The following is a 72,089-nucleotide window of genomic DNA, read 5'->3' as shown; positions in this document are numbered from 1 at the left end:
ATAAAAGTCACTAAGCTTCCAAAACTATGGAATCACTTTTAAAATTGTATCCATGCAAAGGCATGACTTCGGTACTAGGTCAGTGACCATTGACAACAGACGCTTTTCAGGAAATATGCCTTTATTATCAGAGCTGAAAATATCTAAAAAGCATAACATATGGAACCAGTTTGAAAGTAGCAACCTAGCAATCAGATGCTGCAGGAACAATGTTTTTTGTGTTGGTGTTCCTTAGCTACTAATTCAGCTCTGCCCTTCCTAATGGAAGTCTGTGCCTGCTCTCTCCAACCCAGCAACGCAGCTGGGTTGGGAGAGCTTCACTGCAGATAACGGTTTGGCTGGCCTGGGACGGCTGGCCAACCTGTCATACACACTGAAGGCAGTGCCATCACTCCTCCTGTCATCCCTCTGGCCCCGCCCACAAGACTCGGCACTAAAGAAAAAATAAAACGAGTCCCGTACGGTACAGAGACAGAATATTGAGTACAAAATATCGAGTTGCACAAATATTGAGTCATTAATATCGTGGGTCAGAAATATCGACAGCAAGAATATCAGAGTCAATAATATCGATTTAAGGTAAGTAATATCAATTTTAAAAATATTGAAGTGTTTAATATCTTTTGCAAAAATATAGTTGTTAAAAATGTATTTTTTATTGTTATGTATTTTTGTATATATTTTATATGTATGTGATGTATGCTTTTGTATAAGGATTGTTAGTATTTTTAATATATGTGTTAAATTTTTAGTAGTTATCAAATTGTTTTATTTGAATTTTGCGCTTTTAGTTCTGTAGCAGGTTGTGGGTTTATAGGGGAATAGGTTGGGAAGTAATTTAAATGTATTAAATGTATTCCTTTTTTTAATTTTAATTTTGCGCTTTAACAGGCACATGCATCAAGAAAAGCTTCTGCAAGTCCTTAATTGCGATTATTAAGGAATCGCAATTAAGGACTCTGAAAAGCCTATGCATGTAGGAATCTATATTAAAATAGTGATTCCTAAACATTCCTTAATTGCAACTTGCAAATTGCAAGTCACATTTAAGGAATGAATGGGAAATTGCATGTGCAATTTGCGAGTAACAATAGGTAGTCGCAAATTGCACATGCAACTTCAAGGGTGCAAAGGTGTCAAAATGACACCCTGCTGCACCTCTGAAATTGTTATGTGCACCCATGTTGCGCACACACATGCCCCAAGGGCATGTGTGTGTGTGTAGCCTGGTTTTTGCAAAATGCAGACCAGAGTAATTTCTTAGTATTTTGCGGCCCCAAATAGCGAATTAGCTATTTCTAAGGGGTACATGCATTGCATTTAAGAAATCTCGAATTGCAATTCCTTAAATGCAATCGCAATTTAAGATATTGCAATAAATTGTGATTTCTTAAATTGCGAGTGCCCTACATCTTGATGCATCGCAAAAGTCCTTTTTGTGGGCGCAAACAACTGATTTTTGCGAATCGCCCCATTTACGCTTGCAAAAAAGGTTGGTGCATGTGCCTGTTAGTTCTATAGTGGGTTGTGGGTTTATAGGGGAATAGGGTGGGAAGTAATTTAATTATATATATTTTTATTTATTTTATTTATTTATTAATATTTATTTAATTGAGATGTTATAGTGTTAAATGTGTAAAGTAATTTATTACGAATTAATTAATAATTGGCTGTTAATACATTTTAATTAATTGGTAATTAATTATGGTAATTGTGTAATTCATTTTAGGTGTGTGTTGTGGTGTTTATTGGTGTACAGGGTGGGAAGTAATTTATTTTTAATTTATGAATTAATAATTGGCGATTAATGAATTTTAATAAATTATTGGTTATTCATTTTTTTAATTTTTTGTATCAATTTTAGGTGTGTGTTGTGGTGGTTATAGCTGTAAAGGGGGAAGTAATTTATTTTTAATTTATGAATTAATAATTGGTTGTTAATTAATTTTAATTAATTAATTTGTAATTTTTTGGGGTTATTGTGTAATAAATTGTAGGTGTGTGCTGTGGTTTTTGTAGGTGTAAAGGGTGGAAAGTAATTTATTTTTAATTGATGAATTAATAATTTGTTAATTAATTTTAATTAGGTAATTGGAAAATAATTATCGTAGTTGTGGTAATTGTGTAATTAATTTTAGGTGTGTGTTGTGGGGTTTATAGGAGTAAAGGATGGGAAGAAATTTGTGTTTAATTAATATATAGTTGTAAATTAATGCTAATTATTTGACATTTATTTTGGGTAATTGTTTATTTGTTTGTGTGTTGTTTTTACTTTTAAAAGGGATAAATGGTGGTTATTAAATTCTTTTTAATCATTTAATTATTAGTTGTTAATAGTAATAGTTTTTAATTTTAAAATACGTTTTAATTGTGTTTTATTATTTTATAGTTTTATTTAGGTGTGTGTTGTGGAAATTGTAGTTTTAAAGATTGTGTGGTCAATTAATGTTTAATAGTTTTTTTATTATTAATATTGATTATTGGTTATGTTAATTATGTAAAAACATTTAATTAAAAATGTTGAAGTGTTTTGTTATTGGTGTGGTGTTATAGGGTAGGAAATAAAATTAATACACTAATTGTTTTAATAATTTTCTTTGTTTGTAAATATTTCCTAGTTTAAAAGAATTATTTTTTGTAAATGTATTTATCACTTTATTATATATAGTATTTGTAGGTTTTTGTTATATGTAAATAATATTATAATATGTGTGTCACGATCGCGCTGTGCCTACGAACTACAATTCCCGGCAGAATGCGGTGGGGAACTACCGCTCCCATGCTCCTTTGCTGTATCGCGAGACTTGATCGCGGAAGCATAAGGAGGAAGGGGAGCAACGCTCAGCATCGGGAATTCCTCCGGTCCAAGCTGTTCGTGACATAGCGGTTCGTCAATGGTGCGGTAAGGGTGCTTGCACCTGGACAGGTTTTGCATTCGAATTTCTTGAAGCGTTCTTTGATTCATTAGAGGTGGCTTCACGAGTGCTGTTTGGGTTTGGTTGTTTACGGGGTGTTGGCCCCTTCCATGCCCTACGGATTTGTCCCGGTCGGTTTTGTCGGCCGACGGTGGTAGTGGATGCAGAGTAATCCACGGAACCTTCTAAGTACTATTCCTGTTTCTGTTCTTCCGAAAACATTGAGGGGAACAAAGAGTTCTTGGCTCCTGTACATGATTCCTGAACAGGGGGCATTACAATAATGGAGATCGTTTTTGTGTGAGGTTAACACAGGGACGACATCATATTGTTTATTTGCACTGCGATGAATGGGGTCCTGAAAGTATGGCGTTTAATCCCTATGTCTTTTAACTCCTTTATTAACAGGGATTGATCTGGAGTGGTATTCTAACTCTCGATCCCTGTGAAGTGCTCAAGGATTAAGATAGGGGTATGTAATGACCTCAATAGTCAACTGGTGTTTGCTATCATATATGCTTGCATAATAGGAGGTTATAAGTCTCTGTTGCTTTTGTATTCTTGCAGCTACACCTCTATCCCCTCATCCGCCATCAGTTATCTCTCCCCTGAAGGATTCTTTTTCTTTACAGGTATATAGTCAAGGTTAGGTGTACTGGTTATTACTGTATGTAGAAATGTCAGAAAAGAATAGCTACTCATGAGTGTTTGTTCTCTTCTTGTCTTTTCCAGATCTCCCTCCCTGCTGTCCCCTTCCTTTCCTTCCTGTTTCCTAACATCCCCCCCACAACATCCCTCGCTTAATCAGTTTGATGTGCTGTGCCATAACGGCAATTCCAGCCATTGAATCGATTGAGAGGTGGAACATAATCTTCAAACTGATCCCGAGGACTCTAGACAATGTGTTCTTTTTATATGTTTAATATTTTTAATTTTTTATATATTGTTTTTTTCCAGTATCCAACACTTTCCCTACTGTTGCACTCACTGGAGTTGGATTATTAATTTTTACTCCTCTTCTATCCAGCACTATCCCTACTGTTGCACTCACCGAAGTGGGAATAGAAATATTAGCCTCTCTGCTATCCTGCACTTTCCCTAGTGTTGCACTCACTGGAGTTGGAATAGTATTTTTTACCTCTCCGCTATCCAACACGTTCCCTACTGTTGCACTCACTGGAGTGGGAATACATTATTTTACCTCTCCTCTAGCCAAGACTTATCCTACTGTTGCACTCAGTGGAGTGGGAATACTAATTTTTACCCCTCTGCAATCTGACATTTTCCCTACTGTTGCACTCTTTGGAGTGGGAATAGTAATTTTTGCCCCTCCGCTATCCAACACTTTATCTACTGTTGCTCTCTCTGCAGTGGGAATATTACATTTTAGCCCACCGCTATCCAACACTTTCCCTACTGTTGTACTGTTTGGAGTGGGAATAGTAATTTTTACCCCTCCGCTGTCCAACACTTCCCTACTGTTGCACTCATTGGTGTTGGAATAGTAAATTTATTTATTTTGCTTTCCAACACTTTTCCTACTGTTGCACTGATTGTATTGGGCAATTTAAGTTTAAATATAATTTTTCATAATTTAATGTTTTAATTTATTCTAGAATGTTTTTTAAAAATAGTTTAGATTATTTATTTATTGTATGTTTATATAATGTTAAAGTTTTAAAATAAATTCAAGATAGTAGTTTATTAATTATTTTAAAGTAAATATATATGTATATGTATACATTATTGTTTGTGTGTTTATTTTTTTATTAAGTTTATTTTTAATATTTTGTAAAAATGTGTATTACATTTAATTAATGTTGTTAAAAATAATAATAATATTTAATATATTTAGTATATATTACTTAATTTTTCATATCCATTTAAATCAATATTCCTATAACACAGTGTTCTAGAATAGCTGTACTAGCTCACAATACCAAGCCAAATATACAGAGTCTTCTCCACCTCTCCCGCATCTTTTACAGTTATCCTCATCTCTCAAACCATATTAACAGACTAGCAGGTGTATAGTACATTTGTTGTAGAAATTTGAAATGGATAATGCATAGATTGCAATTCGATGTTAGTATCTCAGTCAAATGACAACAGAATTTCCATTTTCCAGTGATAATTGTAGGTCTAATATGGTTTTCTATCTAGCAAGCGCTTGAATTGGTGTCTGCGGTCGGTCCTTTTGAGCTGAGATATATAATATGTTCACCAGGTGCCTATATGTAAGGGTAGTAAGTAGTGTTTGTAGAGCACAAAGCGTGGGGGGGGGGGCTCATCCAGAAATGTAGGATATAACTCCTGTATGGCTGACCTTATAAGGTAATATGTCAATGCAAAGAGCGGTGTGATATTTTGTATGTGGGTTAAGTCTTCTGGGTTCAGATTTTCCCTTCAGGGTATATATATCGCTCATTGTCTCTAGCCCAGCCTGCTTTAGTGTCATGAGCGCCCCAGGCTCCTGCATCACTGAGAGGGCAACATAGTGTCCTATGCGGTGTGGAGGACATATAATGGGAGCTTGTTGGCTCGTGCACCTAAGGCCTGCCATGCAGATGTTTTACAATGTTTCATGTTTATTTCGGTGCGTGGTATGCCGGTATGCCTGTGCGGTAATATATATCGAAGTGGGATGGGATCTGCACCTCCCTCTTCCACCACAAAGTAGGATGTGAATGCATTGGGGTGGTACCAGTAGTGCTTGAATTGCGCCCGGGCGCATACATGAAATAGATACATATCCAGTGCACCAAATCCCACTTGTTTTTATGGCAAAATCATGACGTCCCAGCTGATGTGAGGTTGTTTACCAGCCCATGCTAGCCATGAGTGTACGTCACATACGAATGAAGGTACTAGAGCGCACTATAGGTAAATTAGTGAAAAGATATAAGAATTGCAGCAATATGATTCTTTTCATAATAGCTATTCAGTCAGCTAATGAGTGGCATTCTAATCCATCTTCTCACTTGACCCTCTAGTTTTTCAATTGTCCTACCATAATGTTCCTAGATCACTAAGGGGCTCATTAGGATGGCGGATGGACATGAGTCCGTCCACCAACCTGTGGTAAACCGGGACTGTCCGCTATACATGCGGCGGTCCTGCATACCAAATCAGGATGCGACCGTCACCATAGCGGTTGCGTTTTGTTTTTTAACATTACGGCGGATGCTGCTCACAGAAGCACCCGCCACGAAGCGAAAAACCATGTTGTGCTTTTCACTGCACTACGTGGCAGGCACCACACAGTGCCTGCCAATTAGTGTTGCGAAATGTAGCGGAATACCATGGGTACCCCTCCAAGTGCACCATCACCTCCCCCAACCCATGGGGGCCCGCAACGGGCCCCCATAAGTAATTTCCACATGCCTTTCCACAGCCTGCAACTACCATCATAATAATTTGGTGAACAGTGCCTGCTAGGCACCGCCACCATTTTATGGTCCCTGGACCGTCCGCCAGGCAATCTGAATGATTGCTTATGGTGGACAAGTGGCGGACGGTCTTTTCATCCGCCTCGGTCCGGAGACGATTCTCCCCACCCTCCTAATGTGGCGGGGGAAACTCGCGGTCGGCGGACAGAAGAACCGTCATCGCATGGCTGATGGTGGTAGTCCTTCCACCATCCTAATCGACCCCTAAATTTATATCCTGTGGATCCATATACTTAGGTAATTTATTGGTACCATGCTCCACTCCACTGGATATTCCAGCTTGTACTGTGTTGTGCATTGTGTTGACGTGATTATCATTGACTTAGTCCAATTTCTGCTAAGTTCTGAGTCTTATTAAAAGTGACTGTATTCCCAAAGGGTGGTGTAAGATGTTCCTTACGGTCTCGTACGTACTGAGCCATGTCATCTGCACATAGCGAGATGCCAATTGGTCCCTGTTGAAATTGCAGTGTTACTGCCGCATATCGCTGCCTAATGATACACGCCATTGGTTCTAGGGCCAGGGTGAACTGTATTGGCAAGAGAGGGCAACCCTGCGGGGTGCCTCTATATGTAGGTATAGACGCTGATGTATGTCCATTTATCCACACGCGTGCCATTGGGGCCATGTACAGCAGGTCTATGCATCTCATAAAAGACTCAGGAATCCCCATTTCTTTCAGTATATTGAACATGTAGTTCCATTCTATCGAGGCAAATGCTTTGGTGGCATCTAATAATACTGCTGCAGCTTTAAGGTCGGGATTTAGTTGGTGTACCAATGCGAAGAGCGTGCATACATTATTAGCAGTGCAGTGGAGCGAGTTGGTATGAATCTTGACTGGTCCAAGAGCACCGTGCTTGTTAATTGGAGCTGGTGGAAAGAATTTTGACCAGAATCTTTACGTCTATGTTAATAAGGAACACGGGCGGTAGGACTGGCATTGATTCAGTTGTTTGTCAGGTTTTAATAGGACCATAATGATAGCCTCCCAGAGCTTGAGGGGCTGTTGTGTGTATGCCTCTGTGTACATATCTTGGAGATTGGGCACCAACACCTCCATGAATTCCTTGTAAGATTCGCTCGTAAACCCATCCTGCCCTGGCCCCTTTCCGTTTGGCAAAAATCTAATAGCTTCTCCCACCTCTTCCTCCTTTATCAGTTGTGACAAATACTCACTCTGTCCTCCAGACAGCCATGGTAATGCTATGTCTGATAGGTATGCATCAATCTCTGCTCTCATGGATGTTCCACGAGAGGTGTATAGTTGTTCAATAAACTGTGAGAATGTCAACAGAATCCCATTGGGGGTGTGGTGGTCTACGCTGTCATTATCTGTAATCTTTTTCACAGGAGTTTGCCCTATAGCTGGTGATATTCTAGCAGCCAAAGTATGGCCCAATCACCCTCCCTTCCCATAAGCTCTCGCTACATAGCCATGTCGTTATATTCCGTGACTCGTTCGCCTATGGTGCCAAAGTGGTGCCACATGGCTTATGCTCATATTCATGCTCTAGCTGTTGTATGTTACTTTAAAGGGTCGTTAGCTTGTGTACGGATGTCTTTAAGTATCCCTATGCATGTGCTAATGCATATGTGAACAATAAAGGTTTCCCAGAGGGTGTCAGCTCTGTATACCGATCCCTTGTTTATGCCAAGAAAATCTCAGCTTTTAGAATGGTGCTCTTGTACACTGGGTCTAGCAGTGTCTCCGCATTGAACCTCCACAGGAATTGCCTTGGTATATGCAATGGCAGCACAATATCTGGGGCAACCGCTTTGTGGTCAGATAAGGTCCTAGCTAGTTGTCTCATGTCCTTTGTCCAGGAGCTAGGTACAGACAATATACATGTTCCCTCACGGCTCTTCAGGATTCTTACTCGTCATAAGTCCAACATGCCACATTCCTCCATTTTCTCCGTAATGATTTGGGCCACCTGCGCGCTCTGGCCTCAAGCCTGTGTTGATCTATCTCTGAGCAGGTCAAGGTGTATGTTTAGGTCACCACCCCATAGTAATTTGGCCGTCGGTAGGGAGCGTATCCTATTCCATATGTTAATGTAAAATGTAGGATCATCTATGTTTGGTTCATATTCATTCACCAGTATGATCAAGGATCCTCACAAATTACCTTGCATTATTGCCTATCTGCCTTGATCATCTGTAGACATATGTGGCTGTAAAGGGGACACCTTTTTATTCAAAATGATTACTTTTCTAGAATATGTGAAGTAGGAGGCCAGCCTAAGCGCTGCCCAGCGCGTACCTACACTGGCTTCCTTTCTCTTTGTAAGGTGCATCTCCTGAAGGAGCGGAATCTGGATATAGTGTCAGTCCAGATAAGCCATTACCTTTCATGTTTTTCAGGGGTTATTAAGCCCTCTCACATACCATGTCATAAGAGATATTGTGCCTTGTGATGGGGCTCTATCTAGCCCTTTCTTGTAAAGGGATGAATATTCAAATAGTCAGGATATGTCAAGGTGTGTGTCGGCTAGTTCAGGCAAATCAAACCAAACATGCTTTATTCGATTATATCACATAATAATCATAAAAGCACAATAGAAAAACTCATAAAAGAATCATTGTATACATATTATCGATCACTCTTAAGAGGAGATTGTTTGAGTAAATTGTATCATAGTTTACAGTAAAATTGATTTCCTACATTTAAAAACATTCTTTAAAAATGATAAAACAGATGTAATTATAAATTCATCTTCCATGAAAGCCGGACGACATTGCCTTAGACCATTTTCCTTAAAAGGGGCAGAATCCAACTCTTTCTTTCCAACAGGTAAAATCTACAAAACAATAATACATGGATGGTCGACTGGTTTGATAGGCCATCACATGGGCATTTACACAGATACCTGGACCAATCATTCTGTTCTGGGAACGAAATAGATCTATATATGGTTCCCAGACGGAAGCATGTTAACAAGAATCTACTATAATCTCCTATGGGCATCCCTAAATAGGGCTGGATTTTGAAGGTCCTTAAGGTGGAGTAATAAGCTTAAGGTGGAGTAATAAGCTTGAACTGTAGGCTTTTTTAGTTCTACCCCTCTTCTAAGATCTTCCACAAAAGACAACCATTTATTTTTAAAATCCTTCCTAGATATGGAGCCTATTGTAGTTGGGTCTACAAAATACTCAGGATGACCTATATTGAACATAAACTTTCTGATATATCCAGCCATTTTATATTCTTAACTCCCTCTAACTTGAGACAGTCCGTTAGAATTTGTCTGTTTAAGGTTGTCCGGTCTGTGGTCCAGATCCTATACCACAACAATACTGGTTGGATTTTTATAATATCCGTAAGTTGGTGAAGGCCTAATTTAGTATGGCAAATAAAAGAGGAGGTGCTAACTGGGAGGGTCAATAAATATCTCAGGAACCTATTCTCTATAGTCTGCAGGGCTGTCGTGTCCTTGTAGCCCCAAATACCTACGCCATAAATAGCTGTTGCAACACACTTAGCATTATATATTTGTAGTAGTTCTGTTGGGGCCCTTTTGCCGATTTTCCTACAAAAATGTATTAAGGCGGCTACGTTTTTAAGAAATATTAGCTTCCTCGCTTTAACCGCATGAGACCACGACCCCCTTCTATCAAATAGAATTCCAAGATAAGAGAATGTGTATGAACTTTTAATTTCATTAGAGTTTAGAATAAAAGGCCGGGTTTTACTACTACTAGTTCCGCACTTCATCACGTAGGTCTTAGGAATGTTAACGTTCAGGCCTAAGTTAAACATGTATTTAGCAAAGCTACAAATGACCCTCTGTAAGGCTATCGGGGTGCGGGCCATTAGCACCGCATCGTCTGCATAGATCAGTGCGGGAATTGGGTAGTTACCTATTAGAGGTAGGTTCTGACACTCTTCCACTATCGTCCTTCCCAGGTTGTTTATGGATAAGGTAAATAAGAAGGGGGCGAGGACGCAACCTTGCCTCACTCCTCGCTTTACGTCAAAGTGTTTAGAGCATTTCCCACCTTCCCCAAACCTGACAGTTGCATTGGACCCTTGATACAACTGTGCTATAAAAAGAATTAAAGATGGATCCACCCCCAAAGTTTCTAGAATTTTCCAAAGCTTTACGTGGATATCGCAATCAAATGCAGCGGATAGATCCACGAAGGCCAGGAAAAGTCTACCCCTTTTTGCCCTTATATATTTGCTAATCAGCATATTCAGATTCAGGCCTTGTTCTACCGTCCCTAGTCCCTTGCGGAAGCCGTATTATAGGTCGCTGAGGATCAAATTCTCCCTTTCGCCCAATCTTGTAGCCTTGTTAAGAGGACTCTGCCAATTACTTTAACTGTAGAATCGAGCAATGATATTGGCCTATAATTGGCTGGGTTGGACCTGTCCCCTTTTTTGAAGATAGGGACCAATATCGATTCTAGCCAAGATGGAATAGGGCCAATCTTGCTACTTGCATTGATAACTTGGATTAGGATGGGGCCCCACAGTTTTATGTTGAATTTAAAAAGGTCCACGGGGATGCCATCAGGCCCGAGTGCCTTACCCCCGCTGCTTAGGGAAATGGCCGATATAACTTTGTCTAAATCAAATCTTAGATTAGAGGAAATAGTTAGCGTCTCTGAACATAAGCTTAATACGGACTTTCCTTCATCGGGGGATCGAATACTTTTGAGTAATGCTCCACCCACTCTGATTCACTAATGGCTATCTCTATAGAGGCCATATTTCCACTCACCAGGAATGGTAAATTAACTGCCTACCGAAAGGCGGAACTATCTTTAAGTTCTGCGGCTGCATGCAAGGCGCGCCACGCTTGGTTTTTTAACTCCTGCTTCCTTTCTTTCAGGGTGCGATTATAATCTCTTCGTGCCCCTGTAATCTCTGCTCAATTTTTTATTGTTTTATGTAGGCAATTTTATCAATTGGAGTGGACTTTAGTGCATTTTGAATTGAACCACCCATGCTTGTGACCCAGATGTTTATTGGAGTTTATTATTAAAGCCTTTTTAATATGCCCTTCGATAACTGAAAAACCCTCTAAAACATCTTTGTTATTTGCAGTTTCATCTAAACATACCAGCACAAACTTTGGAATCAGCACCCATCAACAAAATTGTTCTTATAAAGTGCAAGTAATGTCCTTTGTGAAAATTGGAAACATCCGTATCAAATGAACAGGACCGAGCTGGATAGACGTATATTTTAAATCCTTTATTTTTCGTAGACAAATGTTCCAAATCACAATGAATTTTTCTTTTTCTCTTTTCTAGCCAACGCGTTTCGTCTCTTTGATGAGACTTCTTCAGGGCTAAAAAACATATGAAAAATTCTTTTTTAAAAACCATTCATTTGTATTTACATAATATGTACATAACAAAAATGACAAACATCTATATACAAAAAGATTTTTTTACATTTCTTTAAAAAGAACAGAAATATTCCCTAAGTTAGAAATAATTGCATGGTGGGCATCTCTTTTTTTTGTATACATGTTTTTTTGGTTAAAGATAAGGAGAGACTAAGTATGTACACCTTAAGGGCATGGAAACTCTTCTGCACAAGGTTAACATGCCTTTTCATATATTTAACCGAAGAAAGTTAATTAGCTTTTTCTTGATTTACAAAATCTTGTGACCATCATCTAAGCTGACCCGTCGAACACATCGTTAGATATATACAAACATTCTAACCTTTGCGTAATTTCAGAAAGCAAATATGAATCCTCTGAGGAAAAGTATATCTGATTATGGAAACATATCACATTCGACTTTAAAAGAGTCACTTTGTAAGAATCATACCTCAGAACACCTGTTTTTGCACTAAACGGTATGGGCTGGAGAATTCTTGGTATTCAAAAAGTGCTTGTAGAATCTGAAAAGTGCATACTGGTATTTAGAATGATCCACTCATGGCAAGTATAGCAATAAAGAGAAAACCATTAAGCAGTCCATCACCTGTCCATATGACATGAAAAAACGTCTTCATTACAACTAAATTTTATATCACATATTTACTAAATTACAGTTGTTCCAATCCTATCTGATAAAATTTTTTAAAATTATAAAAATCCAAAGGGATAAAGGTCCATAGATCAGCCTATAACTTGAGAACAGATCAGAAAGTTGGATTGTCCCAGAGAAACCAATTCACTTTTATATTATTAAAATACAAAGCCAGCCTGAATATTTTAACAGCACATTTTATAGTGTTTTGAGACAACTAGTAAAGCAAAATAAGCTTAATAACACAGTCATTTGAAAATTGCGTGTTAAAGTCAAAGGGTACCTGTCATATCCTATGAGTATTCAGGAATGACTGTAAAAGGAAGAAGAAAAAAGAACCTATTTTAATCAATATTTTTGTGGAAAGTATCTCTCTCTTGTATAATGTGCGCTAAGAGAGTGTATAAAAATATCAAAGATGCATAAAAAGTTCCAGGAAGAGATGGAACCACAATACTGAACCACCCAACCAAATAGAATGGTGTATATTGCATTCATCCTAGCTGCAACAAAAAAAATTTAATAAAAAATTATATTAAACCAATAGTGGCTGAACGAAAATTATTCTAAAGGAAAGGAAAGCTATATAACCGAACCAGCCAGAAAGTAGGTTAAATTAGAAAAAATAAGCGAGCATCAGATAAATGTTCTAGCAAGTAATCTCATAAGGACCATTATCGATATGAGCAGCTAAGAAACAAAGTCGGACATTTTGAAATGTCTAAACATAACGTGAAACGGATGAACAATAGAAAAAACAGTATACGAAGTACTTATATCTGTAAGAATCACACATGCTCGTGATAGAAAATATAAAATCGAAGTCTAACAGCTAAAATTCCGCCGAGCATCAAGAACTTACCTAGAGACCGGCATGGTGACCTGCTACTCGAACAGCGTGACTTCAAAGTAGTGAACAACAAGATCGGGTGAGAACCGGTATATATATACGGAATTAATTGAATAATCACCAACACATGTGGAGACTCAAGTCGGCAAATTTTACGTAAAGAAAGAGCAATGTCCATGATCGGGAAAATCGTCCCGAAAATGGCGGCCATCTTGTAGTGATTATTTGGTCCGTTTAAAACGTTATATGTTTTTAAGTTTCATAAGCAAGCCAAGTTCCCAGGGGAAAATAAATGTAAGTGAGATGCACTTGCTTTAAAGAGTAATTAAGAACCAATTATAAAAGTGAAAACAACAAGGTCCTAAATTTACAAAGAAAGTGTAGTCGAAAGTCCGGAATAATTATGAAAATATAAGAAAGCGGTAAAAACTATTTAAAACAAAAAAAGAAAAGAAAAAGAAAGTATCTAAGAACGAAGTGGGCTGTTTAAGGAAGCCTTCATCATGAATGAGAGGCACTAACAAAGCCGAGGTCTCTAGTAGGCTTGTTTGTCGGCCATCTTGAAACGTGTGCGAATATAAAGTACAATGCCTAATACATCTTGTATTAACCCCGAAAAGGATAAAACGGGGACCCAGAAGGTTTGTGGGGAGTCATGGGAGAATTGTATCCAAAAGAGAGACACGGAGTGGACTGTTTTACGAAGCCTTCATCATAAATGAGAGGCACTATCGGAGCCAAGGTTTCTAGTAGGCTTATTTGTCGGCCATCTTGGAACGTATACTGATGCATAGTATAATGCCTAATGCATCCTGTATTGGCCCCGAAAAAAATAAAAACGGGGACCCAGAAGGTTAGTGGGGAGTTATTAAAGTATAACAGAATTATATCAGGACGAGATACCGCACAAAAGTGTATGTGAAAACCCGAATAAACCGCATTGAGTAGAAAAGAACAATCCTTCATTATAAAGAGGCTCCCTTTCGCCCAATCTTGTAGCCTTGTTAAGAGGACTCTGCCAATTACTTTAACTGTAGAATCGAGCAATGATATTGGCCTATAATTGGCTGGGTTGGACCTGTCCCCTTTTTTGAAGATAGGGACCAATATCGATTCTAGCCAAGATGGAATAGGGCCAATCTTGCTACTTGCATTGATAACTTGGATTAGGATGGGGCCCCACAGTTTTATGTTGAATTTAAAAAGGTCCACGGGGATGCCATCAGGCCCGGGTGCCTTACCCCCGCTGCTTAGGGAAATGGCCGATATAACTTTGTCTAAATCAAATCTTAGATTAGAGGAAATAGTTAGCGTCTCTGAACATAAGCTTAATACGGACTTTCCTTCATCGGGGGATCGAATACTTTTGAGTAATGCTCCACCCACTCTGATTCACTAATGGCTATCTCTATAGAGGCCATATTTCCACTCACCAGGAATGGTAAATTAACTGCCTACCGAAAGGCGGAACTATCTTTAAGTTCTGCGGCTGCATGCAAGGCGCGCCACGCTTGGTTTTTTAACTCCTGCTTCCTTTCTTTCAGGGTGCGATTATAATCTCTTCGTGCCCCTGTAATCTCTGCTCAATTTTTTATTGTTTTATGTAGGCAATTTTATCAATTGGAGTGGACTTTAGTGCATTTTGAATTGAACCACCCATGCTTGTGACCCAGATGTTTATTGGAGTTTATTATTAAAGCCTTTTTAATATGCCCTTCGATAACTGAAAAACCCTCTAAAACATCTTTGTTATTTGCAGTTTCATCTAAACATACCATAATCTCCTGATTACAGTTTTTGATGATTGTATTTGTGACATTTTCAGGGACCAGTTTATCCCAACGTAGGGCAAAGCCCTTTTGGCTAGACAGGGTAATGTTTTTAACAATATGAGGTGGGTGCCTTGTCTTTTACATTTAACGCCAGGCTCAAAGCGAAATGATTACTTAAAGTGATCTTGTGAGTACGAAAATCTGCCACTCTGGAAGCATGCCTACTGGATACTAAAATAAAGTCAATTGTCGAGAAGGAACCACGCCCATTGAACGTTGGTTTAAAGGGAACCGGGGAAGAACATAAATTAGCAAAGTCTAGATCTAGTTCAAACAGATTATCATTTAGCATCCCACTGTAACGGGTATGAACAAAATGAGAAAAAAAGCTATTTTTATCAAAACCAATACCACAAGGACCCCCGTCCACATGATTACATAACATGCATTTGAAATCCCTACCCCAGAAAAATAATCAAGTCCTTTGAAGCGGTGGCCTGGATATTCTGTAAGTTATACCTTAGTAACCTTAAGACCCCATTTATGTGGTCAGGGGGAATGTTATTATAAAAAAATCACTAGAGCGGTACATAATAATGTGTCTGTGTCCAATAATAGAATTTGTACAAACTGATTAACATTAATCAACTCTATTCTGTTGAAATTCGAACAATTTGAAACGTAGGCACATAGACCCCAATTTGAGTGACCATGGGATGGAATTATAGCAGGGGTATGGAATGTTTTAAAACCATTAATATGGATAGGTTCAATCAACCATGCCTCCTGCAAGCTCATAATATTGAACCTTTTCACAAACTCATACCATATATGATTTTCATCCTTGCTTTTTAATTCTGCTACATTCCAAAATAACATTTCATTCAAATTTGGTTTCCAGTATCCTTCACCTACCTCGTCAATTAATCCTTCCCTAGTTGTTTTTGGGGTAATTACATTGGATGGTGGTGCTATTGACATGCTCGCGCTATTATGATTGTACGAACAATCCCTGATTCCTAGGACCGGCTTAATTATATTGTTATGAACATTAGGCATAGTGACTGTTCCGGTTGGAATATATTTTTCTTTACTCATACATGATCTAAAACGGTTATCAATTATAGAACCTCCCTGCTGCACTCGGTGCATCCGGGGACTTCTTAAATCTAACTGTAGTCAATCTACGTGTTCTAGTTCGTTGAATAGGTCAAACCTGTTATGTACTGGTATGTAATGTTATGCTACTGCTTTTTATCGACCACGAATTTATGGTTGTGTCCTTTCACGTAGTCAAGGGCAGGGTACGCCTTAGTGTGTGTACACCACCCGGACTACCTCCACTGGTTCTGACGAAAACCTTGCACTTGCATTATGGTTGAAACATGTAGACCTACATTTTTATTCACTACACAATTGTTTTGACACCACCAGCCTACCTAATCAGACAAAGGTGTCCCACTTAATTTTACCTGTTGCCCAATCACTTCAGAATGAAGTTTTTACTAGTGAATAGCTCATTGGACAATTTTTAATATTCACTTTCAATCCTTCACTCTTCACATATAAAAACCAAAAAACCCGCTCCACTGTAGTCAGGTGTCGCAGCACACCCGGATGGCACTCGGCTGTCTGGGTGGGACCCCGATGATGAAGCATGTCACCAACCAGGTTGGTGAGTGAGGGGTCTTTTAACAAAGGACAAAACCTGTCCTCTACTTTATGGCACCGTGTGCACCTCGATATATTCTATAGACGGAGGCACTGAGAAGCCTCCAGGAGGTACCCCTCCTCTTGTTGTTGATGAATGATAAACATAGGGCCATGGAGTACATTTTGGGCCTTGGGCCTCAAGTTGGGCTGATGGTTAAATAATGGGGGGGTAGAAATATCCCAGAGGGACTATGGGCCAGATGTAGCAAAATCAGAAATACCGACTCTTAATTACCGAATTTTACCGATTCGGTAATTAAGAGTAGGTATTTCTAATGTAGGTACCAATTCGGTCAATTTTACCGAATCGGTAAAAATCGGTATTTACCGATTCGGTAAATACTGAATCGGTATTTGCTATTGAATCCTATGGGCCTTGAAGCCCATAGGATTCAATATCAAATACCGATTCGGTATTTACCGAATCGGTAAATACCGAATTTTGCAAGGGTGCAGGGGGTGTCACTTTAACACCCTCTGGCACCCCTGTTTTAGGCTTGTGTGCCATGTGGCACACATACATTCCCTAAGGGCATGTATGTGTGCCACATGGCACAGCTGTACATGCACAGATGTGCATGTACACCTGAATCGGTATTTTTCCATGAAATTGTATTGCATGGTAAAATACCGATTTTCAAAGCCCTGTGTCAATGTTAAAATTGGCACCTACATACCAAACATGCATTTTCGGTAATTTTACAGATTCTGTAATTTTACCGAATCGGTAAAATTACCGATTTGGTAAAATAACCGAAAATGCATGTTTTTCTTCCCCCTACATCTCCATGGCCATTTACCGGTCGGTAACGGCCGGTAAATGGCCAAAATCTCCCACCTACATCTGGCCCTATATTATTGTCTTGGCTCCAAATCCACTGATTTCCTACTCCACTAAGGATTGATTGTACAAGTTGTGGGGTACTGAAGGACAGTACCACATAGTCGCCATATAACTTCTTCGGATCTCTCCCTACCCAGCTGATTCTTCTAGCCATTTTAAATTCAGCAAACAACCTTTCAGGTTGTCCTGTTTTTGAACCTAACCAGCACAGAGATTTATTTCTAAGGGAGTCCCATGTCTCCTCCACCCCCGATGTTAATCTTGGGACATTGGCTAAGACAACGGTATATGGTGTAACCGCTGGGGGCAAATCTATTCTCGTTAGGCTCCCCTGATCTCTTTGGGTGGCTCGTGCGTTTTGTGACCTACCAGTTCTCCTATTTATGCTATTTAGTGGTAGGGGACCTGTATTAAGCCTCTCGCTATCAGCCATAAGATGCGTCGTAGCGATGGCTGATGAATCTTTAGCCATAGATTGGGTTAATGTCACAGTAGGAAAAGGAGCGGGCAGAGAATTTAACTGTATAGATGGATTTGCTAGGTCTTTCACACGGGTAATCTCCCGCCTCTCCAATTGTTCGGTGCCGCTAAGGGATGGCTGTCTGACCGTGTTATCAACGCTATCTAGTCTGCCTCTTGGTAGATGTGAAGATGCTATATGAATGGGAGGTACAAATTTTAGAAGCGTTGTCTCTAGTGACTCCATTCTGTTGGTTATGCCCTTCTCAGAGCCCTGCTCCCCGAAACCTACAGACTTGTACGATTGCCTGTCCCCAAAATGGCTGCCCATGGTGACACTCGGCCCCCTCCATCGAGCTCTAAGGCCCGCTGAGCACCAGGGCACCCTGAAGACGCGAACCGAGGTTTCCCCCAAGCACCAACAGACTTGAGGAGAGCTGGGACAGAGCCAAAGCAGCGCTCATGCCCTTCTCAGAGCCCAGCTCTCCGAAACAAGATTGCCTCATCCAAGATGGCCGAAACAATAATAGTCTCGGTCCCACGGAGTTCTGCCAGCATTTAAAAAGCGAGATCTCTCCATCATAACAAAGGCACCTATCCTCTTCAAATAGCAGAAAACTGATGACCTTGCACCAGAAAGCTCAAGCCCTTCACAGAGCCCCGCTCCCCGAAATCGAGAGTGCCTGATCCAAGATGGCCAACACCGTACTAGTCTCTGTCCCACAGAGATCCGTCAGCATTCAAGGCGGGAGCCCCCAGCATAATGAAGGCACCTATCCTCTGCAAGGGCCCTCAAACAGCAGATACCTGATGACCTGCATTAGAACGAAGTGAGAAGATGCCATCACGCCACAGCCAGAAATGCCTGACTCTGTGATTGGCGGCAGGAGGACAATTGCCTGGCCCAATATGACCGATTCTGACCCCTACACGATCTCATAGAGATCCCTCTGCACCCAAGTCAAGTTCTCCCATCCTCAAAGGCACCTAACCTGATCAAGGGCCTTCTAAGAGCAGGAATCCAATCGGCCTGCAGTTCAGGGAAGCTGAGTCTTGACTACACACAGGAGCCTTGATACCACACAGCAGCTGGTCCTGCCTGACTCACTGATAGTTGGCAAGTGGACAGCACCTGGCCCACTGAGATCCATCTACCACTAAAGGCAGGATCACCTCTTGAAAAGAAATTCACCTATCCATGTAAAGGGCCACTAACTAGCAGTAGTGCGCAGTGAAGAAGAGCCCTGCCACCTCGCAACAGCCAGACATACCTGACAGGGTGTTAGTCGACAGGAGGTCAACTCCCTGCTGTTAATCCCAACCACCCTGTCCCAACACAAGGGGACAATTTTAACTCCCCCCAGCTGCAAAGGGGACGCACAGCTGCTAAACCCAACCACCCAGACCCAGCCCAAGAGTCAATTTTAACCCCCCTCTAACCAAATTCGTCCACAACTAACTATCCAAGACACCCTTTCAGTCTCACGGTCCCCCCTTAGAAATCTAGCAATGTCACTAGGCACGCCAATTCCCCCCAACCACCCCACATCGTCCTACCTGAAACCCCACGGCGCGAAAGCCTTCACGATTAGCTTCCCCCCTAACCTCTCTCCTAAAGCGAGAAGAAACTTCAAGCATAGACTAATTAGACAGTACCCAGAAACAATATTCACAGACACATACCACTGCTCCTCCAAAGGACAGATCAAGATGGATTTCATCTTCCACACCGAAAGACCAGACAACTGAAATGCCACTTTTAGATCACAACTTTACATCTCTAAAATCATGACTACTCCGCATAGTTGCAAACTAACGATCTCTCTCCCTAACCAGTCAGCTAGGGGCGGGAACACGTCTGTGACCATCTATACTAACGGCACAGTCCTGACACAAGCAAACAATGAGAACCTAGAGGCCTTCAACCTCCTCTTCTCCACATTCCGAACCACTCTCCTCCACTCGCTTCATTCTTTCCTGACCCATTTCTCTCCCACAGTCAACATAACCCAGGGTAAGGAATCTAACGCCACCTCGCCCAATGCCACCACCTCCCACTGCTTCTCCCACATGAATAGTGATCTCCAACTCCCAGAGGATCGCCAAACTCAACTTCCCCCTACAATCCACCCCCATCAACAGCATGATCTTGCCCTGCCGACGCTGACCACTATCCACACTTGCTCTCCTGCAGACCTCAGGTGGACGAAACCACGACATGACCCAATTCACCCCTTAGCCAGGGTAAGAAGCAACATGGGGTGCTCAAACAGCAATAGGCAACACTACTTAGTCACAGCCTCCACCTCACAGGGTGACCCTACCCAAGATTCCTTCACCTGTGACCACGTTAACATGGCGCTGCGCCTCGCTTCACTTGAAAGCCAGTTACAAATGATATCCCAGGGCCTGAACGAAATCCTCAACAACCTCGACAAGACCCGAAAGCCCCAGCAACCCCCTCCCAAGGCGCCCACTCCGTCCAGTCCCAACCTCCCTAAGCGCCCTTCTGGGCCCATAGTGACCTCCGCAACACAAACTCAGAGACCCGCCTGATTGGTCGCTGAGAACCCGTCACAAAAACCTGTAAGAACAAAAGCCCCCTCACCCAGGCTACAGAGACTCGTAGTGACCCCCGCAACACAAACTCAGAGACCCGCCAGATTGGTTGCTTAGAACTCGTCACAGAAACCCGTAGGAACTAAAGCCCCCTCGCTCAGGCTACAGAGACTCCTAAAAACTGAAAATGTGATCCTGACATCAAGACCCACAAGAACCAAAGCCGCAATATCCTTTGAAGACGTGGCCGATCTAGCCTCATCATACGACTCCCCTCCAATCGCACTGTCTGGTGAAGAAGGGACCGATCTAGACACGACATTAGACTCTCCCCCTACTGACTCCCCTAAATCCAAGATTCAAGTGATCACCGGCTTCAGAAGAGTCCTTCCTCTCAGAAATCACCCTAGACCCCCGCCCTTTCTCACCTCCTTACCCAGGGCCCCGCTGGAAAGACTCACAGTAAAAAAGAGCTTTCCAGAAACTGCATGCTCATTAACTGCAGATCTTCCTCTATACATGCAACTGAACTAGCAGAAGCCATCCTCTCACAAGACATTGACATTGCGTTCATCACGGAGACTTGGCTCAATGATCTCTCCACTCCGGGTTTTACCATCATTAACAAAGACAGAAAAGATCAACGAGGGGAAGAGGTAGCTATCATTCATAAGGACAACATAGCCATCATGGAAATGGATTCTTGTAAATACAGCTCCTTTGAATGTCTTACCGTCAATATCAAAACAAAGGATAATGGATCATTACTCTGCCACCTTCTCTATCACCCACCAGGCAACACCACTGCATTTGGGGAACATTTGGCTGACCTGATTGCCCACTGCGCACTAAGGTATGCTAACAACCTAACTCTTGGCGTCCTAAACCTACATTGGAATTGAACAAACAACCTGTTAATTCAAACGCTATCCAACCTTCTCCGTGGCAACAACTTATCCCAACACTGCTCAGAGGCAACGCACTATAAAGGAGCAACCTTGGATGCCATTATTGCTCAACAAGAGTCTATTACAATCGACAACATTCTCCCCGTGGGCTGGTCGGACCATCACTTGATCCTATTCCACATTAACCAAAAAAAGCTCTCTCAGCCACCCGCGCAAGACCCCCCCAAATGGACTGGATACCTCTCCCAGATTCCCATGGCAGCCATAGAAGAAAGGATAAGCTCGCTCCTTCCCAGCGCCATCGGCCACCTCACCACAACCAAACTCACCGCACTCTACAACTCAAATTTGGAGGCCATGCTTGACCAACTAGCCCCCATGAAGCTAAAGAAAAGCAGAGCCATTCCATCCAGATCATGGTTCAACAATGACATCAACTCCGAAAGGAGAGAACTAAGAGCCACAGAAAGACGCTGGAGGAACAATCCTACAACCACCCTCCAAGAACAACTCAGAACAGCTCGCAGGAAGTAAAACAACCACATAAAAAAAATCATTGTTCTTCCGTGCTGTGCTGGATACCGCAAAAAACAGGCCCAAAGAGCTGTACAACATCATCAGGCAACAAACCTCCAAGCCCGCTACTTCTTCAATACAGGCGTCCAAAGAACTTTCCAACAACTTTGCCAACTTCTTTAGCGACAAGATCACTAAGATTGAACTCTCACTAGAAAACAACATCACCCCCCTCACAAAGAACAGCTCGTCGGAGGTAAATGACTTTTCCCTCTACCACACCCTGGCTAATCTTCTGCCCCATGCAGGAAACCAAGATAATTAATCTAATCTCCACTGCCAAACCCTCATCTCATATCCTTGACCCCATCCCACCCCAAGTGACCAAAAAGCTGAAGCTCTCCCTTGCACCGCTCTGGTGCACGATCATAAACAGCTCCATGAATAATGGAGTTGTGCCAGATTGCCTTAAAGTTGGGCAAGTCACGCCTCTGTTGAAAAAACGCGGCCTTGACACTGAGGATCTAAATAACTTCAGACCAGTCTCTAACCTCCCTCTTCTGTCCAAAACCCTAGAATGATGTGTACTCCAACAACTAACCCAACAATTGGACAATATCAAACTCCTCGACGCCCATCAGTCTGGCTTCAGAAAAGGCTGAAGCACGGAAACCGCAATCCTTAACATCATCGTCAACATCCACAATTCACTCGACTCAGACCAATGCTGCCTTCTCATTCTCCTTGACCTATCTGCAGCATTCGACACAGTAGACCACAAACTTCTCATTAGAACTCTTCAAGAAAGAGCCTGTCTTGGCGAAGTGGTCCTCCAATGGTTCTCCTCTTTCCTACACAACCGCACCCAAAAAATCAAAATCAAGAACTTTACGTCCGACCTGCGTCCAGTCAATAAGGGAGTCCCCCAAGACACAGTGCTCTCTCCACAACTTTTCAACATCTACATGGAACCCCTCACCAAACTACTTAAAAAAGCCAACATCCGCTTCCATCTTTATGCAGACGATACTCAGATCTACTTGGAAACCGACTCCATAAGGGACATTCAACGACTCAATGATGTACTGAGAGATGTCCAACAGTGGCTGTCAAGTAACCACCTTAAACTAAATCCAGACAAAACCGAAGTACTCCTCATCTCAAACAAAGAGGAGAACCCCCATATTGCTGAATGGTTACAAGCTATTGATGCGCTCAACGGCGACCTCACCCTGGCTGGATCAGTCAAATCTCTAGGCATCACGCTAGACCTGAAACTCGACATGTCCATACACATCAAGAACTCAGCTAAAAGCGCCTTCCTTAACCTACAACTACTGAACAAAATAAAACCTTTCATCCCGCCCAATGATCTCAAACAGGCCACCCAATCATTGGTATTATCAAGAACCGACTACGGAAATGCAGTCCTCTGAGGAATAGCAAAATCACATCTTGCTCCTCTCAAAACAACGCTTAACGCAGCAGCCAGAATGATCACCGGAATCAAGAAATTCGACCACATCTCTCCTGCAGTCAGAGAACTCAAGTGGCTCCCAGTGGAAATGAGCGCTAGTCTCAGAACAGCCTGCCTCACTCACATAGCCTTGCACACGGGCAAACCCGAATATTTGGCGGCTAAACTAAAAAAAAGCTGGTCAGGCCAGAAACCTCAGAAGCTCGAACTCTCTTCTACTCATCACGCTGAAAACTCAAAACAAAAAAACTGTGTCTCGATCCTCCGCCGGGAGTGCGCCCAAAATCTGGAACTCCATTCCCCCCACATCAGAACTATGCCCTCCTTTGTAAAATTCAAGAGTCAACTCAAAGCCTTGTTCCTCGACCGCTCCCTAGGGAACCATTAGGTGCAGTCGGAACCCGAAAACAGGCCCTATGCAGCAAGACATCGAAGCAGAACTCTTCGCCGCCGACCCCCTTATTATTGTTCTATGTGATTAACTGCATTGTATCTTATGTAAAGCGCTCCGATACTCCCCGGTTTAAGCCAGCGCTATAAAACTTCTTAAATAAATGAAATAAATATTATTTAGTTTACCGGGTCTAAAGATATATTAGACTGGGCTCGAACCGAGGGTTTATCTTTATGCTTATGTGTGGGTGTGAGTTGAGGAATGGGCTTAGCTTTTTTCGCAGCGGGACATATTGTTTGGGGTCAAGGCCAACAAGTTTTAACCCCTTCGATGCTGATGACGAGCTCAGCTCATCATCAGCCACGGGGGGCGTGTGCGGATGATGAGCTGAGCTCATCATCTAACGCGGCTTTTAGAAAAAAGCCGTGTAGCGCGAAAATAACTGCCGCAGCGATGCGGTTAATGTGCATTTTGTCCTTGGGACAAGTAGGCCCAACCCCCTGCAGCACAAACCCTTTGGCTGCCAGTTTACAGTACCACATTGTGGATCAGGAAAGGGAATTCTCTACAATTAAGTTAAAGTGTGTGTTATATGTAATATGTGTGTTAATGCTGTTCAAACTTGTATATATGGTTCATTAACGCAAAGCCTTTATTATTAGGGCGAGCACTAAAAGTAAATGTTTTAAGCTCAGCCTGCACTACTGACGGTGGTTCCAGTATAAAAGTGTACACACATTTTCAAAGTCTAGTAATATGAGGCTCTGTATAATGCACCCAGAATCCTCTCTGATTATATGCAAATATTTGCAGAAGCTTGAAAGCAAGAGTGATGATTCTTTGCTTTCAAAATAAAACGTTCACAAAAAAATGCATGTAAGAAAAGAAAACATTTAGCTAAACTACTGTAAGATTTTAGGTACCGTATCTTTGTAGCATCATTTAGTAACATGTTGATGTATGTTAGTATTTCCCAAAAATACTCTGGATGGAATATCAGTGTAACCAGTTTAAATACGAATATGGAAAACAAAAATAAACAAGCATTGGCAGAGCTAGTGGGTCTGAAATTGGTGGTCAGCCTTTTGGTTTTGTCAAGGCGTGACTTGTTTAGGCATGGTTTTTGTAAAACCTTAACAGTGTGGGAGCTGCTGGGTCCTCACCATTCTAACAAGCATTGGCAAAAGCAACACAAAAATTTTTTGGTCTCAGCACACATTGCCACAGCGGTTCCGGGCAGTGAACAAAACTACTTTGTGTGCCAATATGCTCCTTCTAAAAGAGCAAAATACTGTCACTTACAGGGACGCCAGCTGATAGACAGACGGAGAGAGACAGAATAAAAAACAAAACAAAAGGTCATGGTTAATGCCAGGCCTAATTAGAGGCCAAATTATTAAAGAAAGTCTCAAAAGTGCCTCCATGGTATATATCCTTGCATTAAGTGCATATGTACAGTTTCCATGAATTCACAAGAATTTACAGAAGTAGGCCAAGGAATAGTACTCCCAGAAAATATTTGTGAACCGCATTTTAGCATGAGTAAATATGCAGGTGTAGATTTGCTTATGTAAAAATCTGAATGTTTTCAAGTTCACTTTTCATCCAACCATTTTTTTCCCAACCCTGGAAGAAGTTTTAAGTCTGCCACTGTCCGTAGTAAATTTCCAACCGTTCTCAGTATGGGAAATGATTAGAGAAGAATTGGTGAAAACCCTTAAAACATGCACGTTAGTAGGTTTACATAGACTAAAAAGGACATTCCAACCCTGGAACTATTGCTTACAACTACCTTCAGCCCCAGTATGTAGACCTGCAGAAACATAGCAGCATAAGATAATTGCTAGTATTCAAACACTACTATGGTATGAACCCTGGCATAATCAGAGAGGCTATATCAGAACTCTTATATAATGAGATTGTTGCGTAATTTGTTGCCATATTACTTGGCACAATGGGGACAAGTGGATTTTGTTACAGGACAAGTATATTTATTAAGCAGCCTGCCCCATGGACAAGTAGATATTTTATTAAATTCCATACCCCTGCTGTGTATGTCAATCATGACCGCGATAGTGACTTTGGACAAGTCTAAGTTTCTTGTGCACTTAACTGGGGGTTGGGACATGCTCTCAGGGTCACTTACAGAAATGTAGTTGACTCATTAAATACACATCCATTACTAGTTCCCGTATTTGCTGGGGCTGCTTTCTGGAGCGAAGCGGGAGCACTTAGGGCTGAAGATGCCATGAGTAAACGTTTATCCCTGATATCCACACTAGTGGTTGTCTTTTCGGTGTTTAAAGCTTTTTCCACCAAACTGATCTGTTGTTCAATTGCCCCCATTGCTCCCGTCAAGTAATTCAGTAACGATTGTTGTGAGGCCCCCCCGGGTCTATTCTTCCGAGTTGTGATTGTTTTTCTCTTTCCCATACTATTTGGGTTTTAGGTAACCCTGGGCGGAGAACTACTCTCCGTTCGCGGAGTTTGCGAATTTTTGGCAACTTCGCACTTCGCTGAGAGCGCGAAGCTGTCAACTACTTCGCAATCTACAGCGTAGCGTAGTAGTTTTTTTTCCTCGCGCGCTGAATAGCATTCTCGCCCGCGCGGTAATGACTTATCGTGGTTCTGCGTTCGCTTTCTCACTTTTCTCTCCCGTTCGCGTTCGCTACGAGGTTTGGAATCCGGCCGCACAATCCCACCTGACTTTGAGAACACGATAACGTCATTCGGGCGCGCGAACACGTCATTAGGACGCGCGATCTTCTTTGCAGCGCCATGTAGGTAAGATCGCGTTTCCGAACACGCAGAAACTGCAATCTGGCACAGAATATCTCTCGAGCATGTTAAAACCTTCTCAAAAATGATCATTTTGCTCAGGAAAACCCCTCAGATTGTGATTTGGCTGTATTATTTTGGGCAAGGAGTCCTCTTTTTGTTTCTACTTTTTTTTCAAGAGAAAGGAAGTGCCCCTGAGTCTCCAACTTCCTCTTCCTGTCCACCAGGCTCCTCCCAGTGCTTTGTCCATGTGCTGTTCACTTTCATTGGGATTTGGAGCTGGAAGGATCACTCTTTGTGTATGTCTGCTGCATCATAGCATTTGATTGGATTTATTGAGGAATTTTGGATTTGAACTTTACTTTTACAAATAAGTTTGAGAATTGGTGTACTGTAAATGTTTGTTTGGTTTGGGTTTTTTTTAACTACAGTTTTCTGTGCTTCTCAATCTTTCTTAAAAATTATTATTGAGGGTGGCCTGTACTTTCATGAGGGGCCAAGTTGTATGTATTTGAAATTTTATCCAGTAGGCCTAGAGGTACCCACGGGTCCAACCATGTTTCTGTGGTGTCTGTAAAATATCATGGATGGCGTTGGATTCAATTGCAAACTCTGTTGTTGTGGAATTTCATTTTTTTTAGTAAAATTAGGTAACCCTAGTAGTTCATGTAGTTAGTGTAGGCCTGCTTGAGTTCATTTACTTTCTGTGGGTGGCTTGGCCAGGTGGTGGCGGCCATTTTGTGTTTTAAGCCACTGTGTTTTTGCCATAGGCCTCCAAGTTTGTGGCCTACTCTGCCAGTAGGCCCAAGGGTACCACTAGAGTCATCATCTTGGGTGCATGAAAGTTGTTCAACTGTTATTGTGGTGTTTAAGTTGCAAGTGTAACATCATGTAGGTCATGGATGGCTTTGGATTGATTAGCACAATGTGTGTTTGGTGTTGAATTGCAGGTTTTAGGTGTGTGTTGAATAATATGGCTTTTTCTGCGCACTAGGTAACCCTAGCATTTAGCTCGCGTAGTTTTGGTAACTTTGCACAGTGTGACAACGCGACCTTACAGTTTTTGTCTTCTTTGCGTGCTCAATGTGCGTGCTCGGGCACGCGATAACGATGCTTTGTACAATTCGCGCTGCCGAACACGCCGATTTTGCAATCTCGCGAGCAATATGTCTCGAGTTGCATAAAATCTTCTCGAAAATGTTGATGCTGTTCATTTTGCTAAAGAAACTCCCCAGGTTGTCATTTGGTTGTAGTTTTCGGAGCATGGACCACTTACTGTTTCTGCCTTTATGTACTTTGTTGTTTGAGGGTGGCCTGACCATGTGGGTGGCGGGGCGGCCATTTTGTGAAGCCAAGCATTGTCCTTTTGCCGTAGGCATGTATTGTCTGTCTTCTCTTTCTTTTCATGTTGTTGGGGATGGCCAGGCCATGTGGGGGTGGCCATTTTGTGTGACCTTCCATCGTGCTTCAGTTTTGTCGCAGGCCTAAAAACTTGTGATTTCTTCTGCCAGTAGGCCTAGAGTCCCAGAGGTAGTCAGCGCAGCGGGGGTGCTTGATGTAGAGCTTTCCATTTTGTCTGTTGAATTTAACCTCATTTAGGGCGTGGATGGCAATACATTGAATTCCCAAATGTGGTGTTTGGGGTGTAGTTAACTGTTTGGGTATGTGTAAAAAAATGTAAATGCCTTTGTTGTTTGTGTTGTTGTTGTGTAACTTTCAAACCTTTTAGCCATGGGGATTATCTTTTTTGTGCATTAAGCTGTGATGTGTAACAGGCATCTTCCTTTTTCGGGCCAAAATTGGTATATAGGCCTGCTTGAGTTCATTTAAATTGCATGTACTTTCTTGTTGGTGGTCTGACCATGGGGCTGGTGCCCATTTCCATTTGGTGAAGCCATGCATTTTGCTTTTCCCATAGGCCTGCTTTGTCTGTTTCTTATTCCTTCCTTATTTTTTTGATTCCTTTTCTTATTTTTTTTGTGATCGCCTGTCCATGTGGTGGTGGCCATTTTCTGGTGCTAGTAGCCACTGTGTTTTTGCCATAGTCCTCCAAGCTTGTGGCCTACTCTGCCAGTAGGCCCAAGGGTACCACTAGAGTCATCATCATGGGTGCATGAAAGTTGTTCAACTTTTATTGTGGTGTTTAAGTTGTAAGTGTAACATCATGTAGGTCATAGATGGCTTTGGATTGATTAGCAAAATGTGTGTTTGGTGTTGAATTGCAGGTTTTGGGTGTGTGTTGAATAATATGGCTTTTTCTGCGCACTAGGTAACCCTAGAATTCAGCTCGCGTAGTTTTGGTAACTTTGCACAGTGTGACAACGCGACCTTACAGTTTTTGTCTTCTTTGCGCACTCAATGTGCGTGCTCGGGCACGCGATAACGACGTTTTGTACAATTTGCGCTGCCGAACACGCCGATTTTGCAATCTCGCGAGCAATATGTCTCGAGTTGCATAAAATCTTCTCGAAAATGTTGATGCTATTCATTTTGTTAAAGAAACTCCCCAGGTTGTCATTTGGTTGTAGTTTTTGGAGCATGGACCACTTACTGTTTCTGTCCTCTATGTACTTTGTTGTTTGAGGGTGGCCTGACCATGTAGGTGGCGGGGTGGCCATTTTGTGAAGCCAAGCATTGTCCTTTTGTTGTAGGCATGTACTGTCTGTCTTCTCTTTCTTTTCATGTTGTTGGGGATGGCCAGGCCATGTGGGGGCGGCCATTTTGTGTGACCTTCCATCGTGCTTCAGTTTTTTCGCAGGCCTACAAACTTGTGATTTCTTCAGCCAGTAGGCCCAGAGTCCCAGAGGTAGTCAGCGCAGCGGGGGTGCTTGTTGTATCGCTTTCCATTTTGTCTGTTGAATTTAACCTCATTTATGGCGTGGATGGCAATACATTGAATTCCCAAATGTGGTGTTTGGGGTGTAGTTACTGTTTGGGTATGTGTAAAAAAAATGAAAATGCCTTTGTTGTTTGTGTTGTTGTTGTGTAACTTTCAAACCTTTTAGCCATGGGGATTATCTTTTTTGTGCATTAAGCTGTGATGTGTAACAGGCATCTTCCTTTTTCTGGCCAAAATTGGTATATAGGCCTGCTTGAGTTTATTTAAATTGCATGTACTTTCTTGTTGGTGATCTGACATGGGGCTGGTGCCCATTTCCATTTGGTGAAGCCATGCATTTTGCTTTTCCCATAGGCCTGCTTTGTCTGTTTCTTATTCCTTCCTTATTTTTTTGATTCCTTTTCTTATTTTTTTTGTGATCGCCTGTCCATGTGGTGGTGGCCATTTTCTGGTGCTAGTAGCCACTGTGTTTTTGCCATAGTCCTCCAAGCTTGTGGCCTACTCTGCCAGTAGGCCCAAGGGTACCACTAGAGTCATCATCATGGGTGCATGAAAGTTGTTCAACTGTTATTGTGGTGTTTAAGTTGTAAGTGTAACATCATGTAGGTCATGGATGGCTTTGGATTGATTAGCAAAATGTGTGTTTGGTGTTGAATTGCAGGTTTGGGTGTGTGTTGAATAATATGGCTTTTTCTGCGCACTAGGTAACCCTAGAATTCAGCTCGCGTAGTTTTGGTAACTTTGCACAGTGTGACAACGCGACCTTACAGTTATTGTCTTCTTTGCGCGCTCAATGTGCGTGCTCGGGCACGCGATAACGACGTTTTGTACAATTCGCGCTGCCGAACACACCGATTTTGCAATCTCGCGAGCAATATGTCTCGAGTTGCATAAAATCTTCTCGAAAATGTTGATGCTGTTCATTTTGTTAAAGAAACTCCCCAGGTTGTCATTTGGTTGTAGTTTTTGGAGCATGGACCACTTACTGTTTCTGTCCTCTATGTACTTTGTTGTTTGAGGGTGGCCTGACCATGTAGGTGGCGGGGTGGCCATTTTGTGAAGCCAAGCATTGTCCTTTTGTTGTAGGCATGTACTGTCTGTCTTCTCTTTCTTTTCATGTTGTTGGGGATGGCCAGGCCATGTGGGGGCGGCCATTTTGTGTGACCTTCCATCGTGCTTCAGTTTTGTCGCAGGCCTACAAACTTGTGATTTCTTCTGCCAGTAGGCCCAGAGTCCCAGAGGTAGTCAGCGCAGCGGGGGTGCTTGATGTAGCGCTTTCCATTTTGTCTGTTGAATTTAACCTCATTGATGGCGTGGATGGCAATACATTGAATTCCCAAATGTGGTGTTTGGGGTGTAGTTAACTATTTGGGTATGTGTAAAAAAACCTGTAAATGCCTTTGTTGTTTGTGTTGTTGTTGTGTAACTTTCAAACCTTTTAGCCATGGGGATTATCTTTTTTGTGCATTAAGCTGTGATGTGTAACAGATATCATCCTCCTTTTTCTGGCCATATAGGTATGTAGGCCTGCTTGAGTTTATTGTTTTCTGGCCTTTACCCATGTACCTGGCTGATATGTGCCCATGTGGCTGGGAGCTGTGGTGGTAGTGTGCTGTTTTGTTTTTGACAAAGTGGCCTGTGTCTTGCCATTGTTCCTGTTGGCTTACTACTGTTCACATCCCCATTGCTATCTACTACAGGTCACTGATGCTGCATCCATCCTAAATGGTGCACACATTAAGGATAAACAAGTTCCACTTCAAATACATTTGCTTTTTAGTTATTTGCTATTCTTACTCTTAGTGAGTGTACTAATACTTCTAGATGTAATTAAAATTAAAGCTAAAAAATTCAACATTCGACTGATGTTATTCTGCCTTCTTTGCTTGTCGGTGCACAAAAGGCTGAAGACTGAGAGGAGGTGTCCGTCATCATTCATCACCTGTTCTACTCCCAGACGGACGTCCTTGTGTACTACGTCACGTGTGTTGTGACTCACCTGACCAGACATCATTCTCAGCAACTTATGCAACTGAGTGCTGCTGCTGACATCTGAAGAAGATGGGCCCAAAGAAAGCAGGTACCAGGTCCTCCAAGACCAAGAAAGTTGCTGAGAAGAAGGAAGAACAGAAGAAGGAAGTGACACTTAAGTCTGGTGTTGATCCGAAAACCTTTTTTGGGAAAAAAAAGTACGCCTGCAGCAGCGGTGACCGGGGTCCAAGCTGGGGCCAGCACCTTCGCATCAGTGGGCCCAAGCCACCAACCCAGGCCCAAGCAGAAGAGTGGGGAAGAGGTAGCCAGCCTAATGGTGGAAAGCAGTGATACTGAGCCTGACCTAAACTTAGCGCTATCTCAAAGTAGTACACAATCCATGCAAGAGGAAACATAGCAGAAAAGTGGTGAACAACATCCACCACCCGCAATAGTAGATGTTCCAAAACAGCATCCACAACCACCGCCCGCAATAGTAGATGTTCACCCTGAGCCACCGCCCGCAATAGTAGTTTTTCAACAACCACCGCCCGCAATAGTAGATGCTCAACGAAAATAACAACCACAACCACTGCCTGCAATAGTAGCTGTTCCACAACCACCGCCCTCAATAGTAGATGTTCCTTGAAAACAACAACCACCGCCTGCAATAGTTGTTGTTCAACAGCCAACACCCGCAATAGTAGTTGTTGTTCCTCCCGAAGTCAGAGCAGTTCAGGAAATTGAGCCTGATGCAGAGCAAGAAGAAGAGGAAGCACCTGATGCAGGACATCTATTGTTTTCCAAATCCCCACCAAGGAAAAGGAGGGTTAGTCCATCGAGTTCTTCGCCAAGCATCCCTTCTGATGATCTTGATCTCAATTGGGAGCCACAACAATCTGAGCATGAGAGGGAGAGACATCCCAAGAAGACCAGGCTAGGGAAAAGGAAGGTTCCAGCAAGCCTTACACTTATGGAGTGCGATGTTGAACAGCCGGATAATGATGGTGATGATGAGTCAGACCCAGTCATCAGAAGCATTACTCCTGGGCCTGAGAACATGGAGACCAACATTTTGACCCTAGCGAGAATGGCTGCGACTAGTAGGGATGTAGCACGCATACCTCCAAAACAGGCCACACCAAAAGCAAAACTACCTCCAGCTTCCATTTTTACATTTGCACAGGGCCGGCAGCGTCCTACATCCAGCACAAGTTCCACCTCAGCAGAAGTAGGTCGTGGTACTACTGCACAGCCACATAGTGAATTTCAACACACAACCTCCAGTTCATCCGGCATTGGAAGTGGCACCTCTAGCAGGAGACAAAAGTTAAGCTCCCCAGTGTGGGACTTCTTTACAGTTAGCGCAAATGAAGAGAACATTGCTATATGCTCCATTTGTCATTCCTCTGCTAGTTGTGGTAAGCTTGGTACAAACTATGGTACCGGAGGTCAAATGACCCATTTAAAAAAACACCACCCAATCCAGTGGGAGGACCACCTACATATCATGAAAGCAGGACCATTAATGTTGGTGGGGAAGTAGTAAAAGGTCCACTCACGGTCGAACAGGAAGAAGAGGGAGACATTCTATCTGGTAGTGGTACACACAAAGTACCCCTGTCCCCAGCACTGCAGTGGTAGAGCCCACATCCTCCGCATCAGCAACATCTCAGTGGCACCAGAGTAAGAGTAACCCGGAGACACCAAGGAGTACGGGTGCGAAGTCTGCTACGCGAAGTACTGCATTGAGCATAACTGAAGGAAATACCAAGCAGCGTACCATTCTTAGTATGTTTAGGCAGGAGGAAAAGTACGAGCGCAACCACCCAATAGCACGTTTGTACAATGCTAAGCTTGCTAAAATGTTAGCACTGGACCTTCTCCCTTTTTCTTTTGTTGAAGGGGTGGGTTTCCCGGAATTTGGGACAACCCTCTGCCCAAAATGGAATGTTCCCAGCCGCTACTATTTTGCCAGAGTTGCTGTTCCAGCAGTACACCACGACGTGCTGGAATTGCTTGGAAAAGCCTTGCAGCAGAGTGCTGTTCATAGTATCCACCTGACAACAGACATGTGGACCAGTTGCCAAGCCACTGATTACATGTGCATCACTGCACACTGGATCTCTTTTTCAGGTGTTAGAGACAAGGTATCTGCAGGCATTGACACTGCTGAGATTTTTAAAGCTACTCGCAGACATGCAACTGTGGCCATGTTTGCTATGGAGAAATCGCATACTGCTGCAAACATTTTGGCTGAGTGTAACACCAAGGTCTTTGAATGGCTGCGACCAAGAGGCCTTAACATTGGTTTTGTTGCCACCGACAATGGCAGTAATGTAGTTAAGGCCATGCAAGATGGTCGCTATTTCAGTGTTCCGTGTTTGGCACACTGCATTAACATTGTTGTTCAGGACTTTCTGAAACATGAAAGCAAAGTCAGCAACTTACTGACCATTTGCAGAAGAATCTGCACGCATTTCAACCATTCTTTTAAAGCCCGGAAGCAGCTACGGGTCATTCAACGTGACCATAAAATGCCAGTCAAAGCACTCATCCCGGAGGTCCCAAAACGTTGGAACTCTACTTATTACATGCTTGATCGGCTGTTTGAGCAGTACATACCACTTAATGCTTATGTCATGACAAGAAGATCAGGGGATCCTACTGTTAAAGCCAAGACCGTTGAGATGTGGCAGTGGGACCTCATTAAATGCCTGACAGAGATGCTACTTCCTTTTGAGGTCTTCACACGTGCAGTCAGCAGGGAGGACTGTACTATGGGCCAAGCTATCCCATTGTTGTACATGCTAGAGCAAGAGCTGAAGGAGGTGTCTGAAACATACGAAGGTGTTGAAGGAAAACTTGAAGCATGTTATTTGGCGAAGGTCTTAGCCGGCCGCTTATCTGAGAATACAAGGATTCAAAATAAGATTGTGTCACATCAACATTACATTACTACCACAATCTTGGATCCACAGTACAAATTATTTGTGAACAGTAATGCAGTAATTCCTTTTTTAGAAGGGGATGTTGACAAGTACAAAACTGTAATAGCTGAGGAAGCCACTGATTTAGAAAACGAACGGCTCTCAATTAGAGGCCTGCCAGTGCCAGCCCAGGACAGTGCAAGTACTACTGAGCATCCTACAGAGTCAAGTTCCTCTTCACAGCATGAGAGCAGTGCGTTTGCTTCCCAGCAGTCACCAACACTACCAATAACAACAGCACCAACAGGATCTGATTCATCAGACAGAACCAAAAAAATAGTTGCTTGGTTTCTACAGAAAGGGATGGGTAAGTCCGTTGCTGTCACAAAGCAAAAAGAGGACAAGCAAACCGGAGCACCTCTGAACATTGAGCGGATGGTCCAGGCCTATCTGGATGACACAACAGAGGTGTTCATGGAGCAAAGCCCATTGGTGTATTGGTCTAGGAAAAGAAAGGACTGGCCAGTGCTCAGCAGGCTGGCGATAAAATATCTGGCTTGCCCTGTTGCAAGTGTCTCTTATGAGTGTTCTTTCAGTGCTGCTGGTGCCATTGTAACTGTGAAAAGGACCAGTCTCTCGCCCAAAAGCGTGGAGAGGTTAACCATGATCAAAATGAATCAGCACTTCATACCACCAGACTACAAAATACGTGAATCATACCTGGAAGAGGAGAGCGAGTCGGAAGACATAACTACTGGGTTACATGACCTACTTCTGTCAGAAGTACCACCAGGGTTTGAGGACGAGCTCCTCTTCGCTGACAACTAGACTTTTAAATTGTTACATTCTCCCTTCCTTTATTTGTGTGTATCTGTCTTTCTTGTTCAAACTTCTAAACCAACACCATCCTTCCTTTTACTTTTTTATTTACCTATTGGAGTTGCACATCTGTGCATTTAACTGTGCACTCCACTCCTCACAGTCCTGCTCCATCTTCCTGACTCACCCTAAATACATTTCCATCTTGCCATACATTGGATGGAGATGGAGAATAGTACAATAATGTAGCGCCTAACAGTCCCTCCATAACAAGTGAAACGTACGTGACTATAGCCATCTTCTGTTTTGTTTCCAATCTGAAACGCATCACTGTCTTAAGGCTACCACCTCTGTCTGCACTGGCATACACAACTCTTCAATATCAGAACTTGAGCAGGGCTCCAAAATTAAAGTAAACTCGTCATCACTTTCAGAAGGCTCTGCTGCATCTGTGATCTGACAGTCACAAGGAAGAGAAAGACAGGTATATGAAATGAATGATGCCATACATTAATTTTAGTATAATTTTCGTAATTTTTTGGATTCCTTTTTCCTCTTCATTTATTTTACGCTTGTGTTTGTTAATTGATTGTTCACTTAAACTATTGCTTACTTTTCTTTGCTAGCTTCCAGCCCGCTACAGCAGGTATTATGTTTTCTCAGAGGGCATACAGCCTAAGCAAAAGTCATATTCATATCATATATAAAAAATACTTCCTTTGAATTGTGTAGTAGTAGTTAAGTACCACTTTTTAGTAACCATCAAGTTATAACTTATGTTCATCCTGCATGCATTTCGTTTTGCTGAACTTTAGATTTATTGGGTAGTAGTGGATCATCAATCATCGTCTTCATTGTTTTGCTTTTGTTGTCTCCGTGCATACTGATTTTCTTTCTCAAATCTTTCCCAAAACCCCCGTTCCCATCCATTCAACAAACCCTAACCCTCTTCCCCCGGGCTGTGTGGTTTTATTGAGGTGTGATGTTACATGAAATATACAACAACAATTTGATCACACGCTTGCTGGGGCAGATGTGGTGAAAGCAACAATAATGAAATGTCAACAAGGCATGGCCAGGATCTTCTTCTGCTTGCCCACCCAAGCTCTGTGTATGTACAAGCCAAAGAATTTTCCAATGGGAACCAACGAATACATCTAATTACTTGCTGGCATTGTTTGGGTTTCAGTTTACAGCATTAAAGTTTATGAGTTAGAAATGAGTTTACGTTTACGTGAGTACTTTAACACAACTACAGTTGAACTACTTATCTTCTGTTGTACTTTCCAGTCCCAAAACCATTGTTTTCTTTCAGTTTAGCAGTTGCAATATAGTTTTGGGTCAGTCGTGCAATGTACTGTACTTATACTACCCCCACATTGTCTCTCACGCAAATGACTGCCTCTTTCTTTTTGTCTCAAAATGCTACTGCCAGGGTCTGTCTACTACTACCATCACACAACCACAGATTCTTCTCCATGGTCTTGGGAAACAAATGCAGCCCTTGCAGTGCCAAACTTCATCATCAATCATCATCAGCAATCACAGGTAAGATAAGTTTGCTGTGAGGTATAACGCAAGAGAGACTGGTAGTTCTTCTAATACTACAAATATAACTAGGTAAGGGTTACCGCATCTATCTGTCTGCATGTTAAAGATGTGTGCAATACTTTTTTTTAATCAAAAGCACTGCCTGCTGACCTGCATGTCCAATTAAACCTTGCGATGTTACAACGTACATTACTTGGTGAAACAGTACCCCCCCACACAAATTAACTTCTAATGTGTCCTTTGAAAATAAGTCAGATTTATTCTTGAACAGAATGTTAAAAAATATATAAATTTGTACCCCACACTTACCCTACCCTCCCTAACCCCAACCAAATGTCCAAGCACAAGGAATGTCCCACAAAAACCCCAACACCCAATTCCCACCCACCAACAAAATTATTAAAAAAGGGGCAAACGAACAGGGTCCACCACAGTCGGCGGGCTTTAAGGTGTTTATCCACCAAGATCTTCACACGCTCCTCTAGTTCATCCTCCAGCTTGGATACCCGGAGGAGAATCTGTTGCCGAAATGCACGGCACCTACATTTGCATCCATGTGGGGGGGTGGCCGATGTCAAATGCCGCCGGTGGGTGGCTGGCTGACCACAGCGACGTATTCCTGCAGGTCGGGCCTGGCTGGGGGCCGGGGCCTTGAAAGAGGCAGCAGCTGCTGCCGTCGCCTCCTCCTCCTCCTCGGCCTGAGCCACCAGTCGTCGGTAAGCCTCCACGATGGCCTGCAGTTTCCGTTGGCGGGCCCTGACTGCCAACTCCTTCCTGGTTGGTTTTTGGGAAGGAGTAGCTATAAAGAAAGAGACATAATTGTTGTAATCCAAAATCCCAGCAAATCAATAACACTAAATTAATTCAACACATAGTGGCACAGTAGTACTAGCAAGCTCAGTACAAAAATTAGTGGTAAGTTTAAGTATCTATCTTCCAGATTGTACGGCCTGTAACATTTGTTGGACTTTTTGGCCCGGCATTATGCTTGCCCTAGTACTATGGGTGTACTTCAACTTCAACACACATACGAACACCAGTCTTTTTCGTATCTCCTTTTATATCATATACTCTGCTTCCGGTGACAGTCTCCACCGAAGTTGTAACACATCCAGGGGGCAACCACTAAAAGTAAATGTCTAGGGACTATCATTCTTTATATCGCGCAACAAACCTTAGCTGGTTTCTGTTTCACCAGCAACGACCCATGCGTCCACTCCTTCCTTGCCTTTGGGTTTGACACAAATACCGTTGCGGATTCTTCCTATCCACTACCCACCCATATTGTGTTTGTCTCCCACCCAGGCAGGCAGCTGTTTTCCCCTTTCCATCCTTCCTTCAACAACCCATGCATTGGACTGCTATCAGCCACCTGCATTGCTGATTCCAAAGTATCCTTGTATGTTAGATGACTGGTGGTTTGTCCTTCCTCCTTCCATCATACTTAACTTCTTTCTCATGTGGTAAAAACACATCCATCAAGGTCATGTGGATCAGACTTTTAGTCTGCCACCAAACTTTCACAGCTGAGTTGGAGTCTGATAGAAGAGGCCTTATTTTATCAATTCTCGCCGGTGGTAATGCTAAGCCTTGGTAATGCCAAATAAAGGTGGCGTCATATTGTCCAGTACAACTTCAAGTTCATATAAATCTCAGAGTACAGTGAGGGAATTTTTCCCCTCCCACCTAGTAATGCGGATCACTATTGAATGTAACTTACCATCGCCCACCGCTGTTGTTTCCTCCCCCACTGGTGCTGCTGTAGGTGCCGCAGCTCCTGTCCCCTCTGGGATCGCTTCTGTTGCTGCATCGCCGCAGTCCCCGTCGGCACTGGTGGTTGGTAGTGCTTGTGCACCTATAAAAATAAGTACACCTTTTTAGATGCATGCACACCTCCCTTTTTACTTGTTCACCAAGAAGGGAGTTTGGCAAAACAGTTAAGTACAACATAATCAGTAGTAGTCCAAAGTGCGTAGTACAGCAGAGTCACTACAGACATTAGCATTAATTTCTTATGTTATATGGTCCCCAAGCTCATCTCATCTCTACTGCCACTCTAGTCCTTGGAAATTTAGCCTGAACCATGTAACCATTGTAGATCAATGTCTACTGTTTTGCGCATGCTACCTCTCAGCTTGTTGCGCAGTAAGAAGCCTTTGAGGCCACATGATTGTTGCAATGCATAAAACTGAAGAGGTTGGAAAAAAAAGGCACGTTTTTGTATAAGGAATCGAGTTTGCTTACTCACTATTGCTTATCCATCATGTTACACCTTTTTTTTGCATGACTGCAAAAAACGTGCGTAATTCTATTTCATACTGTCTAACTTGCACCACTTTTGTTATTATTTTTCAGCAGATGAGAAGATTTCCTTCTACGAACCAGAGATTTGCAGAGCTTACTAAAGACACTTATGTAACCAGTATACGTTCAATGGTGAGGGGTCTCCCACATTTTAAACATTTCCCTATCGTGCACTGGTAGTTGTACAAATGTAGAGTTTTAATCGTCTTTTTTTTATGGTGGACCTGGATGTATTTATTTCACTCAACAACTTACAAAGATTGATATTACTTATACAAAAATAAAGCTTTTGAACTACCACATTGACTCAGAAGTATATTTTCAGTGTCTGCTGTGTTGTAGACTTACACGAGTGAGTGAGCAAAAGGGTGTTACTTATGTTATGGATTGTGTAATAAAAGCATTGGGCATCTTGGTATGGGGGTCGGGAGTGGGATAATTGAATCTATGACTAATGACTGAGCCTCTATAGGTCGTCGGTCAGTGAATTGTGGGTTCCTCTGAGTTCTGTGACTGAGGTGTAAGTAAGGTCTAAACTCCCTATCACCAACATCCAATTTTCTGGTGCATAGTTCTGTATGTGACTGTGCATAGAAGAATACCCACAAGAGTAGTAGTAGTATACTAACGTTTACAAAATACTAGACAAACATCTGAATGCACATTTTGTTGGTGGCAATTGACAAAGCAGAGACATTACAGAGGAAAACGCATAAGACAGGAGTGGACCCAGTGCCTACAGCTATTCTATCACAGATTTTTTTTAAAGAATACCTTAACTAAAGAGTGGGCAACAGGGCAAGCTTACCTAAAGACAGTCTATTAGTAGTAGCACAGAGAGTCATAGCAGAGGCAGTTTGAAGGAACTGAAAGGAAGGGACAGATACCCAAAATTTGAAAACATAATGAAAATCAAAAAAGCTTTTGTTAAAATTAAATTAGGAAGGAAACGTAATTAATCGGTTGGAAAAAAAGGTGCGTTAGAAAGTTAGGGAAATATAATTGTTCATAAAAAAAGCACTGTCGGACTTACTGGGGACAGCAGCAGGATCCACAGTAGAGGAGCTCTCTGGTGGTTCACTCGCCGACTCGGTCCCCGTCTTCTGCTTGCCCCTGGGTCCTGTGGTTCATGTAAGAAATAATAAAGAAAGAGAAAAACATTGAGTGCTGTGAAACAAAGACATCATTAAAAAACACTGCTCAAACATTTTAGGAAACAAAAATTGATCTATCAAATGACTACTGGCTTGCAGGATTCACAGACTGTATACTTAGAGAACACTAATCAAATGTTCCATAATAATTCTGATTGCAGAATACTGAGTAATAGAGGCAGTAACACCTGACCAACACCACCGATTCAAGATGGGGGAATTATCTGTAAGTAGGCATTTCAATGTTATTTTTGCCAGCAAAATGCATAGATCACATGGAGGAGACATGCATAAATTTGTGCATACACGTAATTGTACGCTCGGTGCGTCATATTTTGTTCTGTTACTAACTGAAAAGGCTATTGCTGCTAAGCCTACCACTCACTAAACAAACTAAATCGGTTCTATGGAGGGCTAGGGTAAGAAGTAACTATTAGCATTCATTGACAGAGGAGGCTTCATGCAGAAGAGAAGACCGTTAAAAAAATGATACAATATACAAACTACGTAAACTTATCCATCCACCACTATTTCACTGACGGACAATGGAAGGACTAGACTCTAGCAATAGCATTGATTAACTTCAGTTCTCTACAATAAAGAAAATCTAACATCAATAAACAGCAAAAGCTAGCGCAAAGTTAAAACAACACGCAAGAGTCAGTGAAGAGCAGCACCTGTGTCATACAATTACAGAAGATTTTAAAACGGAATACATCGGAAATTTAACTAGGAGCACCAGTAATCGTGTTACTTATTCGGCCAAGATTAAGAAAGATACAATACTTATACTACTATATATATATATATATATATATATATATATATATATATATATATATATATATATATATATATATATATATATTTATAGCCACTCACCAAGCCCCACGACCTCGACACCTAGCAGGTCCAACAGGTCCTGCTCGCGGTCCAAGATGTCTGCCCAACGGTGGGACAGCTGATGGTGGGTGCGCCGGATACCGGAGCAGCGGAAGACTGCCCGGTGCACCTTCGCCCACCGCCGGAGACGATCCTCTATGGGGTAGCCGGAGCCGGGCCTGCCGCCTGCTGCCAAGGTCAAGGGGAGGTGGCGCTGGATGAAGAAAACGAAGGCAGCCACCTCCTCCTCCCCGAAAAGTTGCCGGGACGTCACCCCTGAAGGTCGCATTCTGCCGCAAGGCAGCCAGCTCTTGGGCACAGGCGCCTTGCCCTTCGAGCCGCTGGTGCTGCTGCCCTTTGCCATGGTTCTGGGGTGGAGCGGAAAAGAAAAGTTAGAGGAAAAAAGTTAGGGGAAAGAAGTAGCAAGGTAAAAGAAAGAAGGAAAAATAAAACAATATAAAAGTGGAATAAAAGTTGTAAAAGTAGAAATAAAATCAAAAATATAAACTTAGGGACAGAGAGAGATAGCTAATAAGTGAAAAAATTTAGAAAAAATGGGAAAAAAGACAAGGATTGCAGAGATTTAAAGTGGATTGAAAACTAGGCCCAAAACCATAGCTTAGAGTGTGAAAAACAAGATGGCTGCACCCATTGCGACCACGTGGGTAAGTTCGCGCGATATTTCTCGCTAACACGCACTTTGGTAGCGCGAACAAGTAGATGCATTCCCGAACATGTCTTGCACAACCCGAACATGTTAGTAGCGACCCGGAACCGGAAATAAGGGGACGCGACTCGAGCGGGTGGGACAATTGAAAAAACAAGATGGCCGCGCCCATAGCCCACCTCATGGGTAACTTCGTACGCTACACATCCCGAGCATGCAGGCAGCGCCCCGAACACGCGCACCGCGCTCCCGAAGAAGAGAAACGGCTCGCGAACGGGTCGAGCAAGCTACTACGCAAGCTCGCGGAGCTACGCGTAGCTCGCGGAGTGCAAGAGCAACTTTGTGTAGCTTCGCGGAGTGCGGCTACGCGAACTACGCCCACCCTTAGTTTAAGGTAGCGTAGCGCTTCCAATCTAGACAAAAAGTGAGGGGAACTCTGTACTAACTTCAATAGGACAGTAATAGTGACACGAGTCAACACAATTATTAAAGTGGTCAGATAGTCAATACAGTAACAATCCTTTCCAGTCCTTGCATAATTAAATAATTAGTACAGTTCCGTGCTCACCGACAAGAGATTCAACTGTCCTCGAAGAGGGAGAGAGCAGCTCTAGTTGAAGAATCAAATAAGGTGGCTCAGCCCAGCATCTTCTTGACTATGACGGGCGCAAACGGACCCGCACTTGGCCCGGGCTTTGCCCAGGCACACACGCGTGTGTCCCGTGCTGCAAGAGTGTTCAGGACCTTTAAAGTGCCTCGCGACGCAGCGGTAGATAGTCGGCGGCCTTTTCCTGCCGCTAAGGGTGCTGGGCGATGTAGTCCACTGGCCCTCTAGCCCCGGTGTCAGCAAGTGCCCCTTGTTGCAGGAGTGTTCAGGGCCTTTAAAGCGCCTCACGGCGCAGTGGGAGATCGTCGGTGGCCTTTTCCTGCCGCTAAGGGTGCTGAGAGATGTAGTTCACGGGCCCTCTAGCCCCCGGTGTGAGCTAGCGTCAAGCTAGTTCACGCATTAGTGTGCTGTGGCAGTAAAAATACAGAACACAACCCCCCACCCACCAACTTCAGCATCACAATCATGCTAAACATAGTGTCCCAACTAAACCATCGCAATAAATAGCAAATGAAAACAGAAAGCAACATCAATGCATTCAACATTCTAATGCAGGCAGTGGAGGTGACCCTCTTGGGGCAGGCAAAGTCCAAGTACTCCTCCAGTGGTCCGGATGTGGCCAGGCAGTACAGTTTCTCCCATCTGGCTACAGTATTGCCGGTGTTAGGACAGTGTATATAGCTTCAAGCACACCCTCTTCTTACCGTGAATTTGTTCATCTTGGGTCTCAGTCAAAATCCACTGCGGGCCGACACTACTACTTCTCATTATATATTGATGTCATCATCATCTGCTACTTGGTGATCGTGATGTGGTTGTTTTCAAGAGATCTTTAACTGCTTTTGGGGGTTGTGCAGATTCTGTTGTCCTCCATGTTCAATGTGCAGGCTTGCGAGATAAAGCATGGCATAATGGATTCCAGTTTTCTGTAGTTGGCGTTTGATGGGTAGATACTCCCTCCGTACTGCCTGTGTTGTGGCGGTGAAGTCTGAAAAAAAGGATACTTGATATCGCTGGTAATTAAGGTCCCAATTTCTAATCGGCAATCTCAGCACTGCGGTGCGGTATGTAAGGAGTTTAGCAGTAATGGGTTCCGGATTCGCACCCGACGATGTTCAAGCTATCAAGGAAATGTGGGCTCACACCACCACCAGCATGTTGGACATATTTTCTTGCCCTAATAATGTAAGTGTAAATGTATTGCGATTTATATAGCGCACGTATCACCCGAAGGCATCAAGGCGCTTGCCTTGGGAACCCGTCCTGGTATTCCCCTGTGAGATAACCCCAGCAGAGTATCCAGAAGGTGAAAGCCAGGCATCCCGCTGCGAGGGGCCATAGTGGAGATTAAGCAAGCTATTGCCCAGAGTCGCAGAGTGTGAACCCGTGAGTCAAGTAGGTACCAGAACGAGAATTATCAAGTCCATGGAATTTTTGAGCCCAAGATCCACCGAAGCGGGGAATTGAACCCTGGTCCAGGACCGATCTCAGCTTCCGGGTCTGCCGCCTCTAACCCCTGAGCCACACTTCTCCATGGTGAGTATCTGTTCCGTGAAGATCTCTATCCTCTCTGTGTTGGCCATCACTTTAATGTCAGTGATGCATAAATTATTGTGCCTTGAGCACGCTTCTAAATCTTCGTTTTTCGCCTGGATCACCATCAAAATTGTTCCCATGTCTTGACATTTCACACCCATTGCTTGGTGCTCGTCCTCCAGCATAGATATTCTTTGCTCAGCTTCAGTGAGTCAAGACAATTACTTATCCAACTTGGCAGACATGTGTTCCATTCTTATATTTAGGGAGTCTATCTTTCCATCTATTGATTGGAGGCTCTGATGCATAGCAAACAATGTGGACTCCAGCGCCGATGCACCTTGCATTTTCATAACTTGTTCAGGGTCCCTTTGTGAATCTTGTGCAATTCTAGCAGATAGATCTCTTAGTCTCAAAATTGAGGCATTTGATTTTTGTCCACCCTCCCCATGTCTGTGCATCTGAGTGTGCCTCATCCTGTGCCAGCCCTGTGTAACTGAGCCATTGTGTAGACTCCCACTCCTTTCCTTTGCTTTATTGGTAAGTGCTTGGCCCTTCCTGGTGCGGATTTGGAATTCTCTGCACATTAGAAATGCAAGTCCACGGCCTGCATGTGCACTAGTCACACTTTGTGTTCAGCATATGTACGCTCCCTCAAATCGCTTCTCTCTGGTCCCCACGTCTCGCAGGTGTGCCCAGCCAGGGGAATTGATATGAATCATTCACCAGGGATTCCCAGGTTATCAGCGTCTTGTCTTTAGACCGTTCTTGGTTCTGGTGTGCAGTGTCGTGATTTAACATTCTGGCCATGGGAAAAGGTTGTTATGTCTGACTCGCGAGACTGGCACCAGAAAGAAGCAATAGTCCCCATTTGGGGTCTTGAGGCTCGGACAGGCACAAAGCGCCTATTCTAGGCCACTCACCCACGCCTTTCATCCCCATTCAGCAATCACCGCCACCTCGCTGGTGTGTTCAGGCTATGCAGCCCACCTCTCCAACTCTTGGCCACCCGGGCGTTGTTCCTGGTCTTGCCGCGGCTGATACCAGTGGCCCTGCAATATGACATGCGCTTCTTGCCTTTTCGTGACCACCACCTGAATCTTCACATTGTCTCTAGGCGCACTCGGCCACCAGCAGTGGCTCGCCTAGTGTCCATATGGTGTCCTTCTTCACCTGTTGCACCAGTGTGGACACTTTGTTAGTGTCGCTGGCCTCACCTGCAATGCGGCCTACACCGCTCCTCCCAGCTCATCCACGTGGCTCCCAGCAGCAGACAAATTTTGTTGTGTTGACTGTGCCCAGAATAACAAATAAAGGGTCACAGATAATCGCCTCGCAATATGCACACTCAGGCAGCCGATTTATAAGGTAGAAAGAACAAGATGGCAGAAAAATGTGCCCGGCCAGAAAAGCTTCACTAGAGTCTTGCCATGGGCTCCCTAGTGCCCCCCCAGCTGTTTTCAAAGTTAAACTTTTGCACTCTTTAAAGGGAGCACCCTGAAAGGTGGGTAACACTGAAGCTTCCATGGGCCTCGTGTGATCATAGTCTGAAAGGATAAGTACGATTAGTAACCTTCCATTTCAGGGCATTTGCATCTGTTTCAATGCCTTTGCTAGAGGGTCTCTAGTCCCAAAGATAGGTGATTTATTCTATTTGTCTTCTGATACAATTCTAATTGCTTGTTTTTTTCACACTAATGTGTCACTCAAAGTGTCACACATTTTGCAGTAAAACGACATTCACAGTCCCAGGCAACTTATGAAAATGCAGCACTCAAGTCTGAAAACTCGAAACTGACTATGTATGTATGTATGTATGTATGTATGTATGTATGCATAAATTATTTTATAGCGCGCTCCGTTACTAGAGAGTATCCTGGCGCGGGTAAAGGAGATGTAGACATTCAGACATACAAGAAAAACTTAACTTACACTCTTGAACAGATGAGTTTTCAAATGCTTTTTAAAAGCAGCCACCGAGGACATAGATCGTAGCTGGAGGGGGAGAGCATTCCAGGCCCGGGCCCCGATCACTGAGATCGATTGGCCACCAAGTCTTGCTCGTTTGAAGCGTGGAAGATACAATTTGTGCAGGGAGGAGGATCTGAGGGGCCGTGCAGGAACATAGCTGGTAAATCTCTTCCTCAGATACAGGGGGCCTTGATCATGGGAAGCACGAAACGCAAGCACCAGTGATTTAAATAGAATGCGTTGGGCAACCGGAAGCCAGTGGAGCGTGCGCATCTCAGAGCGAACGCTCTTCCATCTCGGGATGTTAAACAAGAATCGGACTGCCGCATTCTGGATGATTTGAAGGCGTTTTACCAAATAGGCCGGGATGCCACTGAACAATGCATTCGCATAATCCAGCCTAGCCAGTATAAGTGCTCTAGCAACCGTCTCCTTCGCATCCCTAGGGAGCAGAGGGAAGAATTTGCGGAGCATTTTTAGGGTAGCGAAACAGGTGCCTGTAAGTTTTTTAATGTGGACCTCTTACTATGTATATATACATGTAATCCATGCACGCCAATATTCCAGATTTAAGCAGACAATATTCCAGATTTACGGTTTTTAGTCCCAAATGGCTTTCTTGTAGCTTTTTCCTGCTTAAAAAACATAATCCTCCTCATAAATGCAGGTCAATGTGTAATTGATATTCCCTGATTATTTTCTGCATCACTCTCTAATTTGTTCCTAAATACTGGTGTTGGAAAGGAGCATCTTTTGTGTGGTATTCACCAGATTTTTTGCCTTCACTACCCTACTTTTTGCTGAACCCATTTTTGTTGCCATTGAGATTCTGCACACTGTCCTGCTAACCAGTTATAAGTAGGGCTCCCATTTGTATGGTATTTATTTTTTCAACATTTCCGTCTGTATTTATCCATATTTATTTTTTGCTAATTGTTTCTGTATTTATCTATTTTCAGTTTTCTGTAAAAATAAAGAGGCAGTGGGTATTTTTCCAAATTTTTTGACAGATACATGCATATTCGCATTTGAATGCCCAAAATGTTTCAGCAGTAAACAGTGTAATAGCGTTATCTGAAAACATTTGCATTGCAGACTAGCATAAATAACTGTAGATCTGCACTTAATTAAGCTTAATTATGAAATGTATTGTCTTTTTCATCTCCCCAACCTTTCAATCTGTACACCTACTGATATGGCACTCAAGATTGACAATCGAAAAAAAACACCCAAAGAACTATTTTCCATATTTTTCTATATTTAAAAATAAATACAGACCGGAAAATAAATAGTTTTCTGTCTGTATTTATCTGTAAAAATTAGTAAAAACAGAAAACTGGGAGCCCTAGTTATAAGGTACTTGTGCTCTCCCTTCCAAACATGGTGAAATTGGTATACACAAAATTGCCATATTTAATGTACTTATAAGTCCCTAATAGATGGTACTATATATATCTAGGGCCTATCAATGAAATGCTACAGGTCAGCTGCAGCACCCATTGTGCTATCCACTAAACCAGGCCTTCCATTGCATCATGTGTCAGTTGTTTTAAAACTGCCATTTCGATCCTGTCGAAGAACCCTTTGCCCTGCCTTACCCTTCCTTCTTAATACTTATGTCACCCCTGAGGTAGACCCTAAATGCTTATAGGACAGGGAGCATGGTATTTTCAAAAATGAGATATGTATGTTTAAACTTTTACATGTCCTGGCAGTGAAAAATATCCAAAGAGGTTTTTCACTGTGGTAAGGCTGCCTCTCCCACTGAATAGCACTGGGCTACCTTTTACATCTCCATACTGCATAATTTCAGTCAGGGACGATCTAGAAAAATGATTCAAGGACTCATTGAAATAAGATTTAAAATTACTATTTTAAAAAGGCCACTTTAAGAAAGTTGCCAATTTCCTGTCTACATCAAATGTGCCTTTCTGTCAGGGTTTAGGGTCACCTAGTTGTTAATGGCTCTCATGTATTGAATTTGAATTTGAATTTAAAAACATTTGTATAGCGCGCTTCTACCACGCGGTTTCTTGGCGCTTTTGGATTGCGAGGAGACAACAGGAGCGGAGGGAGTTTAGACAGCGTGAGCTCGGGAGAAGAGCAGGGTTTTTAGACCTTTCCGGAACTCAGTGTAAGAAGATGTCATGCGGAGTTCCGCAGGAAGGGAGTTCCAAAACATAGGAGCGAGAACTGCAAATTTAGTTCCGCCCGCCTTTTTCTTTCTGAATCGGTGGGTGGTTAGAAGTGCCTGATGGGTAGAGCGAAGCTCTCTGCCCGGTGTGTAAGGCTTTATGACGGAGCAAATGAACTCCGGGGCGGTGCCCATTTTGGCCTGAAAAGTGAGGCAGCCAAGCTTGAACAAGGCTCGCTCTTTCACCGGCAGCCAGTGCAGTGCCTGCAGTAGAGGAGTGGCACAGTGGAATTTAGGCAGGCCGTGGATCAGGCGGGCAGCCTGGTTCTGCAGTAGCTGCAGACGGTGAATGGCGTAGGCCGGAGCGCCGTTGTAAATGATGTTACCGTAATCAAGGCGCGAGAGCACCATAGCCATCACTATGATCTTTAGGGCAGGTAGGGAAAAAAAGCGAGAGATCTTCCGAATGGTTCTGAGGGAGAAAAAGCAGGAGGAAACAACCAAATTAACCTGTGAATGAACGGAGAGTGAAGGATTAAGGAGGATACCGAGGGTTTTGACCTTGGGGACAGGGAGCGGGGGAACACCAAGTGAAAGAGGCCAGTGAGAAGGGGACCAGGGACTGCAACCACCTCCGGTCAAGACTAGCTCCGTCTTGTCCGGATTGAGTTTGAGGTGGTTGCAGTTCATCCAATCCTGGATGAACAGCATGACAGATTGAACGTTCTGGGAAGATGAAGGGGAGTGGGAGAGGTTGAAAATTAGCTGGAGGTCATCGGCGTAATTGAACACCGTGACCTCGAGCTGCTGTAACATAAAGATGAGGGGGTAGATGTATAAATTAAACACAAGAGGGGAAAGTGAAGAACCTTGGGGGACCCCGCATGCAACCTTACGGGAGGCAGCAGTGAAACCAGCTAGGTGGACCGCCTGAGCCCTATCACTTATGAAGGACTCGAGCCAAGCGAGGGCCAGGCCATCTATGCCTGCCGCCCTGATACGGGTGAGAAGGATGGAGTGGTCCACCGTGTCAAAAGCGGCGGACAGGTCTAAAAGAATGAGGGCCTGGGGGAGGTTGATGTCAATGCCCTCGCGTAGGCTGTCCATCACTGAGATCACCACCTTCTCCGTGGAGTAGAGGGGCGGAAGCCCGCCTGCCGAGGGGAGAGGCAGTGATTGGTTTCCACGTAGGTGCTCAGGGTGCTGGTTACATGGGTTTCTAAGACCTTACCCAGGTAAGGCAGGAGGGAGATGGGACGGTAGTTGGAAGGGGATGAGGGGTCGGCACCGGCCTTTTTTAAGATGGGGATAACAGCCGCGAATTTGTGGGCAGTGGGAACCACTCCGTTACTGAGTGAATCATTCAGAAGTGTGAGGGGTGGAGTTGGACAGGCTAGGAAGATTTCTCTCAGGATGTGAGCAGGGGCAAAGTCCAGGGGGGAACCTGACTTCACCTTTTGAAGCAGAGGGAGGAGCGTGGCTTTAGTCAGGGGGGGGATGGAGGTGAGTTTAGAAGTGGCAGCAGGTGGGGAAGGGTTGATGAATGTGGGGGATGGGAGGGGGATATTGGCCTTGATCTTTGCGACCTTATCAACGAAGAAATCGTTGAGCGAGTCGCAGAGCGGTTGGGAGGGGGGGATCGAAGCCGTGACTCTGTTAGATGAGGCAAGCTCGTGTACCGTAGCGAATATTTCTTCGGATTGTGACTCCGCTGACAGTATCCTATTGGAGTAGAACATGGTCTTAGCGTCGAGGATGCCTTGCTTGTATACCTTGAGCACGGAGAGGTAGGTAGTTTTTTGGGCGGGGCAGTATTCTCTTCTCCATGCGCGCTCTGCGTGCGGCCAGCTTCTTCTCCTTGAGGTCAGGGGTGAACCAGTGGTTAGCAGCATGGGCTCGCTTGACCGCGATCCGCCTCAAGGGGGCAAAGTCGTCGCCTGCTTGGGTCAACCAGTTGTTGATGGTGGCTAGTTGGACCGGGGCGGCGAGGCCGGAAAGGTCGGGGCTGGAGTTGGCTAGGGATGAGCAAAGGGATGGCATGTCAGCTTTACCCCATTTTTTGACCCAGGTGTTCTTGGGGAGTGGAGGTTTGACGGCTGGGGCTAAGGCGAGGGAGAAGGAAATTAAAAAGTGGTCAGACCAGGAGCAGGGGGAAATAGTAGGAGGAGTGATGGGGATGTTCAGGGTCCAGACCTGGTCAAGCGAATGGCCATGTACATGGGTAGGGCTGTGGACGTGGGGGGTGAAGTTGAGACTGATCATAAGATCGGTAAATTCTTTAGAAAGGGGACTTTCGGCAGGATCATTGGGCCAAAAGTTTAGGTCGCCTAGGACTAACACTGACGAGTTGTTTACTACCAGTGTTGCGAGAATGTCCTGGAGGCTAGAGACAAAAGTGGGGGTGGGGTGGGGGGGACGGTAGATAAGAACAGCGGTTAGGGGAGCCGAGTGAGAACTAGAGCGAATTATCAAGCAGTCGACTTCAGGAATGGGGGGAGAGGGAAGAATCTGAAAATGGAGATCAGTATGAGCTATCAGGGCCACTCCGCCGCCTCTTCTGCCCTCCGGTCGATCCGCTCGGATGGTAGAGTATGAGGGAGGTAGTGCTGCTAAGACGTTGGGCAGGGAGTCGGCCTTAAACCAGGTCTCTGTTAAAAACAAGAGATCCGGTTTAAGGGTATCGATGCAGTCGAATAGCTCATACTGATGGCTGACTGCTGATCTGGTGTTGAGAAGCGCGGCCGTGGTGTTGAAGGCCGGAGTGTGGGGGACAGATAGAAGGGAGAGGGTGGGGGGGACAGTGCAGGGCAAGGGGGACGAACCTGATATGACAGCGGGAAGAATGGGCGGTAGACTGGAAAGGAGACCTAGGTGTATCAGCAGATCGGTGACAGACGAGCTAATGGTGCCAGGGGTCCAGTGCGAAAGAAGACCGGGGGAGGAATACGTCAGCAATGGGACATTAGGAGGTGCCCCTTGCCCCGGACTGCCGCGGACGGGCGCAGACGGGCTGGACTCTGGCGTGACTCCGGCGCGTCTACGGCGCGCCCGCTGCGCTCGTCCGCTGCGCTGACACATGAGGGACGTTTAAATGGAGAAGCAGCGTGAGGGGAGTGGCCAGCCCCGCACAGCCCCTAGGAAGCAAGGTGGGTGATTAAGAAACCTGTTGATTTTCAGTGCAGGTTAGGAAATAAAAATCACAATCAAAAGTAAAATGATAGCGTGCCTCCGCTCTCAGTCAGCGTGACAACGCGCAAGAATTAAAAATGCAAACGTAGCCCTCAGCTCCTGCTAGCAAGCCCACTGCCACCGGGCTGCTCGCAATCGCGGGGAAAACGTCGGAAGCGCTCCTAAATGGAGAAGCAGCGTGGGGGGAGTGGCGTGGGTGGGGTTGGGCGATCCAGCCCAAGCCAAGATGGCGGCCACGGCCGCTGCGAGCCCACGATGGAATTAGCTGCCAGCCAGCCCCCCACAGCCCCTAGGAAGCAAGGTGGGTGATTAACCACATCGATGCTAGTGCTATTTTCCTCCGGTGCTCAGTGTATGGAGGTGTACACCATGACGAGCTGAGCTCGTCATGAGCGTCCAAGGAGTTAAGAAACCTGCTGATTTTCAGTGCAGGTTAGGAAATAAAAATCACAATCAAAAGTAAAATGAAAGCGTGCCTCTGCTCTCAGTCAGCGTGACAACGCGCAAGAATTAAAAATGCAAACGTAGCCCTCAGCTCCTGCTAGCAAGCCCACTGCCACGGGCTGCTCGCAATCGCTATGCTATGTTGATTTATATAGGGCACTAATCACCCAAGAGGGTATCCATGCACTGGGGCAGCTGTGTAGGTGTGTGGTCACCCAAGTACTTATACGTGGAGCCAGTTCTCCAGCTCTTTGTGGAACACAAGCAGTGAGGAGCAGCCACTGATTTGTTGAGGTAAGTTGTTTCATGTCCAGGGTGCGATGTAGGAGAATGAGCGACCTCCAATTTTGCTTTTGCGGATGCGAGAAGGTATGCTAGAGAGAGTAAGGCAGAGTGTAGATGTCTGGTGGGTTGGTGAAAGTGTATGCGACTGTTCAGGTATTCTAGGCTTGTGTTGTGCAGAGCTTTGTATGTTTGTATGAGGAGTTTGAATTGGCTGCACTTGTGAATGGAAAGCCAGCGAAGCTTCTTGAGGTGCGGTGTGATGTGGGTTGTAGGAGAGTAGGGTCTGCAATCCCATGATCACCCAGATTTTTTGCTTTTGTTTCACTGGTTTACGACTTTCTCTGGCTGTGGGCCTGCTAATCAGACCCACAGCCTGGCTGTTCTCTTTCTAAATTACGATATGTACCCTAGGTGCATTTACCAATTGGTTCTGGGCCACCTTATCAGACCCCGTAACGCAGGGCATAGGTGTACCCAGGGCCGCCAGGGGCTGAAGCATGCATTATGCCACCCCTGGCTGGCCTCCTAAATTTGACACAACTGGCTGCACGACAGCTGGGGCGAAGCCGTGTAACCACCCTTCGCTTTAGGTATAGTAGCTCTATATCTAACCATACAATGGACACCCGAGTTCCTATCAGTCACTCCTATGGCAGGCCTTAACAATCCTGAAGGCAGAGTGCGTGGGCTCGTGTGAGCTAGGCTCAGGCCCGAGCCGAGCCCGGTTGCAGTTTGCGGAATCAAGACCCAATGGCTGTTCCATGATAACGCGTACCATAACGGTAACTCCGGTGTCGCGTTATCCAGGCATGTCGAGTAAGGTGTCATACGAATCGGGGTGCTGCCCTCTCACCAATTCTGGCGATGAGGTTAGCATCCCACCCCTCTAGAGGGACACGACATGCACGTAACCGTGAACCCCGGTTAAAGTTAACTGAAGCCTCAGCTCCACAAAATGGATGCTGCCACCACAGACACGAGTCTGACCTCCTGCTGCTGGGAGTCCTTCCAGCGAGGAGCGCTTGGACAAAGGGTTTCCCGTCGAGGGCGATGTTCGCACCGTCCCAGACAGGGTTTGTGTATTCTGGGTAGGTAGGGCTTTTGCGTGAAGGTGACTGCGGAGTGGCACCCCGGTGCTCACTACGCATCTGCCGGTTAGAACCAGTTCCAGGGGCGACAGCCCTGGCCTGGGGAAAGTCCGGCAGGGGAGAGGGGTGTAACTGCCCCCTTCCTGGTCCCACCCTTAGGGCAGGACCTAGTCATGTACCCACCCCTTTCTTTAGAATAAAGACCGGAGCGGGGACCCTTCCAAATTAGATCATCTTTGATTCAAGAACTACTTTCTACGAAAGGACATCCAAGACTCTTCTCAAGATTTCTCCCTTGTGACTAAGGAGTAGTCACCCTGCATCAGCGGGCACCAACTAAGAACTCTGCGGTTTGCTGTAAGTCCTTCCTCAAGGAATCCGACGGCCCAGCTCGACGAGAACCGGCTTCCCTGGCACCTCTGACCTCTACCCACAACATCAGCTCAGCTGTGATCTGTGGGTGCGACGAGACCTCGAGGGACCGGCCATCATCAGAACCTGCACGCTCTTAAAAACCAGCACGACCATCGAGGTAACTCTCTGGTGAGTGCTCTGGGGTCCGAGAAGCCCCGACCCTGAGCCGCTCCAGCACCAAAGTGCAGTCTCCCAGCATCTCCACGATCTGCGTGGGGCCCTTCTGCTCGCTGCTCAGCACGTTGTCTGGTCACTAGCCGCTGGCTTGTGTCCTTCTGTGACGACATCCGAGAATCATCACTGCTGGTCTGGTTGCTCCAGACTGGCCCTTGCTTCCATCTTTGCGAGAAGCACCCCGGACCCTCCTGGTCCACTCAAGACGCCCTCTTAGGCCCACCACGTGGCCCTGAGAACTGCCAAGGCTTGTTGCCCCCTCCTGGGCCCAGCGACGCCGACAGCATCATCCTTCATGGGACAGCTCGCACCTCCGCCGTGGTCGCCGACAACGCCTCCTGGTCCGTGAGACTGCAGAGCCTAGCGTCGCCCACTCACCTGGTCGAGGTGACGGCCAACCGGTGCCTTACTGGTACCCTCTGACTACTGGCTAGTAGTACGAACTTGGTCCCCTCTGCTTTCAGGTTTCAACAATCTCCGATCCAGGCTTGGATCTCTACGAACTATTCAGCACTGGTCGCCGGCCAGCAACTCTTTTTCTTCCGGCTCCTGGCTCGTCAGCGAAGACCCCGACGCCTGTAAGACTTGTGCAGCCGCAGCCCTCGTGGCTAGGTAACTTCGGCATTTCGGTGCCTGCATAGCCTCCTTACTCTAGGGTCCCGAGTCCCTCGCTTCCGACTTGCCTTATCGGGTCCGCCCGAGACCTTAATCTTTCCGTGTCCTCGGACACTTGTTTCTAATTGTGCACTTGAAGTATTTGCTAAAGAGATTTGGTTTGTGCTTAGTACCCTGTCCTCATAAAGAGTACCGGGCTGTTGTGATTCTTAATAAATATACTGTTTATTTTCATAACACTTGTGTGGTGTCCTTTCACTGGGTGTTCAAGGGGTACATGTGTGGTAAACAGCTGGCTTAACACGCCCTCTCGAGTCTTTAGCCTTAGACTGCTCGTATCCACGCTACTAGGATAGCTGGTCTATAGGTTGACTTACAACCAAACACCATAAGGGTCGTTGGAACGATACATAGCGGTCGCTAGAATAGCGAACGTTGCATATCGGGCCAACTTCTCACATTGGTGAGCAGCGGTTGGGATTTGAGCTTGCTGTTGTTTTACCACACGTATCCTAAGAATATCTTGTTGAAAGATCGCACAAAGTACTGTTAGTACATATAACTAAAAGCTTAGAATACTCTGAGTTCTACTGAACCAGCTGTTGTAGCTCCTCAAGGCTTAGCACACCTTGGCTACAACTCTTAGCGAGGGTACAGTAGGTAAACACGTAGTGTAGGTAGGTGCATCACTTACACCACACTAGAACCAGTATGTCGGACAAAGGAGGAAACTCTGGGTCTCCCCTTGTGTCAGTTGACCCTCCACAGGTCATCCATTCAGGATATACTGTGCTGAGCTTCAAGGAGTTAAGACGACTGTGTCACTCCAGGAAGATTCAGCAGGGGTCTAACCCCACAACGTCCTTTCTGATTGGTCTCTTGGAGACTTATGATGCCAGGAGAGCTGAGAAACTTCGTAGCTCTTCTAATCCAGAAGGAGACATGCCTCCCCTCGAGGGAACCCGAGACGATCCTGACCTCATTCACCTCGCAACTGAGAACGAGGATGTGGAGGAGGATGAGGATGAGGATCTCTCTTGGGATGAGGCAGATAAGGGACAGGTAGAAGTCGTCAGACTAAGCAGGTCCAACTTAAGCAAACATGATAGCGGTACTGGGGGACCCCTGGGGCCACTATCAGGTCAGCTTAACATTGGGAATGGACGAGCCCGATCTCTGTCAAGAGACTCTGGCGGATCCCTTCGAACCAATGGCTCTCACAACTCTTCTCAGAGAGGGATGACGTCCCCTCAGAGGAGAGTGTACGAAGCTAAGGAAAGGGCAGCCAATCTAAGGATTGAAAGGGAAGAACTTGCCCTGGCCAAAGAAAAGCTTGCCTTTGCTAGAGAGCAACAGTTAAGTGGGGTAGTCCCCACTGGTGGCAGCAATGTACCTAGTAATAGGGAAAAGAGTTTCGATACGAAACACCTTGGTAAGATAGTGCCCCCCTTTAAACAAGGGGACGACATCCACAAATGGATTACTGCTTTGGAGAGGGCCTGCACTGTGCAGGGTGTTCCCCAGAGTCAGTGGGCAGCTATCTTGTGGCTCTCCTTTGAAGGAAAAGGAAGAGACAAGCTCCTCACCACAAGGGTGGAGGATGCTAACAATTACCAAATCTTGAAAAATACACTCGTTGAAGGGTTCGGCCTAACCACTGAGCAGTACAGGGTGCTGTTCAGGGATACCCAGAAAACGCAGTCTCAAGATTGGTCTGATTTCGTCGATTGTGCCACTAAGGCTTTTGAGGGCTGGTTGCTGGGCAGTAAGGTTACTGATTATCAAGGATTGTATAATTTGATGATGAGAGAACAAATTTTAAACAATTGTCAGAACCAGTTGTTGCATCAGCATCTTGTCGACTCGGATCTGACCTCTCCCCAAGAATTGGGAAAGAAGGCAGACAGATGGGTTTGTACAAGAGTTAAGCAGAACCAGGGCCAGAATCAAGGTGGTCAGAAGAAAGCAGACCAGAAGGGTAAAGATTCTAAAGGGGAACAAAATGACCAGAAGTCTTCGACAGGTCCCCAACAACCCAAAGAGGGTGGGGGTCAGGCTCCCCAAAAGAAGAAAGAAGGCCAATCCAAAAGATGGTGCCAGTACTGTAAAAGTAAGTCTCACTGGTTTAGTGAGTGCACCAAGAAAGGAGGAGGGCAGACTCCTGCCACTGCAGCCCCTAAGGCACCTGTGCCCCCTAGTACAGTCAGCAGTGGTAGTGCGCCTCCCAAGGGTTTAGTAGGGTTAACCCTGGGTTCTGAGGGGCGTGACAACTTAGTTGGCACACTCACTCAGGCTGTCCTTGTCAGTACAGGGGACGCAGACGTATCCCCTGACGTAAGCCCCAATACTTTGGGCAAATACCGACAGACGCCTTTCATAAATGGAAAGATGGCTCAGGCCTATAGGGACACTTGTGCCAGCGTCACCATGGTGACGCCTAACTTTGTGGACCCTGGACAGATCATGCCAGGTACAGAATTCCTGGTGACCAATGCCAGCAATGTCACTACCAATCACAGTATGGCAATTGTAGCTTTCTCCTGGGGAGGGGTAACTGGCCACAAGAAGGTTGTAGTTAGTCCAGACCTCCCAGTGGATTGTTTGTTGGGCAATGATTTGGAGTCGTCACAATGGTCAGAAGTGGAGCACCGGACTCACATGGAAATGTTAGGTTTGCCAGCACATGTGTTCGCTGTGACTAGGTCACAGGTCAGGAAATGCCCCACTGAACAGGTGCTGGATCCTGGAACAACGGACCAGACACCTCCCAAGAAAAAGAGCAGTAGGGTTAAGGCTGCGCCTTCCCCCTTGCCCCAGGTCGAGGATCAAGTCTCAGAGGAGGCTGACCTACAGGAATTGAGGGAAACTGAGCCTAGGGAATTCGAACTTGATCAAGTTGAATTCTTGGGTTCAGGGGGACCCTCAAGGGAAGACCTGGGGAAGGACCAGTTAGACTGCCCTTCTCTTGAACCCCTCAGACAGCAGGCTGCTGCTGAGGCTGCTGGGAACGCCACAGGTACCCACAAGGTATACTGGGAAGATGGACTCCTGTACACTGAGTCAAGAGACCCCAAGCCTGGCATGACCAGGAGGCTGGTTGTACCCTTGTCTCAGCGTGGTTTCCTACTTACCTTGGCCCACGAGATTCCCTTAGCAGGTCACTTAGGCCAGACGAAAACGTGGGACAGGCTTGTCTCACACTTTCACTGGCCTCATATGAACGAGGATACCAAGGAGTTTTGCCGCTCCTGTGTCACTTGCCAAGCCAGTGGTAAGTCAGGTGGCACGACAAAGGCCCCCCTTATACCAATGCCTGTGGTGGGGGTGCCCTTTGAACGGGTGGGGATCGACATCGTCGGTCCCATGGAACCACCTACAGCATCAGGGCACAAGTTTATACTGGTGGTAGTGGATCATGCCACCAGGTATCCTGAAGCTATTCCCCTTAGGACCACTACAGCACCTGTTGTGGCAAGAGCCCTAGTTGGAGTGTTCTCCAGAGTGGGCTTCCCTAAGGAGGTCGTCTCCGACAGAGGTGCAAACTTCATGTCGAGCTACTTAACTGCTATGTGGAAGGAATGTGGTGTTAACTACAAGTTCACTACACCCTATCATCCACAATGCAATGGGCTTGTTGAGAGATTCAACAGGACCCTAAAAGGGATGATTCATGGACTACCGGAAAAGCTTCGGCGTAGATGGGACGTCCTGATCCCCTGCCTCTTGTTCGCCTACAGAGAAGTCCCACAGAAGGGGGTTGGCTACAGCCCTTTTGAACTTCTGTACGGGCATCCTGTAAGGGGACCCCTGTGTTTGGTGAAGGAAGGATGGGAGAGACCTCTCAAAAAGCCTGCAGCCAACATAGTGGACTATGTGCTTGGCCTCCGCTCGCGGATGGCTGAGTACATGGAAAAGGCATCTGAAAACCTTAAGGCCAGCCAAGAACTCCAAAAAGCTTGGCATGACCAAAAGGCTGTCTTGACTGTTTACCAGCCCGGACAGAAGGTGTGGGTGTTGGAGCCAGTGGCCCCAGCAGCACTCAAGGACAAATGGTCCGGGCCCTACACCATCCTGGAGAAAAAGGGAGAGGTCACCTACCTGGTCGACCTGGGAACTCCCCGGAGCCCCCACAGGGTGCTTCATGTCAACAGGCTAAAAGCATATGTCGACAGGAAGGACATGAGTTTGCTCATGGCCCTAGATGAGGAACAGGAGGAGGAGAGTGACCCTCTCCCCGACCTGCTCACTCAGAATCCTGACGATGGCTCGGTAGATGGTGTTGTCTTTTGTGGCAGCCTCTCCGAACATCAACAGAGCGACTGTAAACAGGTTCTTCAGTCGTTCAGGCATATGTTTTCTCTAACACCCAGTCAGACCGATTGGTGCACCCATGAGGTTGACACTGGTGACAGCTTGCCAGTCAAGAGTAAAATCTACAGGCAGCCTGATCACGTTAGAGACTGCATCAAAAGTGAAGTGCAGAAAATGTTGGAGCTGGGAGTCATTGAACCCTCGGATAGCCCTTGGGCTAGTCCCGTAGTTCTGGTGCCGAAACCTCACACCCAGGGTGGTAAGAGAGAGATGAGGTTTTGCGTAGACTACAGGGGTCTCAATGCAGTCACTAAGACTGACGCCCACCCAATACCAAGGGCAGACGAGCTTATCGATAGATTGGCTTCGGCCAACTACCTAAGTACGTTTGACTTGACAGCTGGGTATTGGCAAATCAGGTTAGCTGAGGACGCCAAGCCTAAAACCGCATTTTCAACCCCTGGTGGGCATTACCAGTTCGTGGTGATGCCCTTTGGTCTGAAAAATGCACCTGCCACCTTCCAACGGTTGGTGAATCAAGTCCTTACTGGGCTGGATGACTTCTGTGCGGCGTATCTTGACGATATTGCTGTCTTTAGCTCCACCTGGGAGGATCACCTGGTCCACCTGCGGAAGACGTTAGAGGCACTGCAAGCAGCAGGTCTCACTATCAAGGCCACCAAGTGCCAGATAGGGCAGACACAGGTTGTATACCTGGGCCACCTTGTAGGTGGAGGTCAGGTTCAGCCACTGGAGAGCAAGATACAGTCGATCAGGGACTGGGCTCCTCCAACCACCCAGACTCAGGTTCGAGCTTTCTTGGGCCTGACTGGTTACTATAGGAAGTTTGTCAGGAACTATGGTTCAATTGTGACACCATTAAACGAACTGACAAGTAAGAAAATGCCAAAAAAGGTTCAGTGGACAGCGAGCTGTCAAAAAGCATTCGATGACCTAAAGCAGGCCATGTGCACGGCGCCTATCCTCAAGAGTCCGGACTACTCCAAACCATTCATTGTCCAAACAGATGCTTCTGAGTTGGGTGTGGGAGCTGTTCTTTCTCAACTGAATTTTGATGGTCAAGACCAGCCCATTGCTTTTATAAGCAGAAGGCTGACCCCTAGAGAGAAGAATTGGTCAGCTATTGAGAGGGAGGCCTTTGCTGTGGTTTGGGCCCTGAAGAAGCTGAGGCCATACTTGTTTGGTACTCACTTCAAGATTCAGACCGACCATAAGCCCCTCTTGTGGCTAAATCAGATGAAGGGTGAAAACCCCAAACTGCTTAGGTGGTCCATTTCCCTACAGGGGATGGACTTTACAGTGGAACATAGACCTGGTACTGATCATGGCAATGCCGATGGGCTCTCCAGATATTTCCACTTAGAACAAGAAGACTCACCTGGTCAAGGTTAGCTTATTGTTCCGACGTTTGGGGGGGGGTCATGTAGGAGAGTAGGGTCTGCAATCCCATGATCACCCAGATTTTTTGCTTTTGTTTCACTGGTTTACGACTTTCTCTGGCTGTGGGCCTGCTAATCAGACCCACAGCCTGGCTGTTCTCTTTCTAAATTACGATATGTACCCTAGGTGCATTTACCAATTGGTACTGGGCCACCTTATCAGACCCCGTAACGCAGGGCATAGGTGTACCCAGGGCCGCCAGGGGCTGAAGCATGTATTATGCCACCCCTGGCTGGCCTCCTAAATTTGACACAACTGGCTGCACGACAGCTGGGGCGAAGCCGTGTAACCACCCTTCGCTTTATGTATAGTAGCTCTATATCTAACCATACAATGGACACCCGAGTTCCTATCAGTCACTCCTATGGCAGGCCTTAACAATCCTGAAGGCAGAGTGCGTGGGCTCGTGTGAGCTAGGCTCAGGCCCGAGCCGAGCCCGGTTGCAGTTTGCGGAATCAAGACCCAATGGCTGTTCCATGATAACGCGTACCATAACGGTAACTCCGGTGTCGCGTTATCCAGGCATGTCGAGTAAGGTGTCATACGAATCGGGGTGCTGCCCTCTCACCAATTCTGGCGATGAGGTTAGCATCCCACCCCTCTAGAGGGACACGACATGCACGTAACCGTGAACCCCGGTTAAAGTTAACTGAAGCCTCAGCTCCACAAAATGGATGCTGCCACCACAGACACGAGTCTGACCTCCTGCTGCTGGGAGTCCTTCCAGCGAGGAGCGCTTGGACAAAGGGTTTCCCGTCGAGGGCGATGTTCGCACCGTCCCAGACAGGGTTTGTGTATTCTGGGTAGGTAGGGCTTTTGCGTGAAGGTGACTGCGGAGTGGCACCCCGGTGCTCACTACGCATCTGCCGGTTAGAACCAGTTCCAGGGGCGACAGCCCTGGCCTGGGGAAAGTCCGGCAGGGGAGAGGGGTGTAACTGCCCCCTTCCTGGTCCCACCCTTAGGGCAGGACCTAGTCATGTACCCACCCCTTTCTTTAGAATAAAGACCGGAGCGGGGACCCTTCCAAATTAGATCATCTTTGATTCAAGAACTACTTTCTACGAAAGGACATTCAAGACTCTTCTCAAGATTTCTCCCTTGTGACTAAGGAGTAGTCACCCTGCATCAGCGGGCACCAACTAAGAACTCTGCGGTTTGCTGTAAGTCCTTCCTCAAGGAATCCGACGGCCCAGCTCGACGAGAACCGGCTTCCCTGGCACCTCTGACCTCTACCCACAACATCAGCTCAGCTGTGATCTGTGGGTGCGACGAGACCTCGAGGGACCGGCCATCATCAGAACCTGCACGCTCTTAAAAACCAGCACGACCATCGAGGTAACTCTCTGGTGAGTGCTCTGGGGTCCGAGAAGCCCCGACCCTGAGCCGCTCCAGCACCGAAGTGCAGTCTCCCAGCATCTCCACGATCTGCGTGGGGCCCTTCTGCTCGCTGCTCAGCACGTTGTCTGGTCACTAGCCGCTGGCTTGTGTCCTTCTGTGACGACATCCGAGAATCATCACTGCTGGTCTGGTTGCTCCAGACTGGCCCTTGCTTCCATCTTTGCGAGAAGCACCCCGGACCCTCCTGGTCCACTCAAGACGCCCTCTTAGGCCCACCACGTGGCCCTGAGAACTGCCAAGGCTTGTTGCCCCCTCCTGGGCCCAGCGACGCCGACAGCATCATCCTTCGTGGGACAGCTCGCACCTCCGCCGTGGTCGCCGACAACGCCTCCTGGTCCGTGAGACTGCAGAGCCTAGCGTCGCCCACTCACCTGGTCGAGGTGACGGCCAACCGGTGCCTTACTGGTACCCTCTGACTACTGGCTAGTAGTACGAACTTGGTCCCCTCTGCTTTCAGGTTTCAACAATCTCCGATCCAGGCTTGGATCTCTACGAACTATTCAGCACTGGTCGCCGGCCAGCAACTCTTTTTCTTCCGGCTCCTGGCTCGTCAGCGAAGACCCCGACGCCTGTAAGACTTGTGCAGCCGCAGCCCTCGTGGCTAGGTAACTTCGGCATTTCGGTGCCTGCATAGCCTCCTTACTCTAGGGTCCCGAGTCCCTCGCTTCCGACTTGCCTTATCGGGTCCGCCCGAGACCTTAATCTTTCCGTGTCCTCGGACACTTGTTTCTAATTGTGCACTTGAAGTATTTGCTAAAGAGATTTGGTTTGTGCTTAGTACCCTGTCCTCATAAAGAGTACCGGGCTGTTGTGATTCTTAATAAATATACTGTTTATTTTCATAACACTTGTGTGGTGTCCTTTCACTGGGTGTTCAAGGGGTACATGTGTGGTAAACAGCTGGCTTAACACGCCCTCTCGAGTCTTTAGCCTTAGACTGCTCGTATCCACGCTACTAGGATAGCTGGTCTATAGGTTGACTTACAAACAAACACCATAAGGGTCGTTGGAACGATACATAGCGGTCGCTAGAATAGCGAACGTTGCATATCGGGCCAACTTCTCACATGGGTGCCATGTGGGATGTCAAATATGAGTCTTGTGGCAGTGGTCTGGAGGGACTGGAAATTGTGTAGGAGTTGTTAGGGAGATTCCTGTGTAGAGGGTATTGTCATTATCCAGCCTGTTGGTGATGAGTACTTGTGTGACGTCCGTCTGGTGTTCTGAGGCAAGCATTTGAAGATCTTTCCCAGAATGCATAGGATATGGAAGCAGGAGGTATCAGGCTTGCTCTGCGCCCAATCTGCAGATGGGGTGGAGAAAATTCAAGATAAAGATGCCTAGCATGGGCGGAAGAGCGCTTTGCGTTCTATTTTGATGCACATGTCTTCCGCCCTGCACTTTCACTTACTTGTTGCTTCCGGGTCACCTCACGTCTCGGTCAGCGTTCATTCGTCGAGCTACAGTGCAGTAGCTCATCTTCCCTCTCCGTTCCTATTTTCGTTTCACCTGTCTTCTGTGGTGATGCCTGGTTAAGCCGCTGAATTCCTGTGGAAAAAGTAAAATAATAAAACTTCAAAAGAGTCAACGCTTACCAACAAGTCGGTAAACCTACTCTGCGCAAGATATACTGTGCGCTTTACTTATCTGATGTACTTCTCCACGGTGCTTGGGGATTCCATTTCCATTTGTGAATTTCTAGAAAGCTATATAAAAAAACAAATAAAGGATTAGTTATTCCTGAAGTTAAGGAACTAATCCTTTTTTTTTTAGCCCTGTACATTTTTGTGTATATTCCTGGTTTAACTTCTAGGAACATTTCCATTTGGGAATATATTGTTTCTTTTGTTTTCCTTTTGGTATGGATGTCTGTTTTGGGCTTTCACTGATTCCGTACTATATCACCATTTTAGGTTAATTCATCTATTTAGTTTCATTTCATATATACGTACTCTGCTCTCATTACACAAACACCTAATTTTCATCTCTTACTTACATAGATAGTAATCTGATCCTGCATCTACCACCACTATATCATAAGTGGAAAAGGGGATTTTAACAGGTAGTTACTCACTGATTGTGAATACGTTTAAAACAGTAGTGCATGGTATTATATCCAAACCCTACACATACTCTAACATATATATTATTTTCTATATATGCAGGAATCACATTGAAAGATCCTAAACCTTACTATTCATCCCTGAGTGCCCCGTGGAGGTGTGTCTTTTCTTTTCCTTGTTTTCCCCTCTACCCCCATCTCACCATTTCTGGCTTTGACATTGTTGGGCATGCTTGGTGTGTGAGGGAAGTTGGGACCTTGCTTCGAAAATCGCAACTCGCCCCTGCGGAAACCTCAGGTGAGAATTACAGAACGTGAATACCATGTTTACTTTCCTGCCCAGATGAAATGGAAGAGCACCAGAGTACCTTGGCAGATTTAGTCCATTTGATAGGGAATCTGCAAAAAGAAACTGAAGCCCTTAGATTTAGGGTAGACACTTTACAGTAAGGCTCTAATCCTGCTCCACCAGCGGGGGTTAATACTGGGGCGAATGGTAATTTGTTTTCCCCTGCTCCTTCCGGTTCTAGTACCAGTCATCCTTTGCTTCATGTAACAACTCCTTCCGCTATACTTTTAGCATCTCCTGAATAGTTTATGGGAGATCCGTCCAAATTTGCTACATTCATAAATCAGTGTCAATTGCATTTCATGTGCAAGGCTTCATGCTTTCCTACTGAACAACCTACGGTAGCCTTTGCTTTGTTGTATTTAGGCAGAACTGCTGTCAATTGGCTTATTCCATTAGTAGAGCGCAATGACTCTTTACTTTATAATTATGCAGACTTTAAAGATGAACTACGTAGATTGTTTGACAGACATTCCTTTATGCAATTTGTTGATACTAAACTTTTGAATTTGATGCAAGGTACTAAGGATTTAATGGTATATATCTCCAGTTTAAATAGATTAGTGGCCTGAGGCAAAGCATAGCGCTTTCTTTTATAAAAGACTCAAAGATTTTTTTTTATTGATTTTTTTGAGTTTCCAAAACCTTTATTGAGAAAATGTAAGCCAGACACATTACACCGTGCAACATAGCAGCTCAACTTTACACAGGAGGAGTCATGTCATGCAGTCAGAAATCAGTAGATTACACCTTGCAGTACACAGGAATACATGAACATAGAAATCCTAGCAACACCACCAGGGGTCCCTCCCCCATAAGGGGACCCATACACGGAAAGCAAAACAGTGAAGAGTACCAAAAGGCGGAGGAGCCGATAGGGAGAGAGGAGGCAGTCACTGACCAGCACCGGCGTCCGCGGGAGAGGCAGCACCACTGGGGTGGGAACAGGAACGGAGATAAGTCACCAGAGGGCCCCAAATGTCAACCGGTCGTGACTAGGCGGGCAGTAAGTCCCAGAACTCCGACAATAGAGTTTGACACCGCAAGGTCTCTTCCAGCCAGCCATCAATCTTAGGAGCAGGTTAGCGACCCCAACACATGGCAACCCTACGCCTAGCCAGGACCAGCAGCAAAGCTATCAGGCGCCGGGAAGCATCAGGATAGTACTTTACGAAACCAAGGAGGCACATAGGGGGGGTCAGGATGCACTGTGGTGCTAGTAATAACCGAAATAGTGGAACACACCTCCCGCCAGAACTCAGACACCTTAGGACATAACCACGCCAAATGTGCAAAGTCCACGGCAGGGGCAGCGCAACGCAACGCATGCAAGTGTCCCGTGGGATGAGCCCAAGCCTGTGGAGCTGGGCGGGAGTGCAGTACAACCTATATAAATACTTAAAATGTATCAGACGGAGCCGGTAATTGGGAGACAGCTTCTTAATCTGGTTACAACAATATAGGCGGTGGGCCTGCGCAATATCAATACCTAGATCATTGCCCCAAGCCACCTGTGCCCGATCCGACGATATAGAGGTGGACGCCAGATTAGGGGCATATAGTTTAGTGACTAATTTGTGCAGGGACGGGGTTTCAAATATGAAGTCCAGAGCCGGCATGGCGGGTGAGGGCCGAGGGAATGTAGAGTGTAGTTTCTGGCATATTGCACAAAGCTGGTAGAATAAAAGCGTGTCCAGTGGACGCGAGGAGTCTCGAGGAAAGTAGAAAGTGTTCCCAGGGTAAAGGTCCGCCACCATCCGCAGACCCAATCATGTTGCATGCGTAGACATGCAAGAAGGCTGTTGTTCCCCATGATAAAAGACACAGAAGACCAGGAGGAAGGCCAACAGGAGATGCAAGAGAAGGAGCAGACTGCCCCCAGAAGCTGGTATTCCGGGGCAAGGTATATTGCAGCAGAGTCCTCGCAGAGTAAGCAACCGTAGCCCAGATGGTACACCCCCAGGGCGATGAAAGAGATCAGTTGCTGCCAGGCCAGTGGATCCGCCCAGTGAACGGTGAATCTGCATCCACAGACACCCGCAGCCACCGCCAGCAGTAGAAAGAGGGCAGCAGCCCGAAGGGCATCCCCGGGCACACCAGCAAGGCACCCAGGGCACTGAAGAGCGGGTCCAACGGGAGATACCACAGGTGTGGGCCCTCCTAATCCCATGACGTTCACAGAATGCACAGGAGAGTCCCCCAGGTGGGGAGACAAGGCTAAGGCAGGGCCCTCCAGTCAGGCAGCGACTGGAGGGCACACACAGCACCACACACCAGCAATAGGAGGAGGAGGGCGCCCAACGCCGGAGGAACCCCGCAAGGGACGCCGCATCTAGCAGTGGGCAACAGGATCCAGACGCAGGGCCCAACACAAGGACAGCGCCGGGAGTTCACAATGGCAAAGTACTGCAGGGCGTGCTTCCGGGGCCCAATCACAGGTGACAGGAGCCAGGCAATGTGGCGCCGAAGAGCCCAATGCAGAGTCCAGCACAGGTGCCAGGAAAGCCAAAAGGGCAGGGCCCAGCAGGGTATGCCGCCCAGGGCCCCTCTGCAAATCACAGGAGCAAGGAGGTGGGGAGCCACAATAGAGAGGCCCCTCAGGATGAGCACCCCGGGCCTCTCCACCAGACACAGGAGCCAAGCGGTGTGGCGTCTGAGCAGTGCCAGGCAGTGGGATGTCAAAACAGAGCCAGGCGGTGAGGCGTCGGAGCAGTACCAGCTCAGTCCCAAATAGCAGGCTTGCAGCACTCAGGGGACAGAGCAGGCGGGAAAGCGCGGGGGACCGCCGCCCCCATCACCGGGTCCAGACAGAGGTGGCCGCCATTACGGACTGCCAGAGGGAGGCAGAGCCAACTAGCGGGAACAAGGCTGCGGTGGTTCAGCAAGCGGACCCCCAACCACGCCAGTAGTAGCCCCCCCAAGGCGGTGCCACTCACCGGGGACTCTTCGATTGGATCTCTGATCCCAGCCTGAAGTGGGCAACTTCCGGAGGCACGCGATCACAGAGGGAGTCGCTGCAGCCAACACAGGAACCGGATCTCGGGCCAGGCGCCGCTACACAGCGGCGTAGCACAGCCGTCCAGCCGAGCAGGACAGCAGGAGCAGCTACAATCGATTCCCCACACCGTGGGGAAGCAGAGAACGATGTTGAAGTGCAGGTAAGTGGAGATAGCCTGCAGGATCGTGTCGGATTGTAGAGCTTGGCCGGCAGAGCCCACTAAAGGGCGGCCATTTTGCAGCCGGCCAAGCCACGCCCCCCATAAAAGACTTAAAGATGAGTTAAAAGATTTATTGGCCCAGGAAGTGGATCCCCCGAATCATGTAATGCTCTTAACGACCTAGTAGTCAAATTAGACCATTGATTAAATGAGAAACGTTCAAAAAGAGGATGTCCTGACCATAAAATTGTGATATATAAAGAAAAGAAAGTTGAGTCTGAAAGACCTGCAGAATAACCTGAGTCTCTGCAAATTGGAAGTATTAGGGACCCTCTAAGTGAGGAAAAGAGACAACGGCACTGAGATAAGAAATTATGCCTCCATTGAGGGAAACAAGGGCACTTTTTACAGGGTTGTCCAGTAAAACCCAAGTCGGGAAACTACGAGCCCGAAGTCTATGGAAACAAGTACTTTGAGTAGATCAGGAATAATCATTTCCCAACTCCAAGCTCAAAAAAACTCCTTGTCCTCTCACCTTAATTTCTTTGAAAAAGCCTGACTCCAATGGGGAGATCAGAGATAATGATTGATTGTGGCTCAACAGGGAATTTCATGGACATACAATGGGCTACACAAATAAATCTCCCTTTAGTGTCCAAGGCTGTGATAGACAAGGTCAAAACCATTGATGGGAGCAGTATAAAATCTGGCTCCATTACCCATGCTACATATGAGTTGAGTCTCCATATACATGATCAACATAAAGAAACTGTACAGTTTGATCTTATTCAATCCCTCCAGTTCCAAGCTATTTTGGGCGTTCGCTGGTTTATGCAACACAAACTGGATATAGATTAGAAAAGCCATTCCGTATCTTTTCTTTCTGAGTTTTGTATGTCCCATTGTATTCCAGAATAGATAAATCAGAAAGAAATAGCAGTGATATAGCGGATGTTTTTGTTTAAAAATAGGCTTCTACCCTTCTGCTTCAACGACCCTACTACTGTCATATTGATTTAATTACAGGAGCAGAAATACCTTGTAGTAAAATCTATGCTTTAACCAAAAAAGAAAATCTTTATCTTAGAGAATATTTGAATGAAATGCTCCATATAGGGTTTATCAGACCTTCCCGTGCTTCTTCATTTCAAATTGGAAAGGAGGTCTCAGATGGTGCATTGATTATAGATCTCTCAATGATATCACTATAACAAGCATTGGTATTGCCAATATGTCTTGCCTTTGGGACCTTTTAAGTTTTTAGCCATGCAGCACATTATCCTGGGTGCTACAACATCAACTGAGCCCCAGTTCCATTACATATACACCCTTTGCCACACTCAAGCAGTGCACTTAGACAACGTATTTCTATAGTACTTCAATAGTGTACGATTGCAAATTGCACTTTAGAGCTGGAAGGCAGCGGTTATCCCAGCCACTGGAATTGGCCAGGAAAAGAGGACCAAAGTATGCAATGCATTCCACTATAGCATTATTTATCCATTTTGAGATTTGAACACACTGATAGTTTGAACATGTTCACCTTATCCGTACCAGTTCAACACAGGCATAGAGCGATTGGCTGTTACACTAAGCATGGAGCCGCGAGTTGTATCTGTGCTGCTACTGAGTATTGCTTAGCCCCGAGAAGCCCATGTGCCACCCCCCGCTGCACCAGACCCATGCCTGGTCAGCTGCAATTCGGGAGAGCCCACTGACATTTATTTAGTCTACCTTGGAGTAAAGCATCAACTCCAGGGGATCAGAGGAGCCCTCCATCTGTGGGAGCTATGTTTTACAAGAAAGTCTGGGGAAATTACTAAGCAATCATCGGGTCCCGGGTATACAAAAACTATCCATTTGCCTAATTGGTTCTGGTTCAAGAAATTGTTTAGAACTGGCCCGCAAGCGTCGGTGAACCACCTCCGTGTTTCTGTAAGTTGTGCTTTTATGATAGAATACAAACTCACTGAGAACCGTGCCATGATATGGCAATAGAGGTTGTCCAACTTGCAGCCTTCAAAAAGTTCCAGCCATTAATGGTATAGAGGGCATGCCTCCTGGTTCACTGGAGAAGTACATTTAAAAGCATGTGCAGAGTGCTTCGAAGCCTTCATCAATGGCTGGATCGGAGACTGAACCTCAGACAGCTCTTCTGTCTGAGCCCCTATACAATCTGACTTTGATCAGGTACATGTATGAGTCTTAGGAGAATACACGTTTTTGATTTAGGCCACCCTACCTACCCCATGTTCCTGCTGAATAGGAAACACACTGAGAATGACTGCTGCTTCCAACACCTTGCAAGCATTCTCTTTCACCTCCGTGTAAATACTAGTGCTGAAACTGGTTGATGGGGTAGTATTCTGTTTCTAGTGGAAAGAGTCCACCTTCAGAAGAAATCCTTCTGTATAACAAGTTACCATGACAAAGCACTGAATCAGCTAGATTACGCAGTTTATTAACCACACAACAGCATTTGATGACATCTACATGTCATGGCCAACTCTGTCTTCCGTTCTCCTGTCTGTAGTGTGGGGACCATTATATTAAATTAAAGAGATAATAACACCTGTTATACATAGCGTTATTTAGGAAAGCCCTATGTGATATATAAAAAAAATTGTTATGGGCTATTTACATCAAGCCTGTGCTGATGGTGGAGCTCTTCGCCGGGTTTAAGAAGCTATGATGGCGAAGGAAAGATTACCAACTATATAAAGTTAAAAGCAGAAGGCAAACGAAAATGTTGATTTTTAGGTCTGGGTTGTGAAAGCACAGCTATTAAACAAACCTTCTTATAACAATATACACCGAGATGGCTTTGGGCCTGCCCTTTTCAACCACTGGCCTTCTTTGACCAGCCACTTTTAGCCATTGGTATGAGACTTCTCATTCATGTCTTAGTTTAGCCAGTGGAGTACTGAACTCTCTCACCTAATGCTATTGGCTGTTTGATTTACCCTTCCACTTCTACTTGGGTGCTTGAAGGAATAACACCTTTATAGCACTACCGGTCTAGTCCACTCCTGCTTACTCCTTCCTGTATGTCTCGCTCTAATGTGCTAACAGCTACATTCATTAGCACATTCAACCAGGCTCATTAGCTTTTCCAATGCATGTTTGCTTAGCACTGTTGACGAAGCAAGCTATAGGTGATAAGAATGCACTTCTTGTCTTTCTCTGATGCCTCTTCCGGTTTTAGTGATGAAGCATGCTGCAAAATGGGGTCCTGGGGGGGGCGGCCGACCGAAGGGAGGCCTGCCCCGCCCGGGGGAATTTGGGGCCGGGGAGAGGGGGGGGGGGGGTTAGAGATGGCGCCGCACGGGGACGGGCTTGGTTGTTTCGTAGCTTTTGGGCTGGGGGGCGGGGCTTTGGTTGGGCTTCCTTTTGGGCTGGGCGGTGGTAACTGCCCGGCCACGCGGCAGAGACACCATTTTAAGTGAGGTGTCTCGGCCGCCGGGCGGGGGGTGGCGGTTGGACAAATTTTTGGACAATAATTCGTCAGAATGGACTTTCGGACTGTGGCAATTGTTTCGAACTCATCCGTGTCACCAGAATTCACTGGCAGGCTGGACGCTTCACGGACATCGCAGGAGAACGGAGGAGCTCGGGTGAGCAGCATGCGGCTCCACACGACCGAGCGGATGGGCCTGTTCTGCCTGGTGCGAGCGGTCAGGCTCCCACGTGGGACTAGGTGAGTCCCGCTGCCCCTACCCGAAGGGTCCATACGGCCGCCGGGGTTTATTTTGGGGCAGGCACGGAACAACTACATAACAGAAGACAGGCTGAATTCAGGTTTGGGAGAGCGGCTGAGACTGTGCCTTGTAAGCCTTGCAGCAGTGTACTGTACTTTCACATTGATCTTGTGCCACTATCTGTAAGCGGTGGGGTAGCGGCCTGAATTCTGAGCTACGTGGGGACATGTTGGTTGCATAGGATGGTGCATGGAGTACGGGATAGCTACCCACAGGGTTACATATTTGTTCCCTTAAGATACGGTTGCCGCCTGATCGTCACGTTTACACTCTGGAATTTTTGCCTTAGTTTTTCTGTTTGCTTATTTCAGTTACGCGAGTAATCTGATTTTAGGGCTTATATTTGCGCACTCTTTCACTTATATATTCGTGGCATGACCAACAGGAGGTTTTCACTTTTGCCGCCATCTCTTGCACAGATCTACAACGTTCCACTAAGTTCGTTTGTTATTTATCTCTTTTCGCTGACGTTCACGTAACCCCTGACACGTTATTCACGCTCACCCTATCAACTTCACAGCTTACAAGGAAGCTCCGACGCTCGGTGAACTAAGAAACCACGGAGCGGCTGGTTCCGAACTTGAGTGAGTAAAGGTTTAATTTTAAACCTCAGATGCTGTATATGCATAGCGAACGCGATGCGAGTTATCCGCCATGTCTTTTACCTATTAGCCTATTTCGGCTTTCTGTGTTTGTTTAGGATCCTTGCCCACCGCCTGAAAGAGCCTACGTAAGCCCAATTTTCTTACACTTTTCCCCACCGCTGCTCGCTAAGCCCTTTTTCACCATAGTCTCGTGCAGGCATGAATCACAACTACACTAAACGCGTCACTGGGAACAAGTCACTTAGCCTCATCTACACTTTTGCTTGTCACGATTACATTATAGACATTCAGTTTTTCTGTTGATATGATGTTTCTGTAGATTAAAGCTCTGCTATGATGTTTCATATTACAGAAATGCTCCCAGACAAATGGCAGCAGCCCGAAAGGCATTGGAGCAAATTGAGCTCTTGTTAAAATGATATGTATATACTGATACAAAAGAAAGGAAGCTACATTTCTTAAAACATCAACGACAATATACATAAATAAAAGAACCTACGTTTGAAACTACGTTCAAGTGTAGGCGAAATCCGTGTTGATATGATGTTTCTGTAGATTAAAGCTCTGCTATGATGTTTCATATTACAGAAATGCTCCCAGACGAATGGCAGCAGCCCGAGAGGCATTGGAGCAAATTGAGCTCTTGTTAAAATGATATGTATATACTGCTACATAAGAAATGAAGCTACATTTCTTAAAACATCAACAACAATATACATAAATAAAAGAACCTATGTTTGAAACTACGTTCAAGTGTAGGCGAAATCCGTGTACTAGGTAT

At 45.4% G+C, this 72,089-nt stretch overlaps 1 protein-coding gene across 1 annotated transcript; it reads right to left on the bottom strand.

Annotated features, from left to right (window-relative positions):
- Nucleotides 1–37,130: 37,130 nt before the first annotated feature.
- Nucleotides 37,131–62,924, bottom strand: LOC147664060 (uncharacterized; the record flags this gene model as incomplete). Its single annotated transcript, XM_086950013.1, has 4 exons — nucleotides 37,131–37,541; nucleotides 38,463–38,597; nucleotides 40,080–40,166; nucleotides 62,886–62,924. Coding segments are annotated over 4 exons (672 nt in total), but the record flags the coding sequence as incomplete, so codon positions are not given.
- Nucleotides 62,925–72,089: the final 9,165 nt, after the last annotated feature.

The sequence above is a fragment of the Lissotriton vulgaris genome, unplaced genomic scaffold (assembly GCF_964263255.1).
Source record: "Lissotriton vulgaris unplaced genomic scaffold, aLisVul1.2 SCAFFOLD_6346, whole genome shotgun sequence".
Taxonomy (NCBI): domain Eukaryota; kingdom Metazoa; phylum Chordata; class Amphibia; order Caudata; family Salamandridae; genus Lissotriton; species Lissotriton vulgaris.
Note: the sequence above shows the minus strand (reverse complement) of the source record. Positions and strands in the feature narration are given on the sequence as shown.